A 72,089-nucleotide genomic window follows, 5' to 3' on the forward strand; every position below is an offset into this window, starting at 1 on the left:
CCACAGACAGACACTTACTGTACGCTCTCATATAGGCACAGATCGACCCAGTTGGACCACGACTATAGTTTTTAGTGGCTTTAGGACTTGCCGTAGGCTAACTTAGTAACCGCATAACTACACCAAATGTTTGAAAAGTGTGATTATGGGAAAACGATGAGTTGTTTTAAATCACATTATCAGTGGGTCGTTTTTTTTAATGTTTTTTTTATTAGATTATGAATTATATTATGGTTTGACACATCTCAGACTAGATTTACATTCCAGAAATCATACTGAAGCACATAACAGCACCTGATATCATTGACAAACATCATATATACGTACATTACTGTAAGCATTCCAAAGAACTACGTATTATGTGTTAATCACGCTTCATAAAACAGACTTAGGTACTATTCCATTGTATTGACCTATCTCAAGCCCCGCCCCCCTGTTCTCAATCCTCCTATCACAACCCGCTGCTTCCCTCGGACCGACCGGTTCCGATTGGAGGACCGAGAGAAGAGGGGCGGGGCTTGAGAGAGGCCAATCGCTCTCGCTAGGAGGAGAATAAATGGGGAGAAGATGGTGGTCACCGGAGGTATCTGGTCGAGACTTAACGCCGGATTTTATTTTTGAAATGTTGGAAACAGAAAACAACCCATCAAGAAACTGTATAAAGTATATTTCAACGGAATGTTCATGGATCTATCTTTTTATATTTTGAAAAGAAAAACAGAAACATATCAATAAAGTGTCATAATTGAACATTATTCCGACTAATGAGACTTAAAATGTACGAATGTCCATGCAATCTAAATGTGAAGTGATCTCCATAGCAGCTTGAATGAACCAACTGATTTACACAGTCCATGAGATGCTTTTTCAAAGACATTAAAATTGCTTAAGAAATCATTGAAATGAACTTCAAATAAATTTAAAAAAGAAAAAAAGTGATATCAACAAAGTGGCAGTTTGTGTCAAATTTTTAACCTGGTAGAGTGTCTGCATATTGTCTGAATCAGTCCCTATAACAGTAAATACTCGTCCTTGCCTATATTACTACGTACTATGCTAATATGTTTTTACTACTACATAGTACTGTTTAACGAACATTGTTACTCAGCTGCCAGAGTTGTACCCTTCCTGCTGTTGTACAGAACTTGTAAGTCGCTTTGGATAAAAGCGTCAACTAAATGACTAAATGTAAATGTAAATGGTACTCAACCACTTTATTGATCAGCATAGCTGGAATACCTCAAAGCGACCATCCTCCTGTTACTGTTCATTCCAAATAATTTCAAAGTGATATAGTTAAAGGGGACATATTTGAGTCCTTTTCAACTAGTTAATATAGATCTTTGAGGTCCTCAAAACATGTCTTTTAATTGTTTTGCTGGAAAAAACAACAACACTAAGATTTGCATTCTAGCAGCCTCTATACCCCTCTGTTTCAGTCCTGTTCTCATTCTAGCAGCCTCTATACCCCTCTGTTTCAGTCCTGTTCTCATTCTAGCAGCCTCTATACCCATCTGTTTCAGTCCTGTTCTCATTCTAGCAGCCTCTATACCCCTCTGTTTCAGTCCTGTTCTCATTCTAGTGCCTCTATACCCCTCTGTTTCAGTCCTGTTCTCATTCTAGTGCCTCTATACCCCTCTCTGTCAGTCCTGTTCTCATTCTAGCAGCCTCTATACCCCTCTGTTTCAGTCCTGTTCTCATTCTAGCAGCCTCTATACCTCTCTGTTTCAGTCCTGTTCTCATTCTAACAGCCTCTATACCCCTCTGTTTCAGTCCTGTTCTCATTCTAGAGCCTCTATACCCCTCTGTTTCAGTCATGTTCTCATTCTAGCAACCTCTATACCCCTCTGTTTCAGTCCTGTTCTCATTCTAGCAGTCTCTATACCCCTCTGTTTCAGCCAGATTCTCATTCTAGCAACCTCTATACCCCTCTGTTTCAGTCCTGTTCTCATTCTAGCAGCCTCTATACCCCTCTGTTTCAGTCCTGTTCTCATTCTAGCAGCCTCTATACCCTCTGTTTCAGTCCTGTTCTCATTCTAGCAGCCTCTATACCCCTCTGTCAGTCCTGTTCTCATTCTAGCAACCTCTATACACCTCTGTTTCAGTCCTGTTCTCATTCTAGCAGCCTCTATACCCTCTGTTTCAGTCCTGTTCTCATTCTAGCAGCCTCTATACCTCTCTGTTTAAGTCCTGTTCTCATTCTAGCAGCCTCTATACCCCTCTGTCAGTCCTGTTCTCATTCTAGCAGCCTCTATACCTCTCTGTTTCAGTCCTGTTCTCATTCTAGCAGCCTCTATACCTCTGTGTCAGTCCTGTTCTCATTCTAGCAACCTATATACCCCTCTGTCAGTCCTGTTCTCATTCTAGCAGCCTCTATACCTCTCTGTTTAAGTCCTGTTCTCATTCTAGCAGCCTCTATACCCCTCTGTCAGTCCTGTTCTCATTCTAGCAGCCTCTATACCCCTCTGTGTCAGTCCTGTTCTCATTCTAGCAGCCTCTATACCCCTCTGTGTCAGTCCTGTTCTCATTCTAGTGCCTCTATACCCCTCTGTTTCAGTCCTGTTCTCATTCTAGCAGCCTCTATACCTCTCTGTTTAAGTCCTGTTCTCATTCTAGCAGCCTCTATACCCCTCTGTCAGTCCTGTTCTCATTCTAGCAACCTCTATACACCTCTGTTTCAGTCCTGTTCTCATTCTAGCAGCCTCTATACCCTCTGTTTCAGTCCTGTTCTCATTCTAGCAGCCTCTATACCTCTCTGTTTAAGTCCTGTTCTCATTCTAGCAGCCTCTATACCCCTCTGTCAGTCCTGTTCTCATTCTAGCAGCCTCTATACCTCTCTGTTTCAGTCCTGTTCTCATTCTAGCAGCCTCTATACCTCTGTGTCAGTCCTGTTCTCATTCTAGCAGCCCCTATACCCCTCTGTGTCAGTCCTGTTCTCATTCTAGTGCCTCTATACCCCTCTGTTTCAGTCCTGTTCTCATTCTAGCAGCCCCTATACCCCTCTGTGTCAGTCCTGTTCTCATTCTAGCAGCCTCTATACCCTTCTGTTTCAGTCCTGTTCTCATTCTAGCAGCCTCTATACCCCTCTGTGTCAGTCCTGTTCTCATTCTAGCAGCCTCTATACCCCTCTGTTTCAGTCCTGTTCTCATTCTAGCAGCCTCTATACCCCTCTGTTTCAGTCTTGTTCTCATTCTAGCAACCTATATACCCCTCTGTGTCAGTCCTGTTCTCATTCTAGCAGCCTCTATACCCCTCTGTTTCAGTCCTGTTCTCATTCTAGCAGCCTCTATACCCCTCTGTTTCAGTCCTGTTCTCATTCTAGCAGCCTCTATACCCCTCTGTGTCAGTCCTGTTCTCATTCTAGCAACCTATATACCCCTCTGTGTCAGTCCTGTTCTCATTCTAGCAGCCTCTATACCCTCTGTTTCAGCCCTGTTTTCATTCTAGCAGCCTCTATACCCCTCTGTGTCAGTCCTGTTCTCATTCTAGCAGCCTCTATACCCCTCTCTGTCAGTCTTGTTCTCATTCTAGCAGCCTCTATACCCTCTGTTTCAGTCCTGTTCTCATTCTAGCAGCCTCTATACCCCTCTGTTTCAGTCCTGTTCTCATTCTAGCAGCCTCTATACCCCTCTGTGTCAGTTCTGAATGGTTAGTTTCAAGAGGGAGGGTTCCTGTCACAGCTGACCTGCAGAAAAGGAACAATGCACATATTTAACATTTCCTCAGTGTTCATTCTGTAAAAACGCAGGAAAAGGCCATTTTAACAATATGTCCCCTTTAAAGGTGGGGTAGGCAATAGAGGTCTTGCATGGAATGTTTGTGTAAATGACTAAATGTAAAAATAACTGGTACTCGACCACTTTATTGATCAGCATAGCTGTCGCCGTTCACCGGCCAGTCATGAAGGGAATACCTCAAAGCGGCCATCCTCCTGTTACTGTCAACTGAGGGGATTCAGTCAAATGAAATGTGTCAACTCGTCAGATCCAATATGAAGAGATGTCTCAAGCGAAGCTTAACACTACAAATGGAAGGTTTATATATACAGTATTATATAAAAAAGGAGGGTCACACATTCACAATGGAGGTAAAGAGATGAGGTCGGGGTATATTTTAATGCGCTCTCTTCCGCGCGTGAACGGTGTGGACGTGACATACTGTAAGAAGGTGTGCATATTTGGGGAGATCCTTTTCTCCAATCCAGTGAGTCGCTTTGAGCCTATGTGCTCCTCTCAAGTAACAAAGGTCTCTAACATAAGGGCAATCTGTGTGTGTGTGTATATATATATATATACTAGGGATGCTCGATATTGGATTTTTTTACCGATATACCGATATTGTCCAACTCTTAATTTCCAATACCGATATCAACCGATACCGATATATGCAGGGTTTCCCCCCCAAAAAAACTGAATAATTTCAGGTAATTAACATTACATATCTCTTGTTGTGGAATTAACACAACATTATGCATACTATTGACAATAAATAAAATCAGAATTTGTTCTTACTTGCTTGCCTGGGTAAATAAAGGTTATAAAAAAAAAAGAAAAAGAAAATATATATATATATATATATATGTGTGTATATATATATATTGTTTAGCTCAATTGCAGTCTTGTCACATGACATGTTGGAATGATGAGGTAATACCCCGCCGGTGTCACTGCAGTACAGCGCTCTCACATAGCAGCAGCTGACGTGCAGCACAGGCCGCGGCGTCTCTGGAACCAGATACAACTACATGCTATACTCATCCCACTGGCCATGTAACGTTACTGAGCACCCCGGCACATCTCATAACCCCCCCCCCCCCCCCCCCTCAGACGAGAGCCAGATGCACCGTTCAGATCATTTTGGTTGTCTGGTCTGTATTTTAATTTTTTTTGCGAGAGCTACTGTATAATATCACAAATGGTCACCTATACCTACTGCAGCTCCTATGAAGAGGCGAACATGGTTCATCTGGCAGTGTGTTTATACTGCAGCTCAGTTTAGCAGGGAGTGTTTCTGTGTGTGTGTGTGTGTGTGTGTGTGTGTGTGTGTGTGTGTGTGTGTGTGTGTGTGTGTGTGTGTGTGTGTGTGTGTGTGTGTGTGTGTGTGGTGTGTGTGTGTGTGTGTGTGTGCGTGTGTGTGTGTGTGTGTGTGTGTGTGTGTGTGTGTGAGTGAGAGAAGGCAGCCACGATGAGCAAATGTCGGCAGAGGCCCTTTTCAGCCGTTTTCTCCTCGGTATGAAAGGCAGCACCTCCCTCAGGTGGCGGGACTCTGTCTTGGCAGCGTCTCTGAATACAGATGAATACAGTACAGACCAGGGACTGCACTACTTAATAACTAATACAGTACAGACCAGGGACTGTACTACTTAATGACTAATACAGTACAGACCAGGGACTGTACTACTTAATGACTAATACAGTACAGACCAGGGACTGCACTACTTATTGACTAATACAGTACAGACCAGGGACTGCACTACTTAATGACTATAGACCAGGGACTGTACTACTTAATGACTAATACAGTACAGACCAGGGACTGTACTACTTAATGACTAATACAGTACAGACCAGGGACTGCACTACTTAATGACTAATACAGTACAGACCAGGGACTGTACTACTTAATGACTAATACAGTACAGACCAGGGACTGTACTACTTAATGACTAATACAGTACAGACCAGGGACTGCACTACTTAATGACTAATACAGTACAGACCAGGGACTGTACTACTTAATGACTAATACAGTACAGACCAGGGACTGTACTACTTAATGACTATAGACCAGGGACTGTACTACTTAATAACTAATACAGTACAGACCAGGGACTGTACTACTTAATAACTAATACAGTACAGACCAGGGACTGTACTACTTAATAACTAATACAGTACGGACCAGGGACGGTACTACTTAATAACTAATACAGTATAGACCTGCGACTGTACTACTTATTGACTAATACAGTGCAGACCAGGGACTGTACTATGTGAATCTGAGTGTTTTAAAGGTTTACATTTGAGATTAGCTTGTTCCAAATGTGTTCATCTTGGCTTTAGTGAACAAAGATAACATATTTGGATACAGCAACTCATGGCAATTCCAAACAATGAAGTGATGTAGTTAAAGGGGACATATTTGTTCAACTATAGGTAGAAAAGAGAAGATTTGCGAGCGAGCGTCTTGTACACACACACACAAGGTCTTATTAACTACGGGCTGCAATGCTGAATGGTTTGTTTCAAGAGGGAGGGTTCTTGTCACAGCTGAACTGCAGAAAAGGAACAATGCACATATTTAACATTTCCTCTGTGTTCATTTCACAAAAGTTGGGGTAGGCAATAGAGGTCTTGCATGGCATGTTTGTGTAGTTCTCTCTCTTCCATCATGGCTGCCTGTAACCATTGGTAACCACTTTAAAAAATAAAGTACCTAATTTCAGTGCAGTGGTAGAGTAGGTAATACACTATTACTATTCTACTGTGACTTGTTTACCAGATCCAGTAATAGCACAATATGTCACAATATGTCTAACACAACATACTAGCAATCATTGTTTTGCACATAGCAGCCGTTGTCTCTTCTGTTGCCATGTGCAAAACAATGGTTGCTATGTTACCATGCTGGAAGGAAGAGAACTACACAGACATTCTGTGCAAGACCTCTATTGCAAACCCCACCTTTAAAGGGGACCTGAAAATTGCCTTTCCCCGTGTTTCGCATTGTTTTCAGAGAAATGAGTAAGAGTGAGCTCACCTGTCCAGCAGAAATAGAGCAAGCTCATCATCACTTGCCGAGAGCCGCAGACCCCCAGAGGCACCGGCAGCCTGGATGTAAAGGTCCCCTCCACTCAACAATGTGTTTTGACTACAGATTGTTCTTTGTGGAGAACTTGTCAACAGAGTGCCCTTTTCACATTATTCCACTGGGGGGAGGGGGGCTTCTCTGTACATCCTCTGATTCTGAGCTGCCTGCCTGTGTGGTGCAATTAATCCCACAAACCTCTCGCAGTTGCTATTGCCCAGCTGACCACACTGTCATCCAGGAAATCCTAACTGCTAATGTTTTTGGTGAACCGTTTAGGTGGAAAAAGGAGAAAGTTAACCGGTTTTAGGGGAAGACATGAGAGGGGGGGGGGGGGTCCATTTGGGTTGGAAAATCCATACTAAACAAATTGTTATTCAATATACACCATTTTTCTAATTAGGCCTACATTTTAATTTTAAAGTGTTAAAAACACATGTGGAGAGGCTCTTTAAACATAAAAAGAAAAAAAACATAAATAAATAGTTCCTGGCCTCTGGTCGGTAGGTAGTTTTGCACACTGTGTTTATTTCCTGACGAGGGACACGACCAGTGGTGCAGTCGTGGTCACACGCGGTTACACGCCGTGTTACTAGATGATCACTGAGGCAGAAGTACGCGCGCACAAAGATGCGCTCTATCCATTCGTTGTGCGCTAAGTACCCGGCCAGTGGCCACCCATAACAAAAGCGCGTCTTCAACCACGCCCCCGCCCGCAAATACAAACAGATATAAACAGATCATTTGAGTACACCCGGCCACCCATAACAAAAGCGCGTCTTCAACCACGCCCCCGCCCGCAAATACAAACAGATATAAACAGATCATTTGAGTACACCCGGCCACCCATAACAAAAGCGCGTCTTCAACCACGCCCCCGCCCGCAAATACAAACAGATATAAACAGATCATTTGACAACAGTATCATGTTCCTACCTGCAACGCAACCTGAACCAACGATGCCACCGCCGCTCCCCAAGAGAAGAAAGTTGCAGCTTCAGAATCAGCTTATCCAAAGCAAACTTAGTTTCGCTATACCTGCACGACCTCCAACTCCCGGGTACAGTACAGTACAGCTCAATACATGCATACAATTGTTAAGGGGATGCAGACCAAGACTTTCGTCTTGTTTACATCAGGGTCCCCCATTTTCAATTCATCATAACATACACCAGATAGACAGTCTTGCTCTCTTAATATGCTGGTTAAATCGGCTGTCTTTAACCTGAATTAGCAAACAGAATACAAAGCATTCAGTTGACTAATTGTATATGTTCTAATGTTCTCTGTTCTAATGTTCCTGCTACCTTTTTCAGCTTCGCTATTTAAAAAAAAAAAAAAATCTGTTCTGTGCGCATGCACGTACCGGCGGTCCGGCGCGCGTGCACGCGTGCGCGTGCATGGCGTGTTACCAGTTCCCATATTACGACTGCACCACTGGACACGACACGATGGTGCTATTCGTTTGACCCTGGAAACACCAGAAATCTGATTGGTTGTTAAGATTCAGGCACTCTGAATATTAAGTGTCTGATTACAGGGCCTGGGTTGCTTTCTTCTCAGAGCATTTGATTTATTGGTAGCTGTGGAGATGTAGAGATGTTCACCATATATTACCAAAATGCTTAAAAAAAAAAAAAAAAAGTGCCCACCCCACCTTTAAATGTGGCATTCCAAAATGAGAACTTTTTCATTTTAAAAGTTACATTTGATAATTAGTCATGGGATTTCTAATCCTAATTCACACCCGTATCAAGATAACTCAATCAAATCATTTGTATTTATTTTCAGCATTTCGCCCCCTTTCCGTTCTAAACTCTTGTTTCAAACGCAGCAACAATGGCATCTTCCATCGGAGATTCATTCATATTTAGCCGCTGTTTTGACTGATGACAACCTCCCGCGATGATCCTCTATGTTTTTCAGTGTCACGTATCGCCGTCTAAATTAATCCAGGATCCAGTCAGAGGATCCAGTGGGGGCGCAGCCCACGCAGAGGGAGGCGTTTGGGGGGGGGGGGGGGGGGGAACCTCTGTCAGCCCCTGCAACGGCACCCCGCTCATTAGAGAGAGGGCAACACCGAGGAGGCCGTGCCTGGGCTGAGGGGGTGACATTTGATAGGCTGGGGCGAAGGTTCCCCCCTTGGCCCATAGCGAAAACCCAGGGAAAGGACAGGGGAGGGGTCCGAAGGGGGGGGGGGGGCCCGGGTGCGTGGAGATCGAATTTCAACAGGACAGCATTCCCAAAAAAAATTTCCCGGACGAACACAACGTGAGACAGATGGGACAAGATAGCGGACGTTCCCCCCGGAGCGAACGAGCGGGAGCATAGCCGGCGTGCAAACCTGGTCACAGAGGTGAGGTGGAACCCGGGGAGAAAGGGTGGGGGTGGGGGGGTGGGGGTGTGTGTGTGTGGGAAGGCTTAGAGGGGTGTCCGTCAGAAGTGAGGACAGCCGGACACAAGACCTCGTGTAGTTGGACAGGTGGACATGGTGGCAGAGAGAAGGAGCGATGACCTGAGGAGTCACCCGAGTCTAACAATGTGACTTCTTGTTCTGCAATTAGTCTCTGTCAGCGGCCCGCGGTTCACTTGGTGAGTGAGTTCCCATCCCCGCTAATTGTGTGCTAACGCCGCCCGTTACGTCCGTCTGGTGACCTGACGACGAGTGGTGGTGCCACTGCTGTGGTGACTGGCAGCCAACGCTGCCCCCCCGCTTACCTTCTGCTTCTGAAGATGAGAAAAGTTAACATCCACTAATTAATATTGTTCCGCGTCAACTATTTAAGCTACGTTACAGTTACAGTACTGGCGGTGTTTTCTTTTAAAATGTATCTCTGTGATGGAAACTCACTCGACAACCAGCCTGCTAGTGTCTCCTCTCACTCATTTGCCGACCTGTCTCTCCGACTACCGTGTGTAATGGCTTCACCATATGTCCGCGAATGTATAGTTACACATGTCACTCTGGTTTCAGATAGGCTTCCTCCATTAGTCCCAGCCTGACTGTGAATAAAGAGGAGCCAGAGAGAGAGCGGCGCGGGGCGGGACACCTGGCCTGAGGACACGAACGGGAGATGGAGAGCGGCGGCGGCGGCGGCGACAGAGGGGGAGACGAAGGCGGAGCGACGAAAGATCCGGACGGAGAAAAGGATAAGCAGCTGAAGAACCAGCTCAACAGCGAGGAGAAGGGCGAGAATGAGATGAAAGTCAGCGAGAAGGAGAAGAGGCGGCGCTCGGGGTCGCTGTGGAGGACCGGCTGGGCGCTGAGCGAGAGGCTGGCCATCAACGTCTCCGGGATGCGTTACGAGACCCAACTCCGCACCTTGGCCCAGTTCCCCGACACCCTCCTGGGGGACCCGCGTCGGCGCGTGCTATACTTCGACCCGTTGCGCAACGAGCTCTTCCTGGACCGGAACCGGGCCTGCTTCGACGCCATTCTGTACTTCTACCAGTCGGGCGGGCGGCTCCGCAGGCCCGCCAACGTGCCCCTGGACATCTTTATGGACGAGCTGCGGTTCTACCAGCTGGGAGAGGAGATCATAGACCGCTTCAAAGAGGACGAGGGCTTTCCCAAACTGGAGGAGGAGCCGCTGCCGACCAACGCCATCCAGAAGAGACTCTGGATGCTGTTCGAGCACCCGGAGTCTTCCTCGAGCGCGCGCATTATTGCCATCATTAGCGTTATGGTCATTGTGGTGTCCATCATCATCTTCTGTCTGGAAACACTGCCCGACTTCAGGAATGAGAAAGAGGCACGAGAGGTAAGCTAACCGCACACTGGAGACAAATGAGTATGGCTTTGGTGATGTTACTGTACTTTGTTTGTTTTTCTATGACCGGGAAGTAGTCTTGGGAAAATGCTGATACAAATTTGGGGCCCGACAACCGGAGCAGTTGCTACAGTACCTGAAATATGCATAGAATCCATGGGAGCTGAGGGGGTGACATTCTCTGTCATCCCTCATCTTCAATGCGGAGGCATTCTTGGTATGAGAGGCGTCTCTACTTTTCATAGCTCCATTTCTGCAGACCCCTCTCTGATTGGTTGAGCTCCATTTCTGCAGACCCCTCTCTGATTGGTTGAGCAAAGCCCCTCTCTGATTGGTTTAGCTCGTCACGCGGTAAAAGGCGGATGTAATGTTATCATATCAAGAAGATAAAAAGAAATGTACTACCAGATTCGCGTATAACGTTATTTCGCGTGACTTTGCGGTTTATTCATAACGTTATGCACATTTCACAACACAGCCAGCTGTCAGAAACTGTACATTGTAACGTTATATTACATAACGTTATGTTATTTCGCGGTTTATTCACATAACGTTATTTCACGTGACAAGTTCAACACAGCCCAGCTGTCAGAAACTGTACATTGAGGGGGTTTGAATCACTATTATATTCAGAGTTAATTATATTGTTTACACTGTCTTTCTTCTATTATAACCCTGCCCATTTGATGTTCCCAAATCATATTCAGAAAGTATCACAGAGACTTCTATTGACCAAGGAATTAGTTATTATTAGTAAGACACAACATTTCCGTAGCAATTGACCACCAGACTATTTCTCTTAAGGCATTAACTGGGTTAATTAATATAAATGTTATATTGTAACTGTCTAGTTACACATTGGTTCCGAAACATGTATGTTCCAGGCTGCAATTAAAACTTTGAATCTGAGAGAGCTCTGGTCAGCGAAGCCGGCGATGCGAGCGATTATTATTGGTTTTTAATGACAAACCAATTACATAATCCAACATATTTGTAAAGGCACACACAACATATTCCAGTTAACGGTATATTTTTTTAATGATTCGTTATGGTGTAATCAATACTTCCATGCGTATAAATTGCGTTCGCGACCTCCATGTTTTGGGGCTATTCATCAGAAAACTCGGATCCGGGATTCGGCTCCCATCCGTCGGGCAAGAACTGTGGGTTTTCAGCCTCTCTCTCTGGAGCTTAACGGAGTTTCGACTCCTGGCTAGAGGACCTTGTCGCGGCTCATGCGCATGCACGCGCTCGGCCAATCAGAGAGATTGCAGAAATGGGCTCAACCAATCAGAGAGGGGTCTGCAGAAATGGAGCTACGAAAAGTAGAGACGCGTATGAGAGGAGGTGGGGAGTTCAGGGTTTCAGGTGCACATGAATGACCCCTAGAGGAAGAAGCCTATTGATTTAGGTGAACCCAGAACATTTCCTCTAACGCTGCCATTAGGCCAAATGTTCCATTTTCACATTAGTGTAAAACAGCTTTTCCAAATATGTTCAAATGTGCTGTGCACATTCATGACCTCAAGAGGTAGAATCCTAATGGTGACCCTGTGATCTTTCCTCTAGCGCCACCATCAGACCAAACGTTCAATACTATTATTAATTCATATTAATAATACTATTAATACTATTATATATATATATATATATATCTGCTGATCCGATTTCCACCAAACTTGACAAATGTATTTGCCTTCCCATAGCAAGGAGGCCTGTGACAAGCCACCTTGGCCTCACGGTAGCGCTATTCTCATAAAACTAAAAACCATGGACCTCAGCTCGAATTAGGGGCATGGTCCCAAAAGGTGGATTGAGAATTCGGGCCGTTACTGAGTGCTGATTGTACCCGCGGTTGGCCATCGACAGCGCGTGTCTAGTTGACTGAATGAAATACTGTGACGACATTTCAGACTAAATCGCACTTTGAACATTTTCTTGAATCTAGGGAAGAGTCAAAAGCACAGGATCAATAGGGAGGTGTAGTCTGGGAAAATGGATTATCAGCTATTGTACCAATTCTGCCACATGGAAAATGAAAAGCTTTCATTTTTGCACAAAATGAGTTCCCTTCTACCACTAACATTATTGTTATTGGTTGAAATAAAGGTAGTTATACGGTTTTTAATTTGTCGTTAAAAAAGAACTACACTTACTAGGCAGGAGAATGCCCGTCGTTCAGTGTTGTCGCCTAATACACGTCACGGCCAGCTGATACCAAGCCAGCTAACGTTACCTAGCTAAAGTTAACGACGTACTAGACGTTAGCAAATAATGGCTACTGTCGTGTCCATAAGTTCCCTGGCAGAATACTTTGTTGGTGAGGACAAAAGTATACAAAGAGGAGAGAACCATTTTAAATCGGGGCATGTAGAGGAGTTTCGGGAATGCACCATGCTGGCTAGCAAGCTAGCTAGCTACTAACGTTACGTAAAAAAACAATAACTTAAATAAAATTTAATATGCAGCGAAATAACGTTATACGATTTAAAATATAGATACAAATAGGTAACGTGGTTGTTGCTTTTAAAAATGGTGGTTGGCTTTAGAGATTAATGGTTATGATCGCCAGAGAGATACTAGCCACAGATTCAGGGTCAGTTATTTTCCCATTGTACGAATAGTTAAGCGTCTCATTCTCCAACGGACTTACGACAAAAAGGGCTTTCTCTTAGCGCCATTTGAGACCTTTTCAGGCAAGACATGAATATAGACAATATATTATAATATAATATTAATTATATATGTTTTATTGGGACGGTTGGTGAATCCCAAAATCGGCCCGAAAAGGTCTCAAATGGCCCTAAGAGAAAGCCCTTTTTGTCGTAAGTCCTTGGTGAATGAGACCCATTTGTTGAATGTAAGGGAAATCTGATCCTAGGTCTGCGACTAAAGCCAGGAGTCTACGCTGTGGTGACGCCAGTCAGCAGCGCCAAATGGTAGTGTAGTTTCTCAGTGAACGAAAACATAAACGTTGTTATTTTGCTACCTTTGAGATTAATTGCGAATATTTTCATGTTGAGCTATAGATTGTGGATGAATACGCACAGAAAGGTACACCATGCAAATGTCCATGCTTTATTTGTTTTAAACGAGACGATTTAGAAATGGGCAATGGGGAAATACATTGCGTTGGACAGAGGGTGGAACACGGAAAAACGGCAATGACATAACCACTACACCTCCCTATAGCTGGGGAGTTTAATGAGGGCAGGATGTCAACCTGAAAACGTCATTTATTTTGCTCTAAATCAATCTTTCTCAACAGTAGAAATGAGGGATTTATGTTTATGCAGCATTGAGCTAAACCATTCAATGGAACATTATTGTTATTACATTACATTATCTTTTTTTAGAAATTTGTTTTATGTTAACCCTTTCACTACCACACTACAGACGGTTAACAGTCTGTAGTGTGGTAGTGAAAGTATTAACCCTTTGTAGTGTGGTAGCGAAAGGGTTAACCTTCTGTAGTGTGGTAGTGAAAAGCGTTAACCATTTGTAGTGTGGCAGTGAAAGGGGTTAAATAGGACATTGACCTTTTCCACCATACTACAAACTGAGTTGTTGAGGAAACAAAAAAGCAAGCCAGTCTATCCCTCAAGGTCTTGAATGGGATATATGTGTAACAGCATGTGTGAAATCGTTACACGATATGACTAACAGCAGGTGTTTAGGTAGTACTACAGTGTGATAAGAGGGGGGAAAAAACATTGACACAGAGGAAACTAGGGGCCAAAATGGCTGGGAAGGAGACCAGGGTGCTGTCTATAAGCCAGATAGTGGTCGGCTGACAACATGATTATTTTAGTCGGCTATTAAATTCGATACACGTGGATCGGGGGAGAGCGCGGAAAGGGTACCGGGAGCAAAGGGCGGACATTGCGATATAGATAAAAAGGAGAGAAAGGGACACCTAGGAGACAGTAAAATGCGCCGGGCAAAAAGGTCACACGAGCGGTGGAACATGTAAACCGGTGGGCAAAGGTGAGCCTGACACTCCACCGCGGCTTAGAAACTGAGACAGAAAGGTCTCCTTAAGCTAAGCACCGTACGGTGTGTCATGTTAACACATTCCTCCAGGACTGCTGTGTTAGGCCGCGCTGCCTTCGCACGCGGGGTCGGGGGGAGAGAACCACTGTAACTCGGTCCGCTCCACGAGGTCGGCAGCAGTGGGGCTGACTGAAGCCGCGTTCGGCGACGGGCCGCTGCTGCTGCGTCGCGGAGGGAGGGTAGACGGGATAGCGTCGGAGGTGGAGATGGATGAGGAGCACTGGTTGGTTCATGTTTCTCTTCGGAGATCTTAAGGCACTATATATAGTCTCAGGACAGCCCTAGCAGCACATCAACACATGGATGTCCCCCTTTATTAATAAACACGGTGGCCGTCCTGCTACCGACAGGAGTATGTTAGCTTTAAGCGTACCTTTGTGTTAAATTATACACATCAAGCCACGACGATGTCGTTCTTCGCCGTTGGCCTCTCGCCTTTTTCTTCTTCTTCATGTTTTATGACTTGCCGTGAAATGTGAAAGGCCCTTAATAACACGGCAACAGCACAGTATGCAGACTTACTACTTACTGACAGGGAAATATGGACAAACAGGTGGACTGGCTGACAAGACTGGTTGACACCACTGATTGAAATGTAAACCCGCAGAGAATGTAAAACACTTTATGATGTTCCCAAGAAGTGAAGCCCTGAGAGACGGTGTACGATGTCTTTCTCACGAAATGTGTTACTTTGTCAATATGTCAAGGGCATAGAATTCTACACAGTAGCTCGTACAACTAATGTACAAGCCAAGACTCAGCACCGAGTTGGAAACAGATTAACATTCGACATCCAAACTGAGCTAACTCAAACCCTGCCCTCTTTCTTTGATCCTCGAGAAAAGAGGGCAGGGTTTGAGGTCAATTATAGTTGGGGTAAAATGCAAAAGAAATAACATCAATTTATGTTGAGCGGATATGGATAAAACCGAAATCAACCAATCTTTTTGTTTGAGTATGTCTGAAAATGAGTATTTGTATACTACTACTACTACTACTACTACAGTATTTATACTATAGTAGTAGTAGTAGTAGTATACAAATACATAGTAGGTGCGGCCGGGTAGCGCAGCGGACTAAGCGTCTGTCTACCACCGCAGAGACAGTGGGAAAGCCAGTGGGGTGGGTCCTGGTCGTTGTAAACAGCGACTCCTACAGTTCGGTCGGGGCGCCTGCACAGCGAGGGAAGGATCTGGGGGAGGTAGTGTGACCCTTCCACCAGTGGAGGCTGTTGAACAAATTTTTAGGTGAAGCACAAATTATTATATTATATATTAAATTATATTTTTTAAACATCCCCAATGCTGCAACACCCCCATTTCTCCCAGGTGTCAGGCTCCTCATTCGCTTCCATTCATTTTGGGGACCATGTTTAAATATCATCCTTCTGAAGTATAAACAAACTATACTGCTGTGATGATTTCAATAAAAGAGACCTTTCTGAGTCAATGGTATGCAGTGGCGTTGCGCAATATGTCGGGGCCCCCCCGCAGGGCAGACCACTCGCCTAAATCAAACCAAGCAGACCATGGCTCGGCGGCCCGATCAAACCAAGCAGACCATGGCTCGGCGGCCCGATCAAACCAAGCAGACCATGGCTCGGCGGCCCGATCAAACCAAGCAGACCATGGCTCGGCGGCCCGATCAAACCAAGCAGACCATGGCTCGGCGGCCCGATCAAACCAAGCAGACCATGTACAGTATACAGTGGCTAATATACAATCAATACTACTATTGAATATACATACACTATTCATTTCATTTACACTATACATTTCATCAAACCAGCATGTCATGACTCCTTTAACTGTGGGTGAAAAGAGGGAGAACTACATGACTACATTAACCAGAATGCCTGGCAATGTTTACTTCCTCCTCCACAGAGGCACTAGATCAGCCGTGCATCGGCAACGTACGCTAGCCTAGCCACAAGCTAGTGGCAAACATTCATTCATTTAGGCAGCACCACTAACACAGTGCACATGCAAATATTATCTGCAGGCTGCATTAGCAGCCAGCAGCCAACGTGATACATTACATTGTGTTTATATGTGACATAGCCAAGTTAACAACGTTTCAATCCCTTAATCAAGTCTCTAAACAATTCGGCTAGCTAACGTTAGCCATTAGCAAAGAACGCTAGCCTAGCCACAAGCTAGCGGCAACATTCATTCATTTACACTAACACAGTGCACATGCAAATATTATCTGCAGGCTGCATTAGCAGCCAGCAGCCAACGTGATACATTACATTGTGTTTATATGTGACATAGCCAAGTTAACAACGTTTCAATCCCTTAATCAAGTCTCTAAACAATTCGGCTAGCTAACGTTAGCCATTAGCAAAGAACACTAGCCTAGCCACAAGCTAGCGGCAACATTCATTAATTTACACTAACACAGTGCACATGCAAATATTATCTGCAGGCTGCATTAGCAGCCAGCAGCCAACGTGATACATTACATTGTGTTTATATGTGACATAGCCAAGTTAACAACGTTTCAATCCGTTAATCAAGTCTCTAAACAATTTGGCTAGCTAACGTTAGCCATTAGCAAAGAACGCTAGCCTAGCCACAAGCTAGCGGCAACATTCATTCATTTACACTAACACGGTGCACATGCAAATATTATCTGCAGGCTGCATTAGCAGCCAGCAGCCAACGTGATACATTACATTGTGTTTATGTGTGACATAGCCAAGTTAACAACGTTTCAATCCCTTAATCAAGTCTACTACAAGTATTGTTCTCTAAACAGTTAGCTAACGTTAGCATTCAGGCTAATCAGGCTTTCGTTTTACAAACACTACAACTTTATACTTCGGTCCTAATGTTGGCGCAAAGTTTAATTTAGCCTACTGTGTGTTGTTACAGCTGTACTGTAAACTACTAGCTACAAGTTAGCTTGACTTCACAGTCCAAGATGGCACGTTCACGTCAACTACAACTACACTAGTCTTCAACTGAGATAAAAAAAAAAATATATATCATCCAGTGCACAACAATAAGTGAACAAGTGAATAAAGATCTTAAAATATGAATGATTATATTAGGCAAATTAATGTTCTTCTTCAGGCAAAATGCACACATGAGATGATGGAACACAACTTTGACTAGAACACTGACGCCAGTCCAGCTGCAGTTCTGCATGTATTTTACCAGGCAGACTCTGATTGGATTTCAAAGGCTGCCAATCATTCATCCTCCGTGTATTATTGGATTGTCAAGGCTGTCAATCATTCAATCCTCCATTCAATGGCAAGAGTTTAACTGCACAGTCCGTGCTTAGATGAAGTTAATAGCCTATTTTGATTGGCTATTATTTATTATTTATTTAAAATGGGTCAACCTGTGCAGATATTCTGCACGAATATTACTGCAGTCATTACTGCAGTGCAGGCCTGCTCAGAGCTGTCAATTTTGGCCATTTTTGAAGAAAAAAATCACTTTTTTTTACAGAGGAAAACCTTTCTAATAAAAATAAATACAAATAAAATTATAAAAAAAAATATATATATATATATGTAAATTAATAATAATTATGAATTATGAGTGAATTTGTGTTTCACGTGTTGTCATAGAGAAACCTCCACTGTCTTCCACACGTTACACTCCCCCAGTGAGAGTCCGCGCTGCCAGGTGAAAAGAAGCGGTGGGCTGGCTACACATGTGTCGGAGGAAGCATGTGATAGTCTCCGCCCTCCCAGAGCGACGGTAGGGGGTAGAGTGTGCAACGACCAGGAAGGGGATTGGGAATTGGCATAACGACTAACATTGGGATGGGAGAAAAACGGAAAAAGGCAGGGGAAAAAGATAATACAAAAAATATATAAAAAATACATAGTAGTGCAGTTACACTTTATTACTGTAATAGTAGTTGCATCATTATTTCCTTGTCTATCCTCCCCTCCAGGAGTACTTCTACAAGTACCACACCCAGCCGAAGAACGTGTCGGAGCACATGCACCTGCCGACCACCGCCTTCCAGGACCCCTTCTTCCTGGTGGAGTCCATGTGCATCTGCTGGTTCTCCTTTGAGCTCCTCGTGCGCTTCACCTGCGCCCCGAGCAAGGTGCGCTTCCTCAAGGACGTCATGAACATCATCGACCTCAGCGCTATCCTGCCCTACTTCGTCACCCTGGGGACGGAGATGGCCAAGGAGAACGACGCCACGCCGGCCACCTCCCTGGCCATCATCCGGGTCATCCGGCTGGTGAGGGTGTTCCGGATCTTCAAGCTGTCGCGGCACTCCAAGGGCCTCCAGATCCTGGGCCAGACGCTGAAGGCGAGCCTGCGCGAGCTGGGCCTCCTCATCTTCTTCCTCTTCATCGGCGTCATCCTCTTCTCCAGCGCCATCTACTTCGCCGAGTCCGACCACACGAACTCGGCCTTCGTCAGCATCCCCCACGCCTTCTGGTGGGCGGTGGTCACCATGACCACGGTGGGCTACGGCGACATGTACCCCGAGACGGTCTGGGGCAAGCTGGTGGGCTCCATGTGCGCCATCGCCGGTGTGCTCACCATCTCGCTGCCCGTGCCCGTCATCGTGTCCAACTTCAGCTACTTCTACCACCGCGAGACGGAGTGCGAGGACAACTCCACCAGCCACGTCAACTCCAACTTGTGGGATGGCGAGGAGCCCGACGAGGAGGACGAGGAGGACGCGGAGGAGGGCGGCGACGGGGACCACGAGGGAGAGTACTATGCTATTGAAGGCACCGGCAACCCTCTGAACGGGACGCTGCTGGGCGGACCGTGTGCGGGACAGAGCGGAGAGAACCAGGGAGGCGACCCGTCTCTGAAGGAAGCGGTGATGACGCAGGTGTGACAGGGAGGCGATTGACCGGCCTCATGGGGCCATTGTTACACACGTGTCACGAGAAACACAATAGAAGAAGAAGCAAAGGCCAGGAAGGTGAACAAAGAAAGGTTGATACAAGATGAAGAAAGCTTAATAAGCAGAGACTGGTATAAAGTGTGAAGTGAAATCTTAAATATAATGTAGCTATTCGTCTACTATGATGGCAGAGAAACCCTGTCTCATCTTGATCTTAATTGTTCATGTTATTTTTTTTTTGTGTTTTGTGTTTTTTCTTCTTTTTTTTTTACAAGGGCCATCATTTGAAAATCATTGAGCAGCAGGCAACTTTTGTACGTAGAGAGTTACAAATAAGAGAATATAAATTACAGTGAGCGAGTGAGTGATTAAAGTGTTAGGCTACTTTCCAAGGGCATGCCATGAATTAAGCTATGAACTGTAAAATATTAATCTGACTAGCTTGTGTTTGGGAGTATTATGGACTTGTAATTTCTGTGCCTTGAAACTATAATGTCTTAGAACTGCATCTGTGCCTTAATTTTTCAAGCGGTGGAAGATGGCATTTCGTGGAGATTTTGCCTCGATCAGAACTTTTGTCCACAACTCTACACTTTGCGATGTCTACCAGCGTTTTCCATGGGCTGAGACAATTACATTAGGAAATATCTTGAACATAGCTTTGCTAAAAACACAGTGTTACGTAGAGGTGTTGATGAGGCAAGGTGGTGCTGAACGTCTGTATTCATCTGCTAGATTGTGTAATCATTGTTTTTAATAAATATTCTATTTTATTAATTTTCTTAAAACAGACTGTTATTTGCGGTCGCCCGTGGTTGTGTATTGCCTATTGACGTGTGACGTGTTGTGTTGCCTATTGAAATTGTGTATGAAGGAACACTGTGTGGAGCGTGCTGGTGTGGAGGCTGCTGAGCCGTATCTGCACAAAGACAGGCTACGTTCACACTGCAGACGAAAGCGGCCCAGATCTAATTTCTTTGCTCATATTATGTGACTCGGATCTGATTTCACGACAGTGTGAACAGCACACAAATCACATGCAATCTGATCTTTTCAATTCTGATTTGGGCCACTTTTCATAATGTGGTCCTAAATCAGATACAGGTCTGATTTCTTTTTTTTGCAGTGCGACCTCAGTCTGAACAGTCATGTGACTTTCATGTGACTTTTGCGTCACTAGTCTAGATTGACCTTGGTCACAAGTTTTACATCCATCTTCTGTTCATTTGCGCTTCATGGTTCATGGTACTTAAGATTCAAGATACTTAAGATTTAAAGGCCAACTTGCAGGTTAAACCCTACTCTGCAATTATGGGTAGTTTACATCATTGGTATCTAATTTAATTATTTATTTATTTCCATTTGACGCCGGAAATGCCACTCAGAAAGAGTTAAAAAGGTCCACGCACGAATAACATGCACGAGCAAATCTAAAAGCTTATCAGACGCTAGTAGGGCCGTGACGTCACGTCAGGAAACGTATATGCCTTATGCTCGTCCGGGTCATAGTACTACTGGATATATGGCGCTGGCTAACGTTAGCATTATGTCTACTGTCGTGAACCATTTTAGATCGGGGCATGTAGAGGAGTTTGGGGAACGAGTAAAATCATGTGCAGGTCCTCTTCTCAGACCTGTGTGGCAAAGCACTGCACACGCATCATGCAAGCTACACGTCGCTGCATGTTGATCTATAGTAGCCCACTCGGTGCATCACAATCAGTGACTGTGATGCACCGAGTGGGCTACTATTGTGCTAACAACATACCCCGGCGTCTAGCTTGTTAGCCGGCACCGGCATAAATGCCCGATTTAAAATGGTTCTCTCCTCTTTGTATACCTTTGTCCTCACAAGTATTCTGCCAGGGAACTTATGGACATGTTAGTTAGCTCATAGCTATCGTGTACCACTAACGTTACAAGCTGTATGTTGTTAGCACAATAGCTACCAAGCTAAGCTACGTTAGCTTCTAACGGTGTATACACAATATGTACAACCAAACACCTTATAACTACTACTATTGTCGTGTCCATAAGTTCCCTGGCAGAATACTTGTGAGGACAAAGGTATACAAAAAGGAGAGAACCATTTTAAATCACAACAAGCTAGACGTCAGGGTATGTTGTTAGCACAATAGCTACCAAGCTAAGCTACGTTAGCTTCTAACGGTGTATACACAATATGTACAACGACACAATGATTTACATTATTACAAATGGTAACGTGGTTGTGGCTTTTACAAATAGTGGTTAGCTTTAGAGATGGATGGCTATGATCACGGAGCAATAGTGTTGTTAGGTGAAACAGATACATTTTCATTCATCACTCGGCTAGTAGTAGCAAGGCTCTCTGCCTGCCACTAGCTGTGTGTGACTCTCAGAGCCCCCTGGTGCACTGCACCTGACGTGATGACATCATTTCGATTACACGTGCACGTTATGAACCATTGATTAAAATATCCACGTGCGTGGTGATTGTGTTGGGCAGACAAAATGTTTGATAAAAACGCTAAAACTGGGTCAATTTCAATACTTTTTTTTCCTTCTTCATGAAAGTCACCGTTGGCCTAGTCCACATTGTTTTTTTTTTAGGTTTATCTTTTTTTTATTGGAAGAATTTGTACATATTTATACATTTCAGTTATCCAAATTATACAGCTTCCATTTCCTTCCCCATTCCTATCCCCTAATCCCACCCCATCCCACCCAGTGAGGGTGACGACAAACATACATGTAAAATAAAAAGTAAAGATAAAAAATTTAAATAAATTTAAATAATTAAACATAAATACAGATGTGACAAACAAAGCTACGCAAAAAGAAATGAAGTCAAATTAAAAGAAAACAGATGGTAAAACAAATAAAATGGAAAGTAAATTTAACACCCTTAGCAGACCACCACAATGCCATCTCCCCAGCCATACCTAGGCTAGCAGTGTCAGGAAGGTAGATAGGGGGAGGAGGGGGGGCATGAGGTCCCAAGTTTGGAAGGAGTCATATGGGTTTTGAAATGAGATAGGAAGGGCTGCCATATTTTGTGGAAGGTATCTGTGTGGCCTTGTGTTGTAAATCTGATTTCTCTATATGTATAAGAGACATAACATCCCTCATCCAGTGTAAGTGTGAAGGGGGAGTGGCTGCCTTCCAGTTGAATAGGATGAGGCGTCTGGCAATGAGTGAGGCAAAGGCCATGGCATTGGATTGCCCAATAGATATTGCAGCGTTCTCCGGTGTCAGACCAAATAATGCAATAAGAGGGCATGGGTCAACATTCATAAAAAATATGTCTGAATAAGATTTAAAAATGGAAGTCCAGAAAGGGGCCAGTGCTGGACAATGCCAAAACATATGAATAAGTGAGCCAGGGGCTTGGTGGCACCGGTCGCATGTGGGGTCCATGCCCGGATTTATCTTCACAAGTCTAGTCTTTGACCAATATAGACGGTGGAGGAGCTTGAACTGTATCAGTGAATGGCGGGCACATATTGAAGAAGAGTGTATTCGGGCAAGAGCATTTTCCCATTCTTTGTCTGTAAATTGATGATTTAGATCAGACTCCCAGTTTTGTCTTATAGCCAATACTGAGGAGGGTAGGGAAAGGGATATGATATTATATAGTTTAGATATTGAGCCTTTGATTGCAACCTTCACCTCCAAAATGTGGTTGATCACAGTTTTTGGAGGTGTATGGGGGAACTGAGCAAATTTGCTCTTAACAAAATCATGTATCTGTAGATATCTGAAAAAATTAGTATTTGGTAAGTTAAACTTTAGGGACAGTTGTGTGAAAGACATAAATGAACTGTCTTGGTACAAATCATAGATGCTCAGAATGCCTTTCTTAAACCAGTTGCTGAAGGTTTCATCCACCATAGAGGGAGGGAAAAGGACGTTTTTGTGGACAGGTGTGAATGAATGAATGAAGGAATGAAAACTTTATTTAACAGATTGCAGAATGGGTACAATACAGTACGGCTCAATACACACAATTGTTAAGGGGATGCAGACCTGAGAAAGACGTTTGTCTTGTTTCCATCAGGGTCCCCCATTTTCAATTCCTATAGACATTTATGACATACACAACATACATGACATATAGGTATTTAGTACTGATACATTTGTGACATAAACTGTATTCAAATATACAGTACTGTTACCCCTAGATCCTGACAGAGTATATACATATGATGGGGATGGGACTGGTCATTAGGAGGGGGTGGGTGGGTGGGTGGGAGAGAAATATACATACGGCGGGGAGGGAATATATACATGCGGTGGGGAGGAGACTGTCTATTAGGAGGTGGTGGGGGTTTTGGGCATTTACGGTGGCCAGTTTCGAATTGCAGCCTCCCGTAGGTGCTCTTTAAGAGCGGTTTTGAATGTGGGTAGGGATTCACATTCCTTTACAGCTTTGGGTAGGGCGTTCCACATTGATGTGGCATAATTGTAAAACGTGTTTAGTCCCTTGTTTGAGCCGAATCTGGGTTTAACATGATTTGTTGAGCTTCCTCTGGTGTAGTGGTTGTGGTATTCACTGACCTTTGGGAAGTATTTTGACATGTACATGGGTACCTTAGTCGTATAGTGTATCTTGTAGACCAGGCCCATTGCAAGTTGCTGTACTCTGTCGTCTACTCTAAGCCATCCTAGGTTGTCAAAGTGGGCAGGGGTGAGGTGGGTTCTGGGGGTAAGGTCAAGTAGTAGTCTGACCAGTTTGTTTTGTGATGTTTGTAATCTTGTTTTAAGCGCCTTTGAGGTGCTTTGGTACCATGAGGTGCACGCATAGTCGTAGTACCCTTGAATGAGTGCTCCTGCCAGAGTCTTCAGGGTATTCTTGTTTACCAGAGAGGAGATCCGGTACAAGAATCTAGTTCGTTGGTTGACTTTTTTTATTACATTGGATGCGATTTTGTCACAGGAAAGATTTGCCTCTAGGATGGAACCCAGGTAGGTAATTTCGTCTTTCCTTGTGACAATATTGTCACCCACTGTAACTGAGAAGCCGTCGGTCTTGCTGAGTTTGTTATTTGAACCGAAGAGAATGGACTCTGTTTTGCCCATGTTTGTTATCAGTGAGCCATATGCAGATTTTGCCTAGTTCCGAGCTGAGGGTGACGATGGTGACATGTCGTGGAGACCAAAGTGTTTTCTGAACTGGGACCAGATCCGGAGGGAGTGTTGTACTAAGAGGTTGTTGGTGTACTGGGCGGTTGTGACTGGGAGCGAAGAGCAAACTAAGGATTGCAAAGATGTTCTAGAACAAGATGCCCTTTCCATGTCCACCCATGCCGGTACCCACTGACAGAGTCCGTAATGGGAATGACTCCAATAGAGAATGCTGTGAATATTTGCAGCCCAATAGTAGGCCAAGAAATTGGGTAGTGCAAAGCCTCCCTGCGATTTAGGCTTCTGGAGGGCCATTTTATTTATTCGGACTGGGCGTTTATTCCAAATAAAATCTGATATTGCCCTGTCGAGGGCTTTGAAAAATGACTTTGGAATGAAGGTTGGAATATTTTGAAATAAATATAGAAATTTCGGTAATGTGTTCATTTTCACAGTGTTCACTCTGCCAACAAGTGATAAAGGAAGTGACGACCATCTGATTAGTCCACATTGTTTATTGAACAAAAATACAACCTGCAAGTTGGCCATTAAGATACATGATACTTAAGATTCATGGTACTTAAAAGATGCAAGATACTTAAGATTTAAGATACATGATACTTAAGATTCATGGTACTTAAGATTCAAGATACAGTACTTAAGATTCATGGTCCTTAAGATTTAAGATACATGTTAAGATTCATGGTACTTAAGATTCAAGTTACAGTACTTAAGATTCATGGTATTTATAATTACCTAAGAAAACATTTAAGCATTTGTGGTACTTAAGATTTACTTCAGATACCCATGTCCACCCAATTGTAATACACCTTTGCTGTGGCACTACATTCCATAGTAGGGGAGAGTGGGGTAAGGATAGCCAATAAGGAGGGAACTGTCGCCATCTAGTGGTTATGTTAAAACATATCTTAATCACCAGTCCTATATTTCATAATATAATTTATCCCATATTTTATATATATATATATTCAATATTATATTATTGTATTATATTATCATAAATATTATATTATTTTAAAATATATTATATTTTATTTCATATTTTACATGTTTTATGCATTGAAAATGTGTCAACGCTTGAACTTTCATGAATCTGATTAATTTGACCTCACAAGTGCCATTTAAAAAATAAACGAGAAAATAATTTAGAAAATAAATACATGATATATATATATATATGGGCTGTCAAAGTTAATGCTTTAATTTTCGAGATTAATTTAAATTATTTAAAGCGTTACATTTTTTTTTAATCTATAGATTCATATGGAGTAAAAAATGTTCAACGTTCTGAACTTTCAGCAGTATCTTTGCTTGTTCTTTTTTTGCATTGACTCATACACCTTTTTGAAAATCATCTGACATGAAGATGGAACACATTTGGGTGGCGCAGTGGGCAAGGCGCTCACCACTAACACAGGATATGCTGGTATCGAGCCCAGCTCTCGGCGTTGCTTCCGGCTTGGCCGGTCGTCATACTAACACAATTGGCAGTGTTAGAGGGTGGGAAAGCCGGTGGGTGGGGATTGGACGTTGTGGACAGCGACTCCTACAGGACGGTTGGGTGACGCCTGTACAGCAGAAACAGGAAGTATCGGGGGCAGCGTGAGCCTCCCACGCGTTACTCCTCGCCACTGAGAGTTCGAGCTGTCTGGTGAAAAGATGCGACAGGCTGTCTCCTCGTGTACCGGAGGGGACACGTGATGCAAGGCTTCTATCCTCACTACAGCCGACCAGTGGGAGGCATAGTCTAGCAACGTTCAAGACAGGGGAGGGGAGAATTGGAATTACGAAATTGGGATGGGAGAAAAATAAGGAGAAAAAGTGGATACAAAAAAAATATGGAACACATTTTTGTTGTTAATATGATTTATATTACTGGTACAAGACAATACATTGGAATACTGACAAAGCCATGCTTGGTCTTTATTGTACAACTGGGTTAGGACATTTGTAGGGGCCAGTTTCGAATTACAGTCTCTCGTAGGTGTTCTTTGAGAGTGTTTTTGAAGGTGGGTAGTGATTCACATTCCTTTACAGCTTTTGGCAAACTTGTATGGGGGGGTGCTAAAGGTGAGCGATAAAGTGGCAGTCAGGAGAATGAGGCTGGCAGGTCACTGCCAGAGACACCATGAGATGCCAACCAGCAAACTTGTGCTGTGGGAACCAACACACGGGCATCGATCACGAGGACGTCCCACGTTAACCTATGTGGATGTACTCAGGAGAGATGTGGGAACAGAAAGCACCGGCGAGCTAGCCAGATGCATGGAGGATCGGGATGACTGGAAGCACCGATGGAGGGCCCGTCCGAGGACGACCTAGATTAGGGCGTTCCACATAATAGGCAATACAATTATAGTAAGCAGTGTAAACAAGATAATTAACTCTAAATATATGAGAAAGTAAACAATGTAATCAAAGGTGCATGAAGGTCTGTATGCCCTATCAGTTATATTATACGTTACAATAAATATGGGCAATAAAACACTTAGAATCTGAATATATACTATGAGTAAGTAAAGTAAACAGTATACACAGGTGTAGTATACACAAGGTACCCTAACTGGCATGATAAACGTTATACACTACGTTGTAGTCTGTGCAGTTTAGTTGGTCAGACACACTTAGTGATCAGACATGAATAAGGGTTCTTCCTAATATTTGTGGGTCAAATAACAAAAAAAATTGCTGTTTTCCTAAGAGGGTCAATTTACCCACTGGCTTATCTTAACACTCTCCCCTTGAGAGAATGATAAATATCAAATGTTGTTCTAAGCAAAATGTGCTTGGAACAAGTAAAGTAATCTACCAGTGCAGTGTATAAGCAAATAATGACAAGATTTCTTAAAATAAGCACAAATATCTAGGGTTCTCTCTCCTCATTGGATGAAGTGGGAAGGGAATACCAGGACATTTATTTTCTGTTTACTGCAGAGCGGAGGGAAATGGGAGACCCATATCAGTGATGGCTGTCTACATGGCTGGAATGTAGAGCTATTTTACACATATTTTAACGGAAAATACCACTTACAGCACCTTTAAATGCTCTCAAATGAAAAACATAAATAATAATGTTTTAGCATAAATATTGTGTTCCGAGAACGTTCAGTTTTCAGGTAAGCTTACGTTTATTAATTACACATTGTAACAAAAGACGGTAACCTGAATCACCGTCTCCTTTTCTCTACAACGGTGTTTCCCATTCAGGTTTTGAAACCTTGCCATAATCCTACAGTATCGTATCGGTAGCCTGATTTACGAGACTCACCCGGGGAAGATGTTTTTTTAAATCACTCAGAACTCAGAAGATGTCTCACCACCAGACGACAGATAACTTAAAGGATAACTCCACTTTTTTTTTAAATTAGCTTATTTAACATCTTCCCTGGAGTTAGACAAGAAGATACATACCTTTTTTGTCTCTGTGCGTGCATTTTAGCTTTGGGAATAGACGCTCCGTTAGCATAGCTTAGCTTCATCACTGGAAGTGGGGGAGGACAGTAGCCTTACAGTGCCTTACAGTGTATTGCAAGGTCTGACATTGACCAAACTTGATATGCATGACCTTGGTGGGCTCTAGGTCAACTCCTGAAAAGGGGGTCAATGTCAGACCTTGCAATCAAAAGTTAGGGGCGCACTGAAATTATGGCAAGGGTTATTAGCCCCCTAACTTTTGATTGCAAAGTCTGACATTGACCCCCTTTTCAGGAGTTGACCTAGAGCCCACCAAGGTCATGCATATCAAGTTTGGTCAATGTCAGACCTTGCAATACACTGTAAGGCACTGTAAGGCTACTGTCCTCCCCCACTTCCAGTGATGAAGCTAAGCTATGCTAACGGAGCGTCTATTCCCAAAGCTAAAATGCACGCACAGAGACAAAAAAGGTATGCATCTTCTTGTCTAACTCCAGGGAAGATGTTAAATAAGCTAATTTAAAAAAAAAGTGGAGTTATCCTATTTGATGTTGTTACCGTAACCTAACCTACTTGTCCACTAGAGGGCACTCCAGCCCTCAATACACCATAATCCCATTTCCCCCACTTCTCTCTGATTGATTGATTGATTGATTGATTGATTGATTGATTGAAAATTGTATTAACAGATCGCAGAATGGGTACAATACAGTACTGTAACTGTACATTGGATTATCGACAAAACCTTACTAGGTCCAAGAAGAGGGGATACTGGGATACAGTATATCAGCGACGATATTAAGACAGCTGAACAACAATCGCTCTTTATACAGTAGATGACCTGCACTGCTTTGTTGACATTGTTTCATGTTTAATAGTAAAGCCTGAAGACTCTAACAGGAGCACTCATTCAAGGGTACTATGACTATGCTTGCACCTCATGGTACCAAAGCACCTTAAAGGCACTAACAACAAGATTACAAACATCTCAAAACAAACTGGTCAGACTACTGCTTGACCTTACTCCTAGAACCCACCTCACCCCTGCCCATTTTGACAACCTAGGATGGCTTAGAGTAGACGACAACAGCAGAGTACAGCAACTTGCAATGGGCCTGGTCTACAAGATACACTACACCACTAAGGTACCCATGTACATGTTGAAATACTTCCCAAAAGGTCAGTGAATACCACAACCACAACACCAGAGGGAGTTCCACAAATCATGTCCAACCCAGATTCGGCTCAAACAAGGGACTAAACACGTTTCGCAATTATGCCACATCAATGTGGAACGCCCTACCCACAGCCGTAAACAAATTTGAATCCCTATACCCACCTTCAAAACTGCTCTCAAAGAGCACCTATGGGAGGCTGCAATTTGAAACTGGCTCCCGTAAATGTCTGAACCCCCCTCCCCCACCCACCCCCTCCTAATGTACAGTTCCCTCCCCCTCGTATGTATATATTTACTGTTAGATCTGTTAACAGTACTGTATATTTGCATATCTTGTACTGTATGTCACAAATGTAACAGTACTGTATATCTGTATGTCATAAATGTCATGATTAGTTTAGATGATTCGATTCGATTTTTATATCTGTATGTTGTGTATGTCATAAATGCCATTATGAATTGAAAATGGGGGACCCTGATGTAAACAAGATGAAAGTCTTTCTCTGGTCTGCATCCCCTTAACAATTGTGTGTATTGAGCTGTACTGTATTGTACCCATTCTGCAATCTGTTAATTCAAGTTTTCAATCAATCAATCAATCCATTTATATTAGTACATTGTGTTCACAATGTAACATAATGCTTGATCATGTTTTTAGTTTTATTCACCTATATACTAAATACATATTGTTCCTTTCAGGCAACGATGACAATAATACAGCCTATTTACAAGCTCTTTGAACTATCAACTCCATACAATAAGATTTCAAAAAGTGACCAGAATAAGCATGAACAACATAGTACCAAAATCAATATTTTGTGGCAGCATTGACCATGTTTAGTCAAAGTAAAGTGCCCTCAAACTATTAACTATAACTTTTCAGTCTCTCAGAGACCATGTAAAAACCAAAACAACTCATATAATTGAGACTAAAATACAAATAATACAATAAATAAGTTATTACATATAGCATTTCTTCTCATAGATGCTGAAGTAAAAATAATAATACAAATGAAATAAATAAAGGTTACCCAATATACAGTATCATGTCGGTCAGTAGGCGTGCTGCATACAGTATAGTCTAACATAATGTTTCACCGTTTTGGAAATATAATTGAAACAATTGAATATCACAACTGAACTGGGTATCTCAAATAGAGGTACTAACAGGGTTCGCACAAGGTCCTTGAAGTGCTTAAAGTGCTTGATAAAAAAAAGGTCAAGGCCTGGAATTCCTTGAAAACAGCCAATTTTTTTAACTCATTGGGCGCCATACCCGAGTAAAGTCGGGTTATCTCGCCAACCGTTGAGCGCCAAAACCCGAGCATCCTTTGATATTTTTCTTTGATCCCCGTTCTATACGGTCAGCCGGACGATCAGGTGGCAGTATCGCCTACCTTTTGAACTGGAATGGCTTGGTGTGGATACACATTTTCCTTTTAAAAATGTTTTTGCAAGGGCTCCTCCTCCTTGGAGACAGAGAGACACAGCGATTGCCTCGAGACTAAGAACCAATGATAATAATAATAATAATAATAATAATAATAATAATAATAATAATAATAATAATAATAATAATAATAATAATAATAATAATAATAATAATAATAATAATAATAATAATAATAATAATAATATTATATTATTATTATTATTACTACATAACCTGTAAGAACCAGTGATCGGCATCCAGTATGAAATATTCTTCAACTCATAGTCAACTTGCTGTGCAGTCGGCACTCTTTGGGTGTTTCATCCTCATCCTTACTCATCCATTGAGAATTGAGGGCTGACCATAGAGCCCAGGGCCATTCCCAGAGGATCGGCGGAGTCCATGTGGAAATCCACAGGGTTTGGCGGTGGGCTCTCCGTTGCGCTCTCCCGTATCATATTGTTCTGAAGGGGTAGGAACCGAGTAAAGGGGAGGGCTTGTTGCTCTGGGGAACGGTTTGAGGCGAGGCTCACAGGAAGTCCATCCCGCGAGGACAGGAAACGGGTGTATCCGTCTGCCAGCAGCAGCTCTCTAAAGGTGCAGTCAGCCTCTGTGTACTGGCTCTGTGAACAACATAGCATACAGGTCAGGAATATACCTTTAATCCTTCTATATACCTTACCTACTTACACATATGCATATAACCCATAACTCTGTATGATAGCATGTACAATAATGCTGTATACCGTATATATATATATATATATTTATTCTCACTGTATCTATCTATCTATCTATCTATCTATCTATCTATCTATCTATCTATCTATCTATCTATCTATCTATCTATCTATCTATCTATCTATCTATCTATCTATCTATCTATCTATCTATCTATCTATCTATCTATCTATCTATCTATCTATCTATCTATCTATCTATCTATCCACATCTGTCTGTACATACCTGCATATATAATCCTTCTACATATCTGTAGATACTATATTTATATATGTACATACAGTATCCCTTACCTACTCTTACTAGTTACACTGCTGGCCAGTATGACTACTACCATAGTGTCTTTATACCTGTATCACTGTACATATTATATTACAACTCTGTACATACATCTGATTAGCACTATTACTCAGTGGTACTAAATTATATATTTTATATCCAGTTTAATCACCTGTACATTACATACATTGTTTACATGCTCTGGTTGGATGCCTCTATACCTCTATATCGTTTTCCCCTAGCTATTGCTCCCAAACGAATCTCCTAGGCTGAGGTCTGATGGGTTCCCTGATGAGTACCGCTGTGCTTTAATGAGCCTGGGTACCAGCCAGACAGGAGACTATTGAGCCTGGGTACCAGGACAGGAGACTATAGAGCCTGGGTACCAGGACAGGAGACTATAGAGCCTGGGTACCAGGACAGGAGACTATAGAGCCTGGGTACCAGGACAGGAGACTATAGAGCCTGGGTACCAGGACAGGAGACTATAGAGCCTGGGTACCAGGACAGGAGACTATAGAGCCTGGGTACCAGGACAGGAGACTATAGAGCCTGGGTATCAGGACAGGAGACTATAGAGCCTGGGTATCAGGAGACTATAGAGCCTGGGTACCAGGACAGGAGACTATAGAGCCTGGGTATCAGGACAGGAGACTATAGAGCCTGGGTATCAGGAGACTATTGAGCCTGGGTACCAGGACAGGAGACTATAGGGCCTGGGTACCAGGACAGGAGACTATAGAGCCTGGGTACCAGGACAGGAGACAATAGAGCCTGGGTACCAGGACAGGAGACTATAGAGCCTGGGTACCAGGACAGGAGACTATAGAGCCTGGGTACCAGGACAGGAGACTATAGAGCCTGGGTACCAGGACATGAGACTATAGAGCCTGGGTACCAGGACAGGAGACTATAGAGCCTGGGTACCAGGAAAGGAGACTATGGAGCCTGGGTACCAGGACAGGAGACTATAGAGCCTGGGTACCAGGACAGGAGACTATAGAGCCTGGGTACCAGGACAGGATACTATAGAGCCTGGGTACCAGGACAGGAGACTATAGAGCCTGGGTACCAGGACAGGAGACTATAGAGCCTGGGTACCAGGACAGGAGACCAGGACAGGAGACTATATTTGCTCAGTAGACACTTGTACAAGACCTTATGCACTCTGACGCACAGCATTCCTTTCTGACAGGGCATTGTGATCAGACGAGACACATTCCATGAGTGCTTACAACTACAAAAATGTGGGAATGACTCAGACCTACAGCCTCTTTCCTACGGTCGTGCCAATAACCATGATATATATCTCTCTCTCTCCTGTATTATCGCTGGATTCTGTGGAAATAAAGTGTCTGTATGTCTCAGCAACCTTCTCTCCCTCCTCAAGTACGCTTCTAAATTTGCATGGTCGAAAAATGTTTACGAACCCCTTTTCTAGCGAATAAATGCGATGGTGAATGGACTGCATTTATATAACAGCTTTTATCCAAAGCGCTTTACAACGCATGCCTCACATTCACCCATTCACTCCCACAGTGATGGCGGAGGCGACCATGCAAGGTGCCAACTTGCTCACCAGGAGCAGTTAGGAGTTAAGCGTCTTGCTCAAGGACACTTCGACACGCTGCCGGGAGGCACCGGAATTGAACCAGGAACCTTATGATTACCAGACAACTGCCCTACCTCCTGAGCCACTGTCGTACCTATATATATATCACTGTACTGTATATATAGGTATAACAAAAAGACAAAAGATTGAAGGCGATTTCTGCCTCATACAATGAGACACTGTATAGAGATCAGTGCATCACAAACAATGAGACACTGATCCGAGATCAGTGCATCACAAACAATGAGACACTGATCAGAGATTTAGAGTGTGTGTGTGTGTGTGTGTGTGTGTGTGTGTGTGTGTGTGTGTGTGTGTGTGTGTGTGTGTGTGTGTGTGTGTGTGTGTGGTTGTTCGTCCTCACCTGGCCCCTCAAGCAGCCTCCGCTGTCCACACAGAGATAGAGAGACGAAGACACCCCCTTGATGACCGTCTCGCCTGGTCCCACCGACCTCAGCTCCAGCACACCTGGAAGAAAAGCAGACACACTAGTATAATCTATAAATGTATAGATGTAGCAGTACTGTCTATCTGTATGTCATGTATGTCATATGTTATGATGAATTGAAAATGGGGGACCCTGATGTAAACAAGACAAACGTCTTTCTCTGGTCTGCATCCACTTAACAATTGTGTGTATTGAGCCGTACTGTATTGTACCCATTCTGCAAGCTGTTAAATAAAGTTTTCATTCATTCATTCATTCATTCATTCATTCATTCATTCATTCATTCATTCATTCATTCATTCATTCATTCATTCATTCATGCATGCATTCATTCATTCATTCATTCATTCATACACTCTGAACCCAAACCACCCCCCGGACTTCACTCTACAGCAAAAACGGTATTTCCAGTAACAAATAAATGTCAACCCCTGCGATCGTGGAATGTTCTACTCCGGTTAGAGTTGGATCTCTACACAGAGAATCATGCAGAATGTGCTCATTTTAAAAGAGAGAGACTCTACAGTGCCCCGACTACATCTTCTGTAGAGCATACGTACTGAAAAGGCATTTTTCAGTCAATTGTAAAATGTCGATTTAAAAGTAAATCTTCCTGGACCTTTACTTTTGAATCAACATTTAAATGACTATGTACTGTATATTTCTGTATATTTTTGGCTGTATATTTTATATTTTAGAATGTATATCCCGGACCGCATTTTATTCTTTATTTGTATTTATATTCGTGACTTTTGTTTTTGAATTGTTAAATGTAGTTCTGAATTTCCCTCAGGATAAATAAAGTATTTCTATTCTATTTCTATTCTATTTCTATTCTATTTCTATTCTATTATATTCTGTAAAGCACTTACTGTAACGGCTTTGAGCAGGACTCCCCGACACCTGCCCATCCGGGCCGATCTGCAGGAACAGTCCTCTCCTGTGGTTTTCTGCGATCAAAGAAATCATCGTTACGCATCACAAAAAACACCGGGGCGCCGGAGAGACACGTCCTCATGTCAACAACGTCCTCGTGTCAACAACGTCCTCATGTCAACAACGTCCTCGTGTCAACAACGTCCTCGTATCAACGATGTCCTTGTGTCAACAACGTCCTCGTGTCAACGTTCTCATGTCAACAACGTCCTCATATCAACGTCCTCATATCAACGTCCTCGTGTCAACGTTCTCATGTCAACAACGTCCTCATATCAACGTCCTCGTGTCAACGTCCTCATATCAACGTCCTCATATCAACGTCCTCATATCAACGTCCTCGTGTCAACGTTCTCATGTCAACAACGTCCTCATATCAACGTCCTCGTGTCAACGTCCTCATGTCAACAATGTCCTCGTGTCAACGTTCTCATGTCAACAACGTCCTCGCTGTCGGTGACCAAAACTAGTAACTAAAACCTCAGAGCGGAGAGGAGAGGTGTGTTGCCTGGTTACCTGTGTACAGATGTCTCTCTCTGACCTGGTCGCCCATGGACAGCAGCGGGTTGGAGTCTGGGATGTAAAACGGCAGAGAGGAAGGCAGGACAAGGACGAGGACGACGAGCGACTCGAAGAGGAGAGAGGAAGTGTGCGAAGAAGACATTTTGAAGAAGGAGGAAGCGATGGAAGACGGAATAGTTTCTCCTTAAATTTTTTGTCAAAATTACGTCGGCTCTGATAAGTCAATTTTATTTAAGATTAGACGACAAGCGTCTATTCATCCGAATCGTCCCAACAACCGACTAACTAATGCTCAAATAAATAGATAATTAATAAATAAATAAATAAATAGAGTTGTGTGTGTGTGTGTGTGTGTGTGATCGAGCTCTTGGTTCCCTCCACACTCTAAAGTCCCAGGGTTTGGGTCCTTTTAAAGGAGCACGCAGGCCTCATGTCCCGGGGCACGTCAGAGAGATGAGTCAAAGCCGTTCCCAGAAGCCCAGAGTGGGATTTCATGTTCGGAGAGGGATCCTCATGTCCACACACACAGACACCATGTATGGGCCTCTTTCCTTTCCTCTTCCATCAAAGCAGAACCTTTGAGCGGCGGTCCTGTACAGACCTGCGAACGGCATTCATGGAGTGCTCTTATAACATAACCTGAAGTCTGATCTTTATATCTGGGACCAAAGATTGATTGATTGAAACCTGTATTTATTCTCAAAATAGAATTTTGGAATTGAGGTTTACCCTCATTTGCAATGCCGTCGAGATTACACGTTCAAATAGGCCTAGTTGAAGTACATATAAAAAGGGGGGTTTGTGATCATGTTTTAACGTTTAAAAAAAGTTTTTTTTAATTGTCCATAGGATAGTGGAGTATTGATTTTTATTTGATTTTTTTCCATTTAATTTCTTGACATCAATGATTTGTTTTGATTTGATATTGTTTGTATTTATTTACATGTTCGAAATAAAGATATATAAAAAATAATAATAATCAAAATCAATCGTTTGAGCGGGTCAGATAATGTCCATAATTCCAATCAACCATCATTGTGATAGATGGGGACAAATTATTCATCAATGGCCTTAAACATAAACAGATATCAATGTCTATTTCACCTCTCTGATAGAGAAAACCAACCCACCTTATCATCCATGATACAATGATGAGTGTCGTGGTGGTTCTAGACCCTTTCTTAGGGGGGCTGAAATGTAATATTATCCCCCCTAAGATAAAAAAAAAAATGTAATTAAATTTTTTTTCTTGTTTTATTATTATTATTACAGACATGGATTGCCGGTAGTAGCCTATTGACCTCATTGGTTAACTATAATAAAAAAATATATATGTCAAAGACGTTGGTAACGTCATGTCAAGTCCCAGTCCAACATTCAACACAAGACATGGAAGCAGATGTAGCTAGCTACCTACTGTAACTAGTTTAGTAATAGTGCATTTGCCAGTGCTGATGGGCAACAAGACAAGTATGTTGAAACGTTAGCTAGCACTATATAAAATTACTGACTATTCTGACAGAGAACGTTGTCAAATTGGTCATTAGTTCCATGGTGTTGGTGTTTTTCATTCATTCATTCATTTTATTTAGTTTCGTACATGGGGGTACAGTTAATCTTTGCACAATATCACCAACATATATATAATTTTTTTACATGATACACCCATGGCCGAAAAGGAGCAGGATGAAGAAAACTTGTATGTTTCCTGCCCCCTTCCAAACTTCATATTTATTTTAACATAATGGTCAGCTAAAATGCACCTTACAGCTTCATACCATATAATAATAATAATAATCATTACTATAACTATGATAACAATAATAATGATAATATGACCATGAATAATACTAACAATAATAACGGTAATAAGCCATTGAGAGTCCGCGCTGTCTGGTGAAAAGATGCAACAGGCTGCCTCCTCGTGTAACGGAGGGGACGCGTCAACACTTCAGGCAACCAACTTGCGTTCAGCGTTTCTCTGATTGGCCACGACGCCCATGTGACCGCGGCAGAGCGAGAGAGCGGCAGAGCGGAAATAGGCTGCATTCTATTGCTGTTATGGTTTGTAACCGACCCCAATCGCACAACACAAGACAGGTATGAGAGTAAGCCAAGAACAGGGCATTTATTGAAAACAACAGAAAACGGCACTGTCCCTTTAAGGGAGAACACAAATCACAGGAAAACAAGAATTGGGAAAAAAGGCCAGTGCCTTTAAGAGGCGAGCTGGCTAAGGGGAAGGCTAAGGGAAAGGCTAACGGACAGGGCCAGGGCAAGGGAAACAGGGCAGGAACAGGGAGGACTAGGAGGACTGGACAGGGAGGACTAGGAGGACAAGAAGGACTGGACAGGGAGGACTAGGAGGACTAGAGAGGGGAAACAGGGACAGAGGCCCGCGGAGGCGGGCTGGGGACAGGGAGGACTAGGAGGACTAGAAGGACTGGACAGGGAGGACTAGGAGGACTAGAAGGACTGGACAGGGAGGACTAGGAGGACTAGAGAGGGGAAACAGGGACAGCGGCCCGCGGAGGCGGGCTGGGGACAGGGAGGACTAGGAGGACTAGAAGGACTGGACAGGGAGGACTAGGAGGACTAGAAGGACTGGACAGAGAGGACTAGGAGGACGAGAGGGGAAACAGGGACAGAGGCCCGCGGAGGCGGGCTGGGGACAGGGACAGAGAAAACAGGGTTCGGGCCTTGGAACAGGGCGAGGGTAGAGCTGCTTACAGGGATGGAGTAGGCGCGCGCAGGCTAGCGTCTGGAGGAGAGCGCGCCGGCTCAGAGAGCGGATCTGGCGCGGAGGTCTGAGTGGTGCGCGTCTGCTTGGAGTACGCGCCGGTACGGAGAGCGCATCTGGCGCGGAGGTCTGAGTGGTGCGCGTCTGCTTGGAGTACGCGCCGGTACGGAGAGCGCATCTGGCGCGGAGGTCTGAGTGGTGCGCGTCTGCTTGGAGTACGCGCCGGTACGGAGAGCGCATCTGGCGCGGAGGTCTGAGTGGTGCGCGTCTGCTTGGAGTACGCGCCGGTACGGAGAGCGCATCTGGCGCGGAGGTCTGAGTGGTGCGCGTCTGCTTGGAGTACGCGCCGGTACGGAGAGCGCATCTGGCGCGGAGGTCTGAGCGGTGCGCGTCTGCTTGGAGTACGCGCCGGTACGGAGAGCGCATCTGGCGCGGAGGTCTGAGTGGTGCGCGTCTGCTTGGAGTACGCGCCGGTACGGAGAGCGCATCTGGCGCGGAGGTCTGAGTGGTGCGCGTCTGCTTGGAGTACGCGCCGGTACGGAGAGCGCATCTGGCGCGGAGGTCTGAGTGGTGCGCGTCTGCTGCGCGGAGGTCTGAGTGGTGCGCGTCTGCTGCGCGGAGGTCTGAAGTGGAACACTGGAATACCTCCCATAGAGGATTAGAGAGCGCAGTACAGTGTCTCCCTCCAGGCAAACGGCGACAGGTGGCGAAGGCTTGAGCGCATCTGGCGCGGAGGTCTGGAGTGGAACACTGGAATACCTCCCGTAGAGGATTAGAGAGCGCAGTACAATGTCTCCCTCCAGGCAAACGGCGACAGGTGGCCAAAGCTTGCACCTCGTCTCACGCCGGAGATAAAACAGCATACAGACAGAAACAGAAACTCCCGTAGGAGCCGAAAGACAGAGAACCTCCCGAAGGAGTTTGGTGATAGAGATATGATACGGAACGACCCGACCAGGACAGAGGGGAAGAGCGAGGTACTTAAAGCCCACAGGGGCGCTAATTAGAATACACATCAGGTGCGTGAAGGTAATTGATACTTGAACTAGAAGAGTGTGTTCGGCACGAACCAATCAAACAGATAATGACAGATAGTCCAAGGGTGTGGGCTGCTGAAGAGCAGACGAGGCTAAACGAGCGCAAGGGTGGGGGCTGGAGAAGTGAGGAGACAGGGAATTAAAGGTCCAGCGAGAGGCGAACCTCACAATTGCCATGCTCTGCGACAAACTCTAACCTTAACCAACTCCGAAAGAATGCCTAAACTTAACCCTAACCTTAACCAACGCCGAAAGAATGCCTAAACTTAACCCTAACCTTAACCAACTCCGAAAGAATGCCTAAACTTAACCGGCGAAAGAAATATTGCCATGCTCTAAGACAAACTCTAACCTTAACCAACTCCGAAAGAATGTTTAAACTTAACCCTAACCTTAACCAACTCCGAAAGAATGCCTAAACTTAACCGGCGAAAGAAAGACGTTTATATAGAGAGGCGATAAATTAATTAAACGTAAAAAAGAAAAAAATTAAATTGAAGTGATTCAAACTTGTCACCAACTGGACCGCAGGCTCCACAGCAAGCTGGCGAACGAGTTGAGCTAACCGTCAATGTTAAAACAGGGGGGATTGTGTGCGGCAACCTGCACGCCTCTGCCGCTGCCGCCTGCCGCTGCGCTCTGCCGCTGCCGCTCTGCTGCTGCCGCCTGCCGCTGCGCTCTGCCGCTCTGCCGCTGCCGCTCTGCCGCTGCGCTCTGCCGCTGCGCTCTGCCGCTGCGCTCTGCCGCTCCGCTCTGGCGCTGCCGCAGGGGCGTGCTAGGCGCAAGATGGTTGCCTTAAGTAATGAAGCGACGCGGCAGCGCCAGAGCGGAGCGGCAGAGTGCAGCGGCAGGCGGCAGCGGCAGAGCGGCAGCGGCAGAGCGCAGCGGCAGGCGGCAGCGGCAGAGCGGCAGCGGCGCGCAGGTTGCCGCACGCAATCCCCCCTGCAACGCAGGGCATGTGCTCAAATGGCAGTATCCTCCCTGCTGCTATCATGTTGGGAGCGCTGTCTGTCCCAATGGTGGTGATTTTATCGGCTATCCCCCACTGATTAGCGACGTCCAGAAACTGCCTGGCACATGCTTCTGCAAAGTGGCTTTTGGTTTTAATCACACCTAACGTTAGGACAGACAACGTAGATCAGAATAAGTTTGCTAGTAGTAGTCAACAAAAAATCAGCATGGCGTTGTCGGGGCTATAGCAAACGTTGCTAATGTTGTTGGCCTGTGGTCAAATTTATCAATCGATCCCTGATAACGTTAGCTAAAGCTGTGTAAATGTTAAGCTGAATTAGCTGAATTAGATTCAGATTCAGAGTTTTATTTGCCACATGGAAAAACAATATAATCATAGAGTTTTTCATACAAAATCATAAATGCCATACCATGGGCAAAAGGAGCAGGAAGAAAAATAAATCGTATAGTTACCTGCCCCTTATTCCTAAACTAAACAAGTATTACCTGATGGTCGGCATACAACCTAATTTACACAAAATAATCATTTATACCATATACAAAGAAACAAACAATCCACAGTTTAAACAAGAAAAAATGTAATGATAATAATGATAATAAAGAATAAAAGAAAGAAAAGAAAATATCCCACTATTCAGATCACATTTGACTTCCATACTGACTAAATATATATATATTCTTTTTTAATTGACAAACACATCCCTTAAGCTCGCTATGGAGATAATTCCACAACTTTACACCAATAACTGATTGATTGATTGAAAACTTTATTAATAGATTGCAGAATGGGTACAATACAGTACAGCTCAATACACACAATTGTTAAGGGGATGCAGACCAGAGAAAGACTTTCGTCTTGTTTACATCTTTCGTCTTGGTCCCCCATTTTCAATTCATCAGGAAGGACACATCTGTTTAAGTATGGTACGTGCAAACTGATGTTTAAAATTGTATTTAATATTACATGCCGCGGTGGGTTGGTTTCAGGTTGGAATGAATATTCAGCCAGTTGGATGGTTATATGCTATGGTTGGATGGCTGGGTATCCAGCCTGAAACCAACTTAACCGTGGTAAATTAAATAAATTAAATTACATAACATTTACATTTAGTCATTTAGCTGATGCTTTTATCCAAAGCGACTTACAAGTTCTGTACGACAGGTCATCAGGAAGGATACAACTCTATCAGCTGAGTAACAATATTCATCAAAGTGTTGCGTGTTACAGTGTAGGTTAGTTTATTAGGACAAGTGCATGACAGTAAGGTTAGTTAGGGTTAGAATTTTTTAATAAAAAAAAAAGAAAAATCAGATAATGGTTGAAGAAGTGCGTCTTTAGTCGACGGCGAAAGATTGGACGGGATTCGGCTGTCCTAACTGGGGTGGGTAGTTCCTTCCACCATTGTGGGGCATAAACGTAACATAAAAGTACCCAAGGCGAACAAGTGAAGTTCCCAGCTGACATCGATGAAGTGTACAGTAACGCCTATAGGTAGGCCTAGTTATCGTTCGCTGACAGATGTCCAATGGTCCCCAGTCAGTGCTACACACACCGCCCCGTCCAACTTCTCATCTTTCACAGCTTTCTCTGTGGCGTGTGTTGGTCATGGATTCTCCTCATGATAGTTCGCCTCGCAGGCAGTTTGTAACACGGGTCGCCTGTTGCCGCCCGGAGAAGAAGCTCGAGTCCATCATCTTCAACCACGCTGATAGGCCGGCAATTGATTGCAATCCACTGGGCTGGGAGGCACCTTCCTTGCTAACATCAATTTAATGCTTTTTGCTTAGGTGATATTTGAGACTCGAGGAACTCCTACAGTAAGCCATTTGAGCTTTGCACAAAGTGCAAATCACCTTGGTCTTGTCGAGGTTTCCATCGGGAAGCTTTTTGTAAATAAAATAGCCCTGAAGCAAACCCGGCTTCACACTGCTCACAACGTCCTCCATTGTCATGCAGCTGATGTTTTGATATGGTAATTTTATTTTCACCCATGACCCCCCCCCCCCCCCCCCCCCCACACACACATAGAGTAATTTGACCAGGTATACATCAGCTAATGTAATTGGCTCCCAGACCCAATTTTGAGAAAAGATTAACGGCGTACATTTCTTTAACGCGAGATAATAGTCCGGCGTTAACGTAAGGTTATGTATATAACCAAGTTCTATGAATTCTGGTGATGCTCAGTGTCAGTCTGCACTAACCTCACTTCGTGCACATGCACTGAATAAAAAATCCACAATGTACCTTTACATACCAACATTCGTCTGGCCACACCCCTATCCGCTTACCTTCATAAGCAGGTGTGTGGTCACCTACTCGCCTCCTTCCCAAACTTTCACCACAAAGCGAGATCAAGGGCCGCAGTGGCGTCCTGACGCTGAGCGTCACCAGAATTCATAGAACTTGGTTATATACATAACCTTACGTTCTATTTCATTCTGGCCTCCGCTCAGCGTCAGTCTGCACAAGAGGAGCTGAGCGGAAGCCAGAAGCTCGACAAATGTACCCCGCTGAGGCCCCCCACAACCATCAGACCGGGGAGGACCGAGCCCCCCGACCTTCCCTAATGGAGGGATACCCTCCCTATTGAAGGACGGGAGGGAGACGGATCCGACCGTGCGAAGAGGAACTCGAGCAACTCAACGCACAGGGTGAGCAGACCGTGGCTTGACCCTACAACTACGCACACGCACAACTCGCATGCCACCAGGGAACGAACGGAAGGAACAAACCTCGTTACTGCCCCCAAAATCACAGGGGTCAAAAGCAAACTCAACCCCGTGGCAAGGCCGTAGCAGCGGAGCGCGAAGGAAGACCCAGACCCACTGAAGGGACTGGATCCCCCGGAAAAAGGGGGCCCGGAGAGGTCAATGACACCTGGCATCAAGACCTCACCAGGCGGTCACTTAGTGACACCGCCCCCCACATCGCCAGCGTATTCGGACAGGGCCTCTCCAAGAGCGGGCCCTCCCCCCACTAGTACGCCGCCTGGCACACTGACCCTGCAACACAGGCAGTCAGCATGGCCGTAACTTGAAGCACTCAAAAGGCTAACCATAACGGAAGCAGGCAGCGCACCGGGGAAACCAGGCAACAGGCTGTAGGCCCGAGCCTGGAGCACTGCGGACGAGACAGGCGCCAAAGGGGTCAACTGAAAACAGCACCCCGGCGGAAGGGGCATATGCTGGCATTGTTGCGCACCATGACAAAGCCTCCATCAAAAAAAAACATGCAGGGAGTTGACACACCAGGGAATCAACCACCCTCTTGGTACCGCATACGGTGATTGTTCCTATAACCCCTCAAGAAAAACTCCAAAACACACCTGCGGGTATACACCAGCTATACCGCAGTACAAGTGTTTCAGTTTCCAAAAAAGGGTTATCCCAGGCCTACGGTTTCAACGAAACATTACTTCGGACCGGGCCCGGCGGCTCAGGAAGCACACAGGGTTACCAGAGGAGGTCCAGAAGACCACCCCAACAGCCCCCTCTTCGCCATGCGTGAGAGAGGAGCGAAAGAAAGGAGAACCAGCCCCTTATGATAGTGCCAGGTACAACGTGTACCCAACAAAGGGTCTCCATAACGCCTAACCCTGTGACACCCGGGCCGACCCGGCATTTTTCCCCCCGAAAAAAGCACAAGTCCCTCAGGGTACCAGAACAGCAGATCTGCATCCCCGGCGGACAACGGGTTAACTGACCTGGACCAGCGCGACCAGAACCAGTCCCGTGCCCTAACCACGCCGACATGCCCACTCCAGGAGAGGGGGTAGGTATGCGTGTCGATCTTAAAACATGAAAAGAGGGCGCCACCCAGACCGTCCCATTTGTACCGCGCTCAGTGGCCCACCCCAAGGGCGTGAGACCCCTCTACCTATGTTCTGATCTATTCCGTTAACTTCCCCCAAATATGAACGAGAATCCGTCGAGACCCAGTAACAGGCTCTCGGAAGAGGAAAAAATCCCCCATCCCAGTTGCCCTATAAAAACGCTGTTTTAATAACGAGCAACCAAGGCGTACTAGCCTCCCGCATGATTCTTAACAGAAACACCCCGAGCCAGCACTATGTATGCGTCGGGACCCAAACACATCAATGGATAGTCTAACCAGACCCCAACATTGTTCTTTCAAGTCGCCTGGGAGAACGACAAGAAGTTTGTCGTGCTTCATATTCTCCACTCTTTTTTTATTAAAAAAGAAAGAAACACAGACTGACATGAATCCCACGTGACACAGCCGAGGGTAATTTTTTTTTAACATTTTTACATCCCGCCACCCTCACCACAGAGGAGAGACGGGACTCCTCAGAGAGACTTCCCACGTGAGCCATAGATTGAAAAGTCACGGTAATATTGAGTCACATGACCAACAGACTCAAGTTACACGTATATCGAGCGTAGTAGAACAGTAAGTTCTTAGGCTCTGCCCCGACAACTTGACAACAACAGACCCTACATACGGGTCTAAAACTCACGGAAGCCGCCGTCCAATAGAAACGTGCCTAGTGACGTTTGCTATGACGGGGGGAAACCCAAGACTCAACCGCAAGTGATAGGTGCGGAGTCTGGGAAACCCTCCCCCCCCCCCGTGCCAAGCTGCCTAACAGCCGAATAAAAAGAAAGTCCAATAACCCCCTGACCAATCAGAAGAGGGAAGGAGGGGTTTATCCGGTACCCCCTCGCAAGCCCAACCCTTGCATATGTAGCAGAGTGAAGTGGTTATGCTAGTATCATGGACAGAAACTGGTACCTTTTATCTTAAATATGTGGGTCAAAACAGAAACACTCTTATTTTGAAGGAACAAAAGTGGATCAACGTGGACCAAGTCCATTCTAGGTTTTGGAGGGGTGTCTGGTTTACTACTGTATATTAATTCCCTCACATTGAGTTACCAATTCCACAAACGAAATACCGTTTGGGTCCTTTATAATGGGTTTAGAGAAGATAAGATATCTTTCCATTGAACAATTGTTGTATTGTAAATACGTTCAACTAATGTATAAAATGGTTTCGCCGGTTTGTCGACGAGAGACACGCCGGTGGGAGGTGCTCGCTCTCTTTGAGTATGTGCAGCATGAGAGCAGAGGTACGAGCGTTTGTTTATCTAATATGGGATTTAAATGCTTTGTATAACTTGTTTTGCTATTGAAATACCTTGTTGTGCAATGACATTAATTCACCTGTGTAAAACAGCAACAGTACGTTCGTGTACTAAACTCGGCATTCTGTGTGGCAAATATCAGGTGGAGTGCACGCTGATAAATGGACAATAACGCCGTCGTGTCTTACGGGCTGTGCTGTTGTGTTTAACAGGTATGAACCGCTGTTTTTGTATTTATTTTGGTTTTATTAATGTGTACACACTGCTTTTATTTCATATTGTTTCCTATGTTGTTACTGAAGCTACTTTGCACGGAGCTAAATGTATTTACTGGCTGTAACTGTAGACGGCGCGCCGTGTTGAATGTACGCGCGCCGCGCTCTCTTTGAGTATGTGCAGCATGAGAGCAGAGGTGGAGTGCACGCTGATAAATGGACAATAACGCCGTCGTGTCTTACGGGCTGTGCTGTTGTGTTTAACAGGCAATAAAGATCACCAAACTGGGTACAATTGTCTGCGTGTTGACGTCCACCTCACACCAGACACAACGCAGAATCCATCACGCTACAACTGGTGCCGAGACAACCGGATCAACGGGTCAGCAGAGGCCGACCACCGGTGTAGCTGGGGAGACGTGGAGGCTTCAGGTGCGGCCTAGACGCGTGGTGCTGCTGGCGCGACCTAGCCACGGGGACGCTGCATTCGCCGCCGAGTCCTGAGGTCTGTTCCTGAGGGGGCTGGAGAGCACTGAATCCTTTAAAAAAAGTCTCTAATCAAGTTTATTTATTTCAAGTGTGTTACCCAGAACACACTGAAGAGTAAAAAGGTGAAAGCACCATTTGAAGATTGAAAATGACTTTGAATGAAGGAAACACTCCTACAAGGGACTTGAATGTGGGGAGAGGGAGAGGGGTTCTCGACTACACACCGGTTATGCAGTCTACCCCGGGGAGTCAAAATGGTTCAGCCTCCTCTAGCCCTGAAAGGAGGAGGGTAGAGGGTCACGTAGAGGGAACTGCCCAACAGTTACTTTTCACGCCGGTTGTTCCCTCAACTAGTGAAATCAACAACACTAGTGTTGAGACATCCCCCAGTCAAATGGCCAATTTGATAAGATCCATTGGGTCCGAAATAGGGGAAGCTATTAGAGTGACGTTAATGCAGAACACAATTACGGGGATTTCACCTGTTTTAGCTTCTCAAAATCTCCGACAGACGTTCCAACCTGACCAATGTGGGAATACTGTGATTGATGCATCCAAAATGAATCTCGTGTTACGTTCAGATGCAAATGCCCCACCCTATTTTAGAGGTGATAGCACAGATAAGTACTCTGTTTTTGAGTGGGAGGAACTCATGAGGACGTATCTCAGAAAGAAAAATAACTGTACTGGAGCTGAACAAGTTGAAGAGGTTATGAACAAGCTAATGGGGAGGGCCCGGGACGTTACCAAAGTATGGCTGCGTAGCAACTCAACTGACAGTGAAGTGGGTGTTATCTTTAGCATTTTGAGACAACATTTTGGTGATATTATTCATTCAGAACTTCCATTAGCTGACTTTTATGCAGTCAAACCATATGCAAGCGAGAATCCTCTTGACTATTGGATTAGGCTAAACAAAGCAGCAGAAGCCACAGAGCAGTGTCTTCTTAGCACGGGGGAATCCCAGACTAGCCTGAGCAAGCATCTAGTTCTCATGTTCATCCGTCACTGCCCCGATAAGGAGCTGTCCTTAGTGTTCAAAAGTAAGCCATCTCGTGAGTGGACAGCAGGTGAGGTGCAGGGACATTTGGATGAATACTTGAGAGAACATAGAGCGAGTCGAGGTCGGTTGACACAACAAGTGGTCGCCATTGAGTCATCACAGGAGAGGGTGGTTGTTAATCACGAACAAAGCGCGCCCCCAGTGGCTGTCAGTAGCCCAGAGCTAGAGCAGCTGACGCCCGTAGCTGAGAATAACACAATGGAGAGGGTGCTGAGAGTGTTAGAAATGGCGTTAGGCAACAACACTCAGTCGGTACAAAATGGTCCTTACGTACCAAATGGTCCTTATGTACAAAATGGCCCCCGGAGACAGTTCCCCAGACCTTCTCAACAATGTCAGGTTTGTGGCAGTTCGGAGCACGATACTAGGACGCATTGTAGGACGGACAGGCTGTGTTTCAAGTGTCTGAGTCCAGGGCATATTGGCATCTATTGTGGGCAGACCACTCCTAGACAGCCCCCTGGTCAGAGACAGGCTGGTCCTTCTCAGGAAAACTAGCCGGCCCTCGTTTAAAGGAGGACAATGTGGGCCCCTATGGTTTTTCCTCCAATGGCAATGATGATATCCAGTCTGTATATACGTCTGTTTGTGAAGCAGCACCCAAGGACAAGACAGTAATTATGCAGAATGTGACCAGAACATCCCAAAGTGACAGTTTATTTTTCACCACTGTATTGACGGGAGACAAGGTTGAGTTACAGGGGATGTTAGATAGTGGATCCATGGCTACGTCTCTGCGCGCTGATGTGGTTCCTCGGCTGAGGGAGGCAGGGGTAGTGACGGGTGATCTAATCTCGACTACCAATGTTGTTCTTGTGGGGTGTGGTGGGAAACAAACTAGCCCGGTGGGAACATGTGAGCTGAAACTTAAGCTTTACGGGTTTGAATACATAGTACCAGTATTGATAGTGGAGGGTCAGGTAGATGAGCTCATTATAGGCACCAATGTAATGAAGCCCTTAATTAGACAATTCAAATCCACGGGAGCCTACTGGCGCATATTGGGAAAAGCTGAGTCACCATGTCCGGACGAAAACAGTCAGTTTATCAGGTTCATGGCCAATCTTGAGAGATGGAGGGGGGAGGAAATTCCTGACAAAGTGGGAACAGTCAAGTTGAAACAGGCCGTAACTCTTGAGCCGATGAGTGAGCATGTAGTGTGGGGTCGTCTCCCACCCAAGACAAAACTGTCTATGGGAAGTACTGTTATTGTTGAGCCCAGCGCCGCTCGTTGTGTACACCGTAACATACTAGTTGGCAGGGTAGTTACACCTCTCTGGGGGGATGGGTGGCTTCCTGTCAAGATTATAAACCCGACTAACAAGGCTATCACCTTGAGAAGAAATGCAAAAGTGGCTGACGTATATCCATGCATTGCATTAGAAGATTTTGACAATGATACGGACACGTCAGTACACCAGAATGCCGGTAGAGTGAGTAGTGACAGCTCTCTCGGCAGTCTGACAGCTAGGAGTTGTGATAGCAACAATGTAGCTAGGGGGAACGATAGACTGGCTAGTCTAGGGCTCCAGAACCTGTCAGTTGATGACTGTCAGGTTTCACCAGTCTGGAAAGATAGACTGACTGATCTGATTGAGAACTATGAAGATGTATTTTCTAGACACCGGTTGGATTGTGGGGAGGCTGGTGGCTTCTGTCACCGTATTCGACTGACAGACGATCGGCCCTTTCGGTTACCCTACCGGAGGCTCTCCCCCGCCCATTACCAAAAGTTGAGAGAGACTCTGAACGAGATGGAGGACAGGGAGATAATTAGGAAGTCGAGTAGCGAGTATGCATCTCCCCTTGTTCTCTGTTGGAAAAAGAATGGGGAATTGAGACTGTGCACAGATTTCAGGTGGTTAAACGCTCGTACTGTGAAAGATGCACATCCATTACCCCATCAAGCAGATGTACTTGCAGCGCTGGGAGGTAATGCCTTTTTCAGTTCCATGGATTTGACATCCGGGTATTACAATGTCCCACTGCATGAGGATGATAAGAAATACACTGCGTTTTCCTCTCCTCTCGGTTTACATGAATATAACCGTATGCCCCAGGGGCTGTGTAACAGTCCAGCTACGTTCATGAGAATGATGCTCACAATCTTTGGTGATCAGAACTCGCTGAGTCTTCTTTGTTACTTAGATGACCTTCTGGTCTTTGGCAAGTCGGAGGAAGAGAGCTTGCAGAGGCTGGAGATGGTATTCCAGCGTTTACGAGAACACAACCTGAAGTTGTCTCCATCTAAGTGTCAGTTTCTGCGAAAGTCACTGAAGTTTTTGGGACACATCGTTTCTCGGGAGGGGATAGCCACAGACCCCGATAAGGTGCAGGCGATAGTGGGTGTGACGGAGAGCGATATTATGGAGTCGGATGGGGTCACCCCGTCTGCCAATAAGATCCGGTCATTTTTAGGAATGATGGTGTATTATCAGCATTACATTGAGAACTGCTCTGTAGTTGCAAGACCACTGTTTCAGTTGACCACGGGTGTGAAAAAGCCACGGAGAGGCAAAGTAAAAAGCCAGAGAGCTGCCCCCCTTCGTAGGCTTAGTGCAGCAGACTGGACTGAGGAGTGTAGGGAGGCCTTTGAGGCGTTAAAGGCCGCATTAGTGGGACAAACGCTATTGGCTCACCCTGACTTTTCTCAGCCATTTTTATTGTCTGTAGATGCATCCACTAGCGGACTGGGAGCTGTGCTTTCACAGGTGCAGGAGGGGTGTAGCACAGCCAGGCCCATAGCTTTTGCTAGTAAATCTTTGAATCATGCTCAGTCTAAATATCCCGCTCATAGGCTTGAGTTTCTCGCCATGAAATGGGCTATACACGACAAGTTTAGCCATTGGCTGCGAGGACATAAATTTACAGTGTGGACAGACAATAATCCCCTTAAGTACATCCTCACAAAGCCAAAACTCGATGCATGCGAGCAGAGATGGGTGGCTAAGCTGGCACCTTTTGATTTTGACATTCAGTACATCCCTGGGCCTAAGAATACAGTAGCTGATGCACTGAGCAGGGAGCCGTTTGCTAAACCTAGAGTGATGCACAGGCTGACAAGGACCTCGTATGATGTCTTGTTGAGGGAGGCTAGAGGTTTAGAAGTGGATGACGTGCAGAACATGTTCCGTCTTACCTGTGAGGAACCAGAGGTGAGGAGGAAGGGTCTAGGACTGTCAACTCAGAGTTCCTTTAAGGCCAGTGGTGAGGTGGGTAGTGACAGTGGGAGCATATCTCGTGAAGAGGTATCTGCTGTACTCCACACACATCGCTGTTGGGAGGATGGTGCAGCTATGAGAGCAGTCTCTCACGTGCAGCAGTTAGAGAGGTTGGTGTCCATGGGACAGAGCCCATTGCCTGTTCTCACTCACGAGGAATTGTACAACAGACAGTGCCAGGACCCTGTTACTGGTAGAGTCAAATTCTTTGTAGATAGAGGCCGCCGCCCATCTCGAAGAGAGAGAGTTCATGAGTCGAAAGAAACAAACCGCACATTGAGACAGTGGGGAAAATTCACAACAAAATTGGCAGTGTTGTACCGTGTTTCAAAACACGTTGTGAGTGGGAAGAAGGTCTTTCAATATGTTGTACCGAGCGCTCTGAGAGGACAGGTGCTAAAAGGGGTACATGACGAGGCTGGGCACCAGGGCCAGCAGCGCACATTGTGGCTCACTAGACAACGTTTCTATTGGGACTCCATGGAAAAGGATGTCAAAGAATATGTGAGTCATTGTAAGAGGTGTGTACTGAGCAAAGCACCTGAGCCGGAGGCTAAGGCTCCGCTGGTATCTATAGTCACCACTGCACCATTGGAGTTGGTGTGTATTGACTTTTGGTCGGCTGAGGATGCCAATAATAAGTCCATTGATGTGCTTGTTATAACTGACCATTTTACCAAACTAGCGTGTGCTTATCCGTGTCCCAATCAGTCTGCAAAGACGGTGGCCAGAGTGCTCTGGAATAATTTCTTTTCTGTTTATGGCTTTGCAGCCTGCATTCATAGCGACAGAGGAGCTAATTTTGAGAGTGCACTCATAGCAGAAATGCTTCAGATGGCAGGGGTTGAAAAGTCCCATACCACGCCATACCATCCTATGGGAAATGGACAGGTAGAACGTCTAAACCGCACTTTAGGTAGTATGATACGTGCCTTGCCACCTCGTTCCAAGGTGAAATGGCCTCAGATGTTGAACACTCTGACGTTTGCTTATAATTGCACAGTGCATGAGACCACAGGGGTCCCACCCTTCTTTTTGATGTTTGGTCGCACTCCAAGATTGCCTGTCGATGTCATGTTTCAGAGTGTCCTTTTGGATGGAGATACGGTAGATGTGGATAAGTATGTCCAGTCACTGGGAAAGGATCTAAGGGAAGCAATGACGCTTGCTCAAAAACATACTGAGAAGCAACAGACCAGGCAGGCTGAGGTGTATAACAGACAGTTGAAGGGACATGCAGTAGAGAAGGGGGATCGGGTCTTACTGGCAAATAAGGGGGAGCGAGGCAAGAGAAAGCTAGCTGACCACTGGGAGAGTGCCGTCTATACTGTAGTGTGTAGAAACAGTGGGCTGAACATATACAGTATCCGTCATCCTGTCACAGGGAGGATTAAGACTGTTCATAGGAACTTGATTATGCCCGTCAATTTCCTGCCTCTGCCGTCATGGGACGAGCCAGAGATTGAGGTGTCTATTCCTGGCACTGGTCCGAGTGAGGAGATGACAGATGATTCTGGTCAGGATGAGCTGAGAACTGCCCGGTGGGTTGCTCATCTTCCTGAGTCCAGTGTGGAGAGAGTAGTAGATACCACGACAGGGATGGGTGTATCAGAGCCAGCAGAGGAGCAGGTGGGGAGCATGAGTAGTGATCAACATCATAATATTGCACTTGAGTCACATAGTGGTGAGGAGCAGGAGTGTAAACTGAAGAAACCACGCCACTTTTGGGAGGAGGGACCAGATGCAGATGTTGAATCAGAGGAGTCATACTCTGTAATTGTTTATCAGGATAGTGATCAGTCGTCAGACACGACAACTGTGGAATCATTTACTGGAGACATGATAGCTTCGGAGGAGGCCCCTTGTAATGCATCCTTATTGGTACCAGTGAGTGAACCTGAATCGGCCATTGTCGATGTCACACCAAGTGTAGTTGAGCCACCTCAAGGGGTTTACACTAGGCGGGGGAGACTAATCAGGCCAGTTAACAGGCTCATTCAGACGATGGCAGTACAAGTCAGGGCTCTGCTGTCATCCTAGAAGATGATACAATTTTTTTTGTTTTCTTTTGAGTAATTATTTTTATTACTGGAATTTTTCTTCTTTTCTTTCATTGATTTTGCTGTTTGATTTTCTTTGAGTCATACTGGTAGTTACGGTTGTCTATTGCACTAGACATGATTTGGTAATTTTGGTGTATTCCGTGGTATAAATATGTACATGGCATGTTTTTTTGCCTGTGGTTGGATAAGGGATTAGCTACCCTTTATTTTTCCTGATCCTTTATCGGATAGCTTTTGAGCTGGTCGACCTATTTTCTAGGTCTGGAATGAAGGGAATACATTGAGTTACAGGTGACACGTTGACTTGTTGTAATTTTTTATTTTATTTTCTGTTTCTTTGGTTTATACTTACGCTGTTGAGCTGATTGAAGGGAACACTGTCCATGATCTGGCATAAGTCAGTGGGGGAGTATGTAGCAGAGTGAAGTGGTTATGCTAGTATCATGGACAGAAACTGGTACCTTTTATCTTAAATATGTGGGTCAAAACAGAAACACTCTTATTTTGAAGGAACAAAAGTGGATCAACGTGGACCAAGTCCATTCTAGGTTTTGGAGGGGTGTCTGGTTTACTACTGTATATTAATTCCCTCACATTGAGTTACCAATTCCACAAACGAAATACCGGTTGGGTCCTTTATAATGGGTTTAGAGAAGATAAGATATCTTTCCATTGAACAATTGTTGTATTGTAAATACGTTCAACTAATGTATAAAATGGTTTCGCCGGTTTGTCGACGAGAGACACGCCGGTGGGAGGTGCTCGCTCTCTTTGAGTATGTGCAGCATGAGAGCAGAGGTACGAGCGTTTGTTTATCTAATATGGGATTTAAATGCTTTGTATAACTTGTTTTGCTATTGAAATACCTTGTTGTGCAATGACATTAATTCACCTGTGTAAAACAGCAACAGTACGTTCGTGTACTAAACTCGGCATTCTGTGTGGCAAATATCAGGTGGAGTGCACGCTGATAAATGGACAATAACGCCGTCGTGTCTTACGGGCTGTGCTGTTGTGTTTAACAGGTATGAACCGCTGTTTTTGTATTTATTTTGGTTTTATTAATGTGTACACACTGCTTTTATTTCATATTGTTTCCTATGTTGTTACTGAAGCTACTTTGCACGGAGCTAAATGTATTTACTGGCTGTAACTGTAGACGGCGCGCCGTGTTGAATGTACGCGCGCCGCGCTCTCTTTGAGTATGTGCAGCATGAGAGCAGAGGTGGAGTGCACGCTGATAAATGGACAATAACGCCGTCGTGTCTTACGGGCTGTGCTGTTGTGTTTAACAGGCAATAAAGATCACCAAACTGGGTACAATTGTCTGTGTGTTGACGTCCACCTCACACCAGACACAACGCAGAATCCATCACGCTACACATACGACAACAACAAACAGCCATATGATACCTTCAGTAGCAAATGCTAATGAACAGCGCAAGCTAATTCAATGCACGCTAGCCACAGACACATCTGTGAACAGGGTTTATAGCAAGGCCAAGTTGTGTATGTGTGAACCCGACACCCGTATCTATGTTGTAAGACACAGAAAATCTGATAGAGAGAGAGAGCAGCTGAGCCGCGGTACTTTTCATACGAGCATTACTGCAACCAACACAATAGTGTTGCAGCTCAATATCACTGTTTAAGCAACAGAGCACACAACTAACCTCTACCTTTATGTGAAGATTCAGGTCGAGGCAGAAAAAACCTTTTTCAACCGAGTGTAGGCTGCAGGCCTTGCTTAAGCTCTAACATGAATGTAACGTCTAGCCCTCCTATCAAACCCATACTAGAGAAAGATTCACACGTCGCATCCCCATCATATGTTTGGTGAATAAACACACAGTTTGTAAAAAAAAATACAGTCCCTCCTTTAGGAGGGACTCTTTATTTCGTTCAACAAAATCATATTAGGGCCGGGAAGGGAACAGGGGGAAAAAGTCAATTATTTTTAGCGACGCCTGCCACAAGCCGCTCGGGATTTGCCACCCCGTGGAGCCCCGGAGGGACGGTAAACGATCGGCGGCTGGTCACGACGATCCCTACCGTCACCTCCGGGCGTAGATGGGCCGGCTGCAGTGGCGTAGGCGCCCTCTCTCTTCCTGGCCTTCTTCGCCGAAGGTCCAGCAGTGACGGTGGTAGCAGCGGCGGCCACGGCGGAGGAACCTCGACGACGCGGCGGCCGTCTGACTCCACCGGCGACATCGGGCGGGGGGAAATGAGGCTGGAGCACGGAGCGCCCATCCTGCATCTCCTTGCAGGTTGAGGTCATCAGCTGCAGTGCCGACCCGAATAGTCCAGCATCGGAGAGGGGTGCCGTTAGAAGTGGAGTCCTCTTCTTCTCCGGCACACGCGCCTGCTCCAGCCAAAGGTGGCGCTGGATTAGAGTGGCCAGGGCACGCACTTTCCCAGCGGCTATAGCCTGCGGCTGAATCAGATGCAGGATGGCTCCTGCCGCCTAGGCGAGCTGATCATGTTGTAAATCAGTCAGCTCCGTGCCGCCCGTCAGTATCCAGGACATGAATCTTGCCAGCTGCGCGATGTTGGAAGTGGCAGCTAGAGATTGCGTCGCGGAGATAAATGACTGGTCACTCCAAAACGCCAACCGCCTCGCCGATTTCCCTTGGGGAACCGGCTTCCGTAACGGCTCCCACACCACCTCAGGACAAAGGAGCGCCGCCATCGGCCTATCAAGCCGAGGCACGCCCTCCTTCATGCCTTCTACCAAACCCACCACCCGCGTGACTTGCACGTAGGCGGGAGTAAGGCCCATGTTGTGGGAGACCACCTGTCCCTGACGGACGTAGGCCTCCATTGATGGGAAAAATGGGCAGACAACGTCCACCCCTCTCACCGGGCGACGTTGCCATAGATGACCTATGAGATCATCAGGGATAGGAACAGGCAGTGGCTGCGGCAGCGGCACGCCGTTTGCGACTGCCGCCGCCGCCATGAGCTCGGGGAACAAAGCACGCAGTTCCCCCTGCATACTTTCCCCCACCGAGCCCGCGTCCCTCACATGCAGCAGACTACTGGTTAGTGGAGCCACATTCTGATGTGGCTGATAGCAGGGCATCCCGCCGCCGAGTCGGAGGTTCTAACCCATCATCTGCGGACGAGGAACCCCAAGGAGACATCTCACCCCCCTCCAGTGTTACCTGGACGGGCGGGAGACATGTCTCCACCGGGCCTTCGAACAAGAACCCGTCCGCTTCTATCATGTAGTCCTCTGTTTCCATCGGCCATGTAGAATCAGACGCATCCTCATCCGGCTCCAGCAACTCACCAAAGCCAGGCCGTTTGCGTCTACAAGCCACCATCTTGCGACGGGAGCGAGCTGACGCAAAAAGTTTGCGTCTCAAATCCCCCGCAACCAAAGGCGCCGGCCGCCTAACAGCGGACGACTCCCCGGAAGCAGAGGAACCAGAGCCAGAACCAGGCCATCCCACAGGAGACGGCGCTGGTGCACCAGCTCCTTGGAGAGGCAAACTATCCATCGGACGCCTTCCAGGCGTAGCTGCCGACCACGAGAGATGCCTCAACCCCGCTCCAAGACGTACGACAGAGGCGGCAATGGAGAACCGCTGGTGAAGGGTGACGTTGCGAGCGCGACCCTCCGAGGTAAACATTATGACTTAGCTTTTTTCTTTTTAAATATATGAGAGAAGAAAAAAGCAAGAAAAAATGTAAACACGTACCTGTATCAACTTTCTTCAACTAAACAACCTCGTCAAGTGTGGGTATCTACCGAAGGCACTTCCTTGTGGTGAAAGTGAAGAAGGAGGCGAGTAGGTGACCACACACCTGCTTATGAAGGTAAGCGGATAGGGGTGTGGCCAGACGAATGTTGGTATGTAAAGATACATTGTGGATTTTTTATTCAGTGCATGTGCACGAAGTGAGGTTAGTGCAGACTGACGCTGAGCGGAGGCCAGAATGAAATAGAACTTAGCCCGGTAATGGCGTTAACGGCCCAGCTCTACTACTTACATACGGTAGTTGTCTCCTTAATACTGTAGTTGTTCATTAATGTTACCTAAATGTCATAAGTGAATTGTATAGAAACAACTCACCAAAATTGACTATTGCACAACTGATTTGACAAAAAAAAAAAACCTTGCCTGACCAATGTGACGTGGCATTTAGTGAAATTATGCTACTGCTCTAGGGGCCGAGCCCCCCTAAAGGTTCGATGCTAGAACCGCCCCTGGTCGTAACTATCACCAGTTGTGAATCTGAGAGCAGAATGATAGACCGTGTCTAGGGGTAACAAGGCAGCGTTTCAATAAATTACACACAGAATCCAAAACTGACAAAGACTGCTTCAACAATCTTCACATTATCCATGAAGAGTAGCTATTAACTAGGACATTTCCAAATACTGCCAACAAATTAGGGACAATTTAACAATCTCAAAAACATCTGGCACTAAGACAGCGTCATGTGTGAGCTTAGGGAAAAAACACGGGTCGTAGGTCATAACCGCTAGTGTTGATCACAAATGACGTTTGCTCTTCTCCTTAAGTGTGTGTGTGTGTGTTTGTGCGTGAGAGGTGCAGACCGCAGAGTAAGAGAATGCATAGCCGCTGACTTGATTTGTAGTTGTCAGAGAGAGATGTTTACACAGAGCTGTGTAAATACTGGAGGAGCCCAGAGTTGCTTCTAACAGATGAACTCTATTCACGCAAACTCAGTATGACACATGTATTTCTTTATAAACTGTACTCCGCTCTACAGTATCTCAATGCCAACTCACATCCACCTCATGCTACTTAATAACAACAACAACAACCATCTTCAACCTAATGACACCTTATGAGACTCGTGAAACTGTTACAACAGCAAAAAAAAAGTACAAAACAGTACACTTGGTGATGATTATGCAAGTGTCTTACTGGAAGGGCCTGATTTCAGAACATAAGCCCTTTTGACTTCACGATGCCCGTAAGAAAGTTTGGGGCCACTTAGCCGGAAGCTAGTTGTTTCATAAATCTTCTTCTTTTTCTTTCGGCTTTTCCCGTCAGGGGTCGCCACAACGGCCATTTCCATCTGTTCCTGACTTCTGCGTTGTCCTCCGTCACGCCCGCTGCCCGCATGTCCTCCTTCACTGTGTCCATGAACCTCCTCTTGGGCCTTCCCCTCCTCCTCTTTCCTGGCAGCTCCATCTCCAGCATCCTCCTCCCGATGTACCCCACCTCCCTCCTCCGCACATGTCCAAACCATCTCAGTCTTGCCTCTCTCACTTTCTGTCCAAACTGCTCAACATGGGCCGTTCCTCTGATGTAGACATTTTGATTTTGTCAACCTTGTTACTCCCAGAGAGAACCTTAGCATCTTCATCTCTGCCACCTCCAGCTTCGCCACCTGCTTGTTCATCAGTGCCACCGTTTCTAGACCATACAGCATAGCTGGTCTCACTACCCTGCTCTAGACCTTTCCTTTTACTCTTGCTGGTACCCTTCTATCACAGATCACCCCTGTCATCCTTCTCCACCCACACCACCCGGCCTGCACTCTCTTCTTCACCTCCCTACCACAGTCCCCATTACTTTGGACAGTTGACCCCAAGTATTTAAACTTGTCCACTTTTGGTACTGTCACAAACAGGTAATTTATGACAAATAGGGAGTCCACACGTGATAACAATTTAACAAAAAATGATTTATCTAAACAAACAAAGACATAAGCACATGAACAATGAAATGTTTTGTATTAGAATCAGTGGTGAGTGCAGTGTGTGGATGAGTGAGTAAGTATGCTGTGGTGTGTGTTTGGTGTAAGTATCAGTGCTATAATATGTCAAAAGGGTGCAGCTTGGGTGTTGGTACAACCTGTGCCTGGGAGTGGAGAAAGCAGACAGAGAGGGAATTAGAATGAGACACATATATTGAGGTGCAGGCAGCTCTGCTCTGCACAGGTGAGTCTCATACAGTTAACGAGCCACCCACTCCACCATGCTTCCTGGTGAGTCAGACTCTCCATTTAGCAGGTAGAGTGGGGGTCGTCACACCCTCCCCCTAAAGAAAAGGGTTCTTCCCTATTAACAAATTACATTTTTATATACAAGTGACTAACCAAACTAAATCAATACATAAACTCAAGTAACACAATATTTTGTCCCCTATATTCAAATCAAAATAAACATTGTTTTACCCTTCACCCATTCCCCTCACCATCCTGCCTCCGCTCTCAGCAACATAGGGCCCTAAGAAGCTATTTAAGAGAGCAGGAGACAGTAGGGATTGGGGAACAGATAGAGAGAGGCAAAACAAGGTATCCTCATGGGACCAATTTAGGGTATGCGGGACAATGCGTCCGCAATCACATTCTGAGACCCTTTAATGTGACGAATGTCCAAAGAATAGGGCTGTAAAAACAAAGCCCACCTCATCAACCTCTGGTTGGGATTTTGGAGGGACTTTAAAAAGGTCAAAGGATTATGATCCGTGTACGCCACCAGGGGAGTCACCCCTGACCCCAGATACACGTCAAAATGTTGGAGCGCCCAAATCAGTGATAACGCCTCCTTCTCGATACCTGAGTAGTTAAGTTGGTAGGTGTTAAATTTCCTCGAGAAGAAGGCCACCGATTTATCCACCCCATGCACATCCGCCTGCAGGAGGACTGCCCCTGCCCCCACGTTGGAGGCATCCACCTGTAATGAAAAGGAGTCATTTAAACGTGGAGCAGTTAACACAGGTTCAGAGCACAATAGGGCCTTCACATTTTCAAATGCCACTTGGCATCTGCCTGACCAGACATACTTGGAGTCCTTCCTCAACAAGTTAGTCAACGGCTCTACTACGGATGAGAAGTTGCGACAAAAACTCCGATAATAGCCCACTAAACCCAGAAAACGCATCAAATCCTTTTTTGTCGCTGGAGGGGGATAATTTACAATAGCCACAACTTTATCATGAACCATGCGTACGCTGCCCTGACCGACCACCTTCCCTAAATAGGTGACAGTGGCTCTTGCAAATTCACATTTGGCCAAGTTAATAGTCAACCGTGCCCAGACCAATTTTTTGAACAGTGCCCGGATACGCTGAAGGTGTTCAGACCATGTGTCGCTGTAGATCACCACATCATCCAGGTAGACGGCACACCCATCCAGACCAGCCACTACTTTGTTCATAAGGCGCTGGAAAGTAGCGGGGGCGTTTCGAAGACCAAACGGCATGACTAAATATTTGTACAACCCAGAGGGAGTGATAAAAGCACAAACCTCCTGGCCACGCTTAGACAGCGGGACTTGCCAATAACCTTTTAAAAGGTCAAACTTACTCACGTAAGTAGCCGATCCCACCTGATCTACACAGTCTTCCATGCAGGGAAGAGGAAACACATCTGGTTTGGTAATGTTGTTCACTTTACGAAAGTCAGTACATGGTCTATAGCTTCCGTCGGGTTTACCGACCAACAGGCAAGGCGACGCCCAACTTGACGAACATGATTCGGCAATTTGGTTGTCCAACATATACTGAACCTCATTGTCCAAATGCTTGCGTTTCTCGGGTGAGACACGATAGAAGCGCTGCTTTATTGGGGCTGCCTCTCCCACATCCACATCATGTTCAATTAGATGTGTGCGTGAGGGTACATCTGAAAATAAAGCAGGAAAACGGTTAATCAGAGCTATTAACTCAACACGCTTCGAGTCATCCAAATCTGCCAAAATCACATCCAACCTCCCCAATGACTCTGAATTTTTCAACCGCCCCTGCAACACCACATCCGGGTTTACTCCTTCCTCAGGGCCGGCTACTGGAGAGGTGGACCTGTCCACTGTAGTGGTACAAAGAGAAACCTTCTCAGTCTCCCCATTATTCTCCCCATCATTCGCCCCCCTTCAGCACGACCAGAGTAGTAGGGTTTTAAAAGGTTCACATGACACACCCTATTTGCCCTCCTGCCTTTGGCAATAACATAATTCAGGTCACACACCCGCCGCACAACAGTGTAAGGGCCCGTGAACTTTGCCTGAAAGGGAGACGTTACTACCGGCTGTAAAAGCAAAACTTGATCGCCAGCCTTAAACTGCCTAAGCTCAGTGCGACGATCATAAAGGGACTTCATCTTTCCCTGAGACCTCCCCAACTTCTCCTTCGCACACTCAACAGACAAAAACAACCTGCGTCTGAAACCATTGACATAATCAACCAATTTCCGAGGGGGTTCTGACATGTCCCAGCTGTCTTTCAACACAGCCATGGGACCACGGACTTTGTGACCAAAAACCAGGTCATTAGGGCTAAACCCCGTGCTCTCCTGGACTACCTCCCTGGAGGCCAATAGAAGCCAGGGCAGGCCCTCCTCCCAGTCACCCCCTAACTCCACACAATAGGAGCGCAGCAACGACTTCAACGTCTGATGAAAACGCTCTAACGCTCCCTGAGACTGGGCATGATACGCTGACGCCTTGTTGTGCTTGATGTGCAGTTGCCGGAGAACTGCCGCAAACATGCGTGAGGTGAAATTGGAACCTTGATCACTCTGAATGACCCTGGGTACCCCGAACACAGAAATGAACTGCGTCAGCGCCTTAACAACAGACTTTGTCGTTATTGACCTAAGCGGAAACGCTGCCGGGTATCTGGTCACCTGACACATTACCGTAAGCAAATACAAATGTCCCTGTTTGGAACGCGGTAATGGTCCAACACAGTCAATAATCAAATGTTCAAATGGCTGATCAACAGCAGGAATAGGAGAGAGCGGGGCCGGTGTGATGGTCTGACTCGGTTTCCCAGTTAACTGACACGTGTGACACGTTTTGATATATGCGGATATATCACGTTTTAAACGGGGCCAAAAACAGTGTCTCAGCGCACGGTCATACGTTTTCCTCACTCCCTGATGCCCTGCCACATTGTCATGACAGGTCTGCAACACCAATGGACGAAATTTGCATGGTACCACAAACTGAAAAATGGGGTCACCCACGAAAGCATCCCCATGCGGTATCCACTTCCGAAACAATAAACCGTCATGAAGACAGTATCCCTGCGCCGAGCTACCTATGTCTTCAAATGGTACGGCTTTCTCAAACAGCTCTCTTAAAGCTGGATCATTCACCTGTTCTGCAACCAAATCAGCCTTTGACATGGTCTGGAGTTGCTCAGGCAGAATCAAACCCACATGAACCGAATCAACACCCGTCGCCTGGGTAGCACCCGGTGTGTCACCCGCCGCTGTCATGGCACGTGTAACCGCACAGGCTGGATACACAATGACATCAGATGAAGTGTCTAACAAAGTTAGACTAGGTTACTTTTGGGTGACTACATTAGGGAGAGGCCCATCGGCCCACACTCGTACCCCGTCCAGATTGTTACCCAAAATGATGTCCACTCCATCAACAGGCAACTCAGCACGCACACCTATCTGCACATCACCATTCCCCAAACCTGAAACAAGATAAATGTTATGCACAGGAACAGGGAACACAGACATCCCCATCCCTCGAATCAAGATAACATCCCCTGTGTCAGAATCAATTGAAAAAGGCAACACCGACTCACGCACAAACGAATCGATTGAGCCAGTGTCCCGCAGTATCTTGACCGGCACCCTAACGTCACTGCCCTGTAAAGACACAAAACCATCAGAAAGAAATGCACCATAGTCTTCCAGGCATGTCTGTCCTATGGACTTAGCAGACGGTACCGATGGTGACACCATCCCATGGGTGAGGGAATTGGCCAGCAGAGCAGGTTTTACTTGTGCCTTAAACCCACCCCTCGAGCCAAGAAGTGGGCACTCATCCTTCCAATGTCCAGAACGCTTACAGTAGTTACATGTTTTGACAGACGCCGGTGGCTGTCTATACCGTGTGTCAGACGCAGGTGGCTGTCTATACCGTGTGTCACAATCACCCCTCCTCTCTGATCCAAACTTTGGACGAGGAGGAAAAGTCTCTCTGCTATGAGCCTTCTCTATAGCTAAACCACCGAAGTTACCCTTGTGAATTAACACATACTCATCTGCCAATGCTGCAGCCTCCCCCGGCGTCACCGCACCCTGCTGTGTAATGTAAGTTGCCACATTTACAGGAACAGAGTTTTTAAACTGTTCTAACACCAGCAGATCAGAGAGGTGGTCAAAGGTATCGACACCAGACGCTACACACCAACGGGTAAACTGGGTACTTAAATCCCGTGAAAATTCAAGATGAGACCGTTTGTCCCTCTTCTTCCACGTACGGAACCGCTGTCTGTACGCCTCAGGTATAAGTTCGTACACCTTAAGCACTGCCGATTTCACCCGCACATAAACCTTACAGTCCGTGGGACTCAATGCAGAGTACGCTTCCTGGGCTCTACCTGTGAGAACACACTGTAACATCATACAACTATCCTCACTACTCCAGTGCCTTGCATCTGCCAAACGTTCAAACAATGAAAAATCGGGGTCCTTTTCATTAAACTGAGGAAGCAAACGCAGTTCACGTAAAACGTCAAATCTACCCCCCTGAGACGGATCCCCAGTACCATCAGTAACATCAGAACTGAGCCACTTTCCTTCCCCGACCAAATCTAGCTTTCTATTCTGCACCTGAGCTTGCACTTCTACTTTGGCAAGCTCAGTCTTTTGCTTAAGTTCCTCCAAAGCAAACTCTTGTCTGTGCTTACTATTCTGCTTAAGTTCTTCCAAAGCCAACTCTTGACACTGCTGCAGTAACAGAAGTTCCTTCTGCTGCTCAAAACTGAGAAGCGGTACCCCAGCTGGCTTGAGAACACCTTTCTCCACCAACTCTGCCTTCAAACTGGCCTTGACCGCCACTTTTGACAGTCTAACAGGAATCTCAATCTCATACTTCTCAGCAATCGCTAACAACTGCTCCTTAGTACACTGATCAATCAGTTCCACTGATGGTGACTGCTCAAATTCCTCCACAACAGAGGCCATAATGTACCAGTGGCTACAAACAAACCAAACTTATGTCGGGACCATGAAGCGTGAACACCAATAATAGACAGTCTGATCCAATGAACCTCCCCACCCTGACTAACTACAGGTCCTAACTAACTAACTAACTACCTCAAAACCTCAATCTTCGTGCCACTACTTGTAGGGGGTATCTATGCACTAGAACTCTCTGGGCAGAAAAAGTACCTGTTATACAGCCACTCCTCTGAGCCAGAGACGTGCTCCCGAGAGGACAAAAGCGCATATGCCAGTGCCTGTCTCTGCCTACGTTTTTGCAGCAGCCTAAAAAAGAAAATACCAAGACAAGTCCCCCTATTGGAAACCTGCCCTCTTCGCCTACCTGGGGATTTTTGGTTCCCAAAACACACAGACTGTATTATTTAAGGCATCAAACCCCAAAGCCACAACACAAGCAATAACAAACAAACAAACTGTAACCAAAACAAAACAATAAAACAAAATAACAAATCTCTACTACAAGAAACCTGCACAAACAAACTGCTACTCTCTCCCAAATCCTACACAACCAACACCCCCAAGAACAAATCACGTGCTAACTCCCCAACAAATAATTAGGCTACAAACAAACACTAGCCAACAGGCTACAAATACTAGCTGCAAACCTACAGGTCACAGACAATAGCCCAATTAAGCAGCCTAATTACTTTCCAAAATAGCCCTCCTGTACTCAGACAGAGCCCAAACAAATCGTCCCCATAGGAACCTAAATACAAATGCCAGCCAAATACACAATACCAAATGCTAATCAAACTACAAATACCAAATGCTAGCATGAATCCAACCAAAATTCAACCACACTAGGCCAAATACAAACAAATGCACCAACTCCTACAAAAAGGCCCTACAAACGGACTGAGCCCCCAATTTGTCACAAACAGGTAATTTATGACAAATAGGGAGTCCACACGTGATAACAATTTAACAAAAAATGATTTATTTAAACCTATCTAAACAAACAAAGACATAAGCACATGAACAATGAAATGTTTTGTAATAGAATCAGTGGTGAGTGCAGTGTGTGGATGAGTGAGTAAGTATGCTGTGGTGTGTGTTTGGTGTAAGTATCAGTGCTATAATATGTCAAAAGGGTGCAGCTTGGGTGTTGGTACAACCTGTGCCTGGGAGTGGAGAAAGCAGACAGAGAGGGAATTAGAATGAGACACATATATTGAGGTGCAGGCAGCTCTGCTCTGCACAGGTGAGTCTCATACAGTTAACGAGCCACCCACTCCACCATGCTTCCTGGTGAGTCAGACTCTCCATTTAGCAGGTAGAGTGGGGGTCGTCACAGTACCTCTACTCCTTGCATCTTCACCACCCCTCCGTCTTCCTTCCCATTCACACACTCGGTCTTGCTTCTGCTCACTTTCATCCCTCTTCTCTCCGGTGCATGCCTCCACTTCTCCAGGTTCTCTTCCACCTGCTCCCTGCTCTGCAATGTCATCTGCGAACATCATGGTCCATGGGGACTCCAGCCTGTCCATCACTATTGCAAATAGGAATGGACTGAGGGCCGACCCTTGGTGCAATCCTACCCCGACCTTGAACCCCTCAGTCACTCCCACTGCACACCTCACCACAGTCGCACTGCCCTCATACATGTCCTGTACTACCCTCACAAACTTTTCCGCCACTCCTGACTATCTCATACAGTACCACACCTCCTCTCTTGGTACCCTGTCATACGCCTTCTCTAGGTCTACAAAGACGCAATGCAGCTCATTCGGGCCTTCTCTATACTTCTCCATTAACATTCTAAGGGCGAACAATGCGCCTGTCGTGCTTTTCCCTGGCATGAACCCATATGGCTGCTCACTAATCCTCACCTCTCCTCCTAGCCTCCACTATCCTTTCCCATAGCTTCATACTGTGGCTGATCAGCTTTATGCCCCTGTAGTTGCTGCAACTCTGTGCGTCTCCCTTACTCTTAAAAATCGGCACTAGCACACTTTGCCTCCACTCCTCTGGTATTTTCTCATTTTCCAAGATGTTGTTAAACAATATTGTTAGAAAAACCACTGGCATCTCTCCTAGGCATCTCCAGGCCTCCGCTGGTATGTCATCTTCCCACTCTTTATCCTCTTCAAAGCTGCCCTCACTTCCTCCTTACTGATCTGTTGCACTTCCTGGTTCACTGCCTCCACACTGTCCGTCCGTCCTCTCTCTCTCATTTTCTTCATTCATCAGCTCTTTAAAGTACTCCTTCCACCTTCTCGGCGGCTCTGTGAGGTCAACTGACGTCCCGTTCCAAAGCCCTGTTCAGGTTCCATCCACGAGGAAGCAACAGTTGTAAATGGAAAATGGATTTTTATATAGCATTTATATAGAGCTGAATTTGCGGACATGCCGCGTGGAGTCTGGTCCGCTCACAGTACGCCCGAGTTTTTGTGTGTGTAAACCGGAAATAAACAGCCAATTTTCTGTAGTCATTATGATGAAGGAAATACAGGGCTTTCCAGGGACACGGCAAGTGGGGGTGAGGCGGGGGCTGCAGCACCCCCTGCTGGCGGGGAGTGTAACTGCAACTGCAAGGTTGTTTTGGCTTTTATTCCATTGTAACCGAGGCTACTCAATGTCACAGAGCGGAGCGGCACTGCAGATTTACCCTACTCTTGGAATTCATTGCCAGATCCTCATAGGGGCGCTGTCTCGATAATGCAGTGTTATTAACAGCGTGTAGCCGACGCATGAACCGTTGGGATTCGAATAGACGCGGCCTGGAAGCGGCAACGCGGAACTGGAAATCCGTTGGTAAAAAAATAGACGCAGCCTGGAATAGTTTTGGGACGCTGAATTTGCAGTAAAGAAATATATCTGCGGTTTCCCTGGCGTGACCAAGCCAGCAGAACTATCCGAGCCCCCGGGAGGGTGGTCGAAGACCTTTTGCATGTCGGCGATCATGTATGCGGGGAGCGAATTGCAGAGGGAGGGCGCAACAGGTGGGGTAAGCTGGGCTGTGATGTATGCATCAAAACGGTTACATTGTTTGCCCCGTATGCTCCGCAGAGCTGAGCGTGAGAGCGCGGAGTTGGGCAGTGGTCTCCTCTAGTGAACGAGAGTGTTGGTTTACCAGAGTGGTAAACCTATGACGTTATTATTATATCACTTATCTCAGCACCCCCTCATAACACGTTTCAGACCCTGTTGAACTATCGCTCTGACTCAATAGTATCCATCTGCAGAACGTCAGCCCCAGCACTCTCAGGCCCCACGCTGAATGTGATTTGACCAAAGCAGAGTATACACACAGCCAGTGGAGCTGTTTGCAGATAGCGAGCATTTTGACTTGTTGCATGGTGGCGATGTCTCGCAGACAATACAACTACAAGTATAATTATATAATATATATATTTTATAATTTTTTTTTAAAATGATATAAAATACATTTTTTTTAAATAAAAAACGATCGATATCTCAGCACCCCCACTTCCCGCGGACTTCCCGCGGCCCTGGGGCTTTCAATGAGTGTCGGAATTTCGCAAAACTACCCTAACCAGCCCAAGCCAAGCCATCCTTCCTGGATGAATTTATATTATTTCTCTTATTTCTATGGATTATCGACCACAAAACTGAAAGTTATTGGCATAGATGGGAGCGCAGTTAGTGTGTCTATCTTCTGTGAACGTTTAGCAAGAATCCGCGTTGCAAACTGATTCAAAATGGCGGAGCCATATCCATTATAAGAAACAAACTAATTATAAGAAACCGGACTAAGCGCCTGCCTACCACCGCAGAGACACTGGTATCGAATCCAGCAGTCAGCGGTACCTCCGGCTTGGTCGGTCGTCCATACTAACACAATTGGCAGTGTCAGCGGGTGGGAAGCCGGTGGGGTGTGTATCCTGGTCGTTGTAGACAGTGACTCCTACAGGTCGGTCGGGGCGCCTGCTCAGCGAGGAAGGGAATTGGGGGAAGTAGTGTGATCCTCCCACGCGTTACGCTCCCCCGGTGAGAGTCCTCGCTGTCAGGTGAAAAGAAGCGGCTGGCTGACTCCACATGTATCGGAGGAGACATGTGATAGTATCTATCAACCCTCCCTAGACCGGCAAGTGGGGGGGAAATGCGTGCAACGACCAGGAAGGGAATTGGCATAATGACTATATTGGGATGGGAGAAGAATACAGAAAAAAGGGGGGAGAAAAAGTAGATAAAAAAAAAGAAACAAACTGTACTTACAGTAGATTTCATTCACGGTTCTTGCTGCACGCCTGGTGATACTAAATCCAAATTGAACTCTGCTATTGGAACGAGTAGAGTTGGCCCAATCCATAGATGTGCAACTTGGCTATAATAAGGTCATTTATAGGCCTGATATTCTATAATTAAAATTCCATGTCTCCGGATGGCAGAATTCAGTACTGTATCTAGAAAACCATCTGTTTAATCATCTTCCCTTTATTCATTTGCTTAGATCTTTTGTACACATGGTCTCAAGAAGGTGCTGAACGAGCTCAGTGGCAGTGTTTCATGTCTGGTAATAATTTATATTCTCCTTTGTTTCATCACAATTTACTCAAGCCTAGTAACAGACATATATAATATATATATAATGTAATATTCCTGACACTGGGAATACATTCCCTGAGATCCATAGATCTCCCTAGATACCAAGAACATGCAAATGGACCTTGTAGAAGTGGAGCAATCTTCCATTTACTTAGGTATGTATTTTTAGGCGGATTTTTTGCCGGATTTTCAGAAAATAGGGCTAGGGCTTAAAGGGGACATGCATTGCTATTCCTAGCACTATTTGGGCAACTTTACACAATTCCTGTGAGTCTATTGAACACATCTGTAAGGTTTTATAAAAAAAAAATGCATTGTTTTATATTTCTAATCAAGTACTCAAAAGCCACATTTTTCTCACTTTGGATTTCAGGCTGTGTTGGCCTGGCTCCGCCCATAAGCACTTTGAGTGACAGTCATCCACACAGTTTGCGACTGGCACAGAGAGAGATAGAGAGAGACTGAGGGGGATACTAATTAATTTCGCCGCGGGGGACACAATCTCATGGGACAATGCATTGGTAACTTGTTTCAAATGACAATATATACCTCTGTGATTATTATTGTATGGATCGGAATACGGGCGTGCGCGTGGGAGTATGCGCAAAGATATTACAGTGATATGCTAGTGCTCCCGACTTGAGAGAGAGAGAGATAGAGAGGGAGAGAGGGAGAGAGAGAGACAGACAGAGAGAAGACAGCGCGACGCGCGTGTGTGTATGTGTGCTCTGTCGCAAGTGTGTGTAAACTAAGCAGGGGCAGACAGCTGAGGAGAGATCGCTCAGAGAAACGCAGCGTATGAGCCTCTCTCTCTCTCTATCTGTTTCTCCCTCTCTCTCTCGCTCGCTCTCTGCCTCTCCCGTTTGAGGAAGTGTCGGGTTTCACTATGCGCTACAACCACAGAGCCAATCAGATCACAATCAGCTCCACCAGCTCCCAGTTACGTCACCGAGTGAGTCAAATCAGAATGACCTAATTAACTGGAGGAGGAAATTGTCTCAACTGAATGAGAGCAATCCGCCAATATGGTATTTAGAGACACAGAACCATTGATACTAACCCCTATTACTATAACCCCTATTACCCCTACACGCTATCAAATTTAATTTTGATAGCGTGACTATAAGTAATGTAGAACATATGTTAAGTACCACTAAAAACAAACCACCAGGTGTTGACGGTCTTGACGGGAAACTTCTGAAATTGGTCCCTGATTTAATTGCCACTGTCATATTATAAATCAATCCTTTAGTGAATGTTTGTATCCGCAACAGTGGAAAACTGCCAAAGTAATACCACTGCCAAAAAATTTGAAATTGCCATTCTCAGGATCTAATAGTCGTCCCATAAGTTTACTGCCAGTTTTGAGTAAACTGATGGAAAGAATAGTAAGTGAACAGATTAAAAGCTACTTTTCTTTTAACACATTGACCACTGATTTTCAACATGCATATCGTGAAGGACATTCAACAGCGACTGCTTTAACCCAAATGACGGATGATTGGCTGAAAGAGATAGATAAAAAGAAAATGGTTGGAGCTGTCTTGCTTGATTTTACTGCAGCATTCGACATCATAGATCACAAATTCTTACTTAAAAAACTTGAATGTTACGGTTTCTCCTCATCTGCACTATCTTGGATGCAAACTTATTTAGCAAACCGGAAACAAATAGTTTTTTTTAATGGGAGTTACTCAGAAGTTAAAACGGTAAGGTGTGGAGTACCCCAAGGAAGTTGCCTTGGGCCTTTGCTCTACACCATATTTACAAATGACATGCCTCTTGTCCTAAATAAGTCCTATATTTCTATGTATGCGGATGATTCAACGATTTACACATCAGCCTCAACAGCCAATGAATTAAATACGGTCCTAAAGGCAGAGTTGCAATCAGTGATGTAATGGATAAAGAATAACAAACTAGTTCTAAACATATCAAAGACAAGTAGCATCATTTTCGGTTCAAACCATACTCTAAGAACGAACCCAGTCTTGAAACTTTTGATAAGTGATGTGGTAATTAATCAAGTCCAGGAGACTAAACTCCTAGGGGTAACATTAGACAGTAAATTGTCATGGTCACACCATATAAACAATATAGTAGTGAAAATGGGAAGAGGGATTTCTGTTGTTAAAAGATGTGCTCATTTGTTACCACTAAATTCTATCAAACAGGTCATTCAAGCTCTGGTTTTGTCAAATCTTGACTATTGTCCTGCAGTATGGTCGAATGTAACGATGAGTAAACTGAAAAAAGTACAAATGGTACAAAACAAAGCAGCACGTATAGCGCTTCGCTGTGAGTACAGAACTAATGTTGCAGCGATGCACAGTTGTTTAACTTGGTTACTTGTCAAACATAAATTACTCTGCTCACTCCTTGTATTCACTAGGAATATTTTTGTTACAAAGATCCCCTCAATTTTATATAACAATTTATCAATAAGTCTTGACAGACACAACCATTCCACCAGACATGCTTCTGCACGAGGTTTTACACTTCCAAAAGTGAGGTCGAATGCAATGAAGCGAACTGTCATGTTCCGTGGTATGCAGGAATGGAACTCTCTTCCCAGACATGTTAAGCAGGAGAATAGTAAATGCCGTTTCAAAATCTTGGTAAAACAACATTTTCAACCAAAGAAATTGACATTCCCTAATAGATAGTGTGTACGTAAATTAAAATGTATGTGTCTGATAAATAGATAGGTATATATGGATGAAAAGGCATGTGTCTGATAGGGATATATTGTTAAAATATTGTATAATTTTGTATTTTTATATTGTATTATGAATTTGATTAGGGTTTTTATTGTTGTTTTAATTGTCTGTATGACATGTAAATGTTGTGAGTGTAGAAGGGTTTTTATTGTTGTTTTAATGGTCTGTATGGTAGAAAAGGGTAACCACTGCGCTCAGACAGGTGCGTAGTCCAATATTAATTATGCAAAAAAAGGGAGGTAGGGACCGCACTCTGAATATCGTTGGTTTTTATTTTCAAAGGACACAAAACGTTTTCGGCCATCCGGCCTTCATCAGTGTGTAAATGACAACTGTGACAAACATAACTTAAGTAGGCTGTACTTGACACCAGGTGGGAACAATCGGCAATCAGTTAACAGTTAACAGGCTAGGTTGACGTCATGATTGGTAGCAGGGCTAGATTGACAAGTAGAATACATAATATCACAATATCACAATATCACATAAATGTGTATGATGGTAATATATGAAAACACCAAATTGATACATATTACAATATTTACAGACCTGTATGGAAATAAAAAAAGGCAGTACATTGGAGTGCATCAGGTTGTTAAACCGTTCATTAAACAGTGTACTAGTTTTTCTCTCTCATACAGTAGATAACTTAGGGTAGCATCTATAGGAATGGAGCCAAAATTGGACTCTTCATTCATCCCAGATGGAATACATCGATTTGAGCCGATGTCAATACAATATATAATTTAATTTACAACTCTGTATGGAACAAAAAACAGTACATTGGGGGTATCAGGTTGTAAGACCGTTCATTAATCAGTGTACTAGTTTTTTGTTTATACAGTAGATAACTTATGATAGCTAGAGGAATGGAGTCAAATTGAACTCTTCATTCATCCCAACTGGATACATAGATTTGAGCCGATGAATCCATACACATTCTCGTTGCAAAAGCAGTTGTTCATGGTTGCCACCTCTTCTATTAAGAAAAACCATCTCTAGACCTATGCACTTGAGGTCATTAGTTTTATGATCCATTTCGTTAAAATGTCGTGCCACAGGGGAATTGATGTCAGTCCGCTTTATATTGCTTCTGTGTTCGTTCAATCTGATTTTTAATTTGCGGGATGTCTGTCCAATATAGTATTTTTTACATGGGCAGAATAATAGGTAAATTATGTGTGTGGAATTACATGTTATTAGCGATCTGATCTTGTAATCCTTCCCGGTGTGGGAGTCGTGAAATGTGTTTGTTTTGATCATGTGGCTGCAAGATGTGCATGATCTACATGGGAAGCTTCCATGAATAAAAGGTTCTGGCTTTGAATAAGAGTCCGCTCTGACAAGGCGGTCCTTCAGGTTTGTGGCTCTTTTATGTGTAAAACGTGGAGGGTGTTGGAAGCGATCATTTAACGTTCTATCCGATGATAGAATATGCCAGTGTTTCATGACTGTGGACTTTATAACGTAACTAAATGGATCATAAGTAAGGACATAATTAATGGTGCTTGGTGTTCTGTTTCTTTCTTTCTTTCGGAATAGTTCTTTTCTTTCGATTTGGTTTACTGTGGCCATGGCAGAGTTAAGACACTGCTTTGGGTAGCCCTTTTCATCAAAACGTCCCAACATATTTTCACTTTCGGAGTGGAACTCCTCCTGAGAGCTACAGATACGTTTGAGTCTGTATAGTTGACTTACAGGCAAGCTTTTCTTTAAAGGCACTGGGTGGTGACTAGAAAACTGTAGGAGATTATTTTTATCCGTTGGTTTTCTGTAGATAGTTGTGGCAATTAGGTTATTAATTTTAGTTAGTTTAACATCTAGGAAGTGAATGGATTC

General features: G+C 45.1%; 2 protein-coding genes across 2 annotated transcripts; one reads left to right on the top strand and one right to left on the bottom strand.

Annotated features, from left to right (window-relative positions):
- Positions 1-9,881: 9,881 nt before the first annotated feature.
- On the top strand, positions 9,882-19,460 carry LOC311235497 (potassium voltage-gated channel subfamily A member 1-like; the record flags this gene model as incomplete). The annotated part of the gene is made up of 2 exons (XM_084322965.1): positions 9,882-10,568; positions 18,546-19,460. 2 exons carry the CDS (start codon positions 9,882-9,884, stop codon positions 19,458-19,460), a joined length of 1,602 nt encoding a protein of 533 aa, XP_084179091.1.
- Positions 19,461-30,951: 11,491 nt separating this feature from the next.
- fgf21 (fibroblast growth factor 21) lies at positions 30,952-35,299 on the bottom strand (the record flags this gene model as incomplete). Its single annotated transcript, XM_084322966.1, has 4 exons — positions 30,952-31,242; positions 33,616-33,719; positions 34,572-34,649; positions 35,152-35,299. The coding sequence occupies 4 exons, from the start codon at positions 35,297-35,299 to the stop codon at positions 30,952-30,954; spliced, it is 621 nt and encodes a 206-aa protein (XP_084179092.1).
- Between the last annotated feature and the right edge of the window lie 36,790 nt (positions 35,300-72,089).

This window comes from Notolepis coatsorum (genome assembly GCF_963971535.1).
Source record: "Notolepis coatsorum genome assembly, chromosome: 10".
In the NCBI taxonomy this organism is placed as follows: Eukaryota; Metazoa; Chordata; class Actinopteri; order Aulopiformes; family Paralepididae; genus Notolepis; species Notolepis coatsorum.